This window comes from Equus caballus, chromosome 26, assembly GCF_041296265.1.
Source record: "Equus caballus isolate H_3958 breed thoroughbred chromosome 26, TB-T2T, whole genome shotgun sequence".
Classification (NCBI taxonomy): domain Eukaryota; kingdom Metazoa; phylum Chordata; class Mammalia; order Perissodactyla; family Equidae; genus Equus; species Equus caballus.
The window spans coordinates 35989486-36055516 of record NC_091709.1 but is presented as its reverse complement, the minus strand read 5'-3'; the positions used below and the strand labels follow the sequence as shown (position 1 = coordinate 36055516).

At 44.7% G+C, this 66031-nt stretch overlaps 2 long non-coding RNA genes across 2 annotated transcripts; both read left to right on the top strand.

The window, feature by feature from the left end:
- The first annotated feature begins 14076 nt into the window (after nt 1-14076).
- On the top strand, nt 14077-24141 carry LOC138920848 (uncharacterized). Its single transcript, XR_011432761.1, has 2 exons — nt 14077-14464; nt 22557-24141. It is a non-coding gene; the product is annotated as an uncharacterized lncRNA (long non-coding RNA).
- Nucleotides 24142-30882: 6741 nt separating this feature from the next.
- Nucleotides 30883-41831, top strand: LOC138920847 (uncharacterized). The gene is made up of 3 exons (XR_011432760.1): nt 30883-31285; nt 31421-31471; nt 34372-41831. It is a non-coding gene; the product is annotated as an uncharacterized lncRNA (long non-coding RNA).
- The last annotated feature ends 24200 nt before the right edge of the window (nt 41832-66031 follow it).

Genomic DNA, 66031 nt, shown 5'->3' with positions numbered 1-66031 from the left:
AGCACGCGTCAACACCTGCGGCAACGAGACAGTCCTGCTCAGTCAGCGCGCTGAAGTCCCAGGTGTCCGTCCTCTCAGGTGCTTAGTGGCTCCTCTCATGAAAGTCCGTTCAGAACAGACGGGAGAGCATTTTCACAGCAAGATTCAGCTCACTTTCTGGTTGTGCAGGTAACGGAGTACCCCAAAGATCATTTTTAGGACCATTCTAAAGAGGGAGTTTGGCTCCTTGATTCCTTCTGTCCTGTTCGTACTGGGGCAGGATGTCTAGCCAATCCACAGGTTTCGAAGACTACTCACGTCACCATGAAGAGTGGGGCAGGAGGTGAGCATAGCTCAAGTGCCTGCTGGCCGCCTCTAGTGTAGTGCGGGCCTCTGAGAGCCTTTTCAGTGCCAAGTCGCCATCCCAGGAGTCGTGTTTCCAGTTAGGCTCCTTCAGATGAAGTTACCTATCCACCCCTGGGGTGTGGATGGAAAGCTCACACGCATTTGTATCATTGTTCTTCACTGAAGCGTCTGGAAGCAATCTCAGGACACAGTCGTGTTTAATAAGGCAACGTTCTCATCTTTGGCCTCTGCCTGAGATGTCACTGAAGGAGTGGCCTTGCCACTGCTGTGGGAGAGAGAGCCCTGGGGCTCCCAAACTGCCCACCCCAAGGGATCCGGGTGGGACTGCTTCATCCTCTCTGTGCTGCACTGTGATGCTGGCATAAGGAGAGGGCCTGTCTCCCTGAAGCCTGGTGGCCTGGCTTTTCTGGCTTTGCTTGAGGTCTCATCAGAATGCTATTTTTGTAACTTGCCCCGTATATGCCCATACTAAAACCTACAAGTTCTGAGGCCGTGAGTTCTTGTTTCTATTCCTTATAACTGAAAACACAAGGTGTGGTTGTTGCTGGTTACCAAGCTCTGGTAAAGCATTGCCTGTGAGCAGGAATGAGGGTCCTGAAGCAGAAACATTGGACATTCTAGCCCAGATCCCACAGGACCAAACAAAGAGGCTTCAGACAGGATCCACCCAGAAATTGTTCCTTCGGCCATCCCTGTAAAAGATACCCTCCCCCTTCTTTAGGGAGAAGCTGTGGAAACTGATAGCAGAACCTATCCCTTGGCTGTTACAGATTATTGTAAACACGTATGTGTAGGATGTTGTATAAGGTTTTCATCCCATTGTATAAGGTTTTCATCCCAGAGTGTGGGTTCTGTCGTTCTCAGCAAAGTCTCCTGTCACGTTCATAAATTTCCAAGCTGGAGAGCCCACTGCAGGCATCGTTCTGTGTAGCATCGATGCCTGGACGGAGTGCACCCCATCTGGGTGATTCTAGTCAAGCTCACGGCGTCTAAAATGGGCAAAACCAGGAGTGTGCCTCCTTGCAGCATTGGGTCTGGGTGTTCAGTGGGCACTTGAACGAGGAGCTGTGAGCGAAGCTTCCCCCAACATGTTTCTGAGGGAAGATCTCAGGTGGCAGAAATCCTGGGTCCGAGTCCCGGTTTCACTGCTTTATTAGCCGTGTGACCTTGGGCAAATCGTTTAATCATTTCGAGCCTCTGTTTCCTCATCTGTAAAAGGAGCGTATAATAACCTGCTTTCCTTGCACCACAGATAATCAAATTAGATAATGCTTGTGACAGTACTTTGGAAACAGTAAAGCATCACAAAAATAAATGATGAAGATTTAGCCACGTTTAAACAGAGTTCATGTGATTCCATCTTCTAGCCAGTGTACCCGTAAGATTCTATGGATGTAAAAGCAAAAATCTGAAACACCATATTTTTTTTAAAAAACTTATTTTATTGAGGTCATATTGGTTTATAACATTGTGTAATTTCAAGTGTATGTTATTATATATCAGTTTCTGTATAGACTGCATCGTGCTCACCACCAATAATCTAGTTTTTATTTGTCGTCATACATATGTGCCCTTTCACCCCTTTCTCCCTCCCCCCACCCCCTTGCCTTCTGGTAACCACTAATCTGTTCTTTTTCTTCCTTTCCTTTTTTTTTTTTTTGGTGAGGAAGGTTAGCCCTGAGCTAACAACCGTTGCCAGTCCTCCGCTTTTTCTGAGGAAGATTGGCCCTGAGCTAACATCTGTGCCCATCTTCCTCTATTTTATATGTGGGATGCCTGCCACAGCATGGCTTGATAAGCAGTGTGTAGGTTCACGCCCAGGATCTGAACCTGTGAACCCTGGGCTGCTGAAGCAGAGCGCACAAACTTAACCACTACGCCACCAGGCCAGCTCTTTATCCATCTTCCACATATGAGTGAAATCATACCGTGTTTGTCTTGCTCTGTCTGGCTTATTTTGCTTAACATAATACCCGCAAGGACTATCCATATTGTTGCAAATGGGAAGATTTTGTCTTTTTTATGGCTGAGTAGTATTCCATTGTTTATATAGATATATGTATATGTATACCATATCTTCTTTATCTATTCATCAGTCAGTGGGCACTTGGGTTACTTGCACATCTTGGCTATTGTGAATAATGCTGCAATGAACATAGGGGTACATAAGTCTCTTTGAATTGTTGATTTCAAGTTCTTTGGATAAATACCCAGTAGTGGGATAGCTGGGTCATATAGTATTTACACTAATTTTTTGAGAACTCTCCATACTGCTTTCCATAGTGGCTGCACCAGTTTGCATTCCCACAGCAGTGGATGAGGGCTCCCTTTTCTCCACACCCTCTTCAACGCTTAGTATTTCTTGTCTTGTTAGTCAATTCAACTTCATAGTGAAACACTATTTTTTTTCTTTTATAAATGTTAACACTATTGGATTCGTTTCTTTCTCCAATTACAGATATAATATATGAACATTGTAGAAAATTTGAAAAATGAATTATCACAAAGAAAATAAAATTCACACATAATCTTGCAACTAGGAGATAATTACTTTTGGGGGTATATCCTTGTAGTCATTTTATGTGCAAATTTGGAATTGCACTGGAAATATTGTTTTCACTCAAAATATTTAATACGCATATTTCTGCATCATTAAATGCACTTTTAAACCTGACTTTTAATGACTACCTGGGATTAAACACCTATTCTAAAACCTGTTTAATTGTCATATGGTATGAAATTCACACTGTTTGGTGGCTTAAAGACTGAGTTTGCTGGTCAAATAAGGGACAAGGCAGGGAAGAAATCTTAAACCAGTTACCTCTTTGTCTGTCTCCAGGGTGGGCAGGAGCTGAGAGCCGATTGTTAAGTTTTCAGGAATTTTGTGAGCTGGTTGTTAAGCCATTGGTAGCTTCACATTGGCCATGGTCAGGAGTATTTACGCCAGAGCAATCAGCAAGTGCTGAAAAATTAGGACGGTTCCCCCCAGAGAGCTGGTTTCCCAGCACATTACTGTAGACTCTGAATCTCCCTCCATAGTGTTTGACTTAAAGGTTAAAAGAGAGAAAATTCTTTCTCTTTTCAACACCCAAAAGACCAAGTCCTAGCATCTTTTCGTTTAATCTAAAATTAAATGCCGTATCTTAAGACGAGCAATTAAAGCCACATTCTAAGGCCGCATTCATCTCTCCTGGAGAAAAAGCAAAATATCTGCAAGCAAATGACTTAAGATTTAAAAAAGGAATCAATGTTGGATACAACTTTTTTGTTCTTCCTGAATAAGATAAATAACTGGCAGTTGTGTGCCTGTGAACGAGCAGAGAAAGTTCATTCGCGATCACTTTTGAACTGAGGAAAGGTAATGTATTCTTTGATCTAACAGACGTGTTCTGGGTACTGATCGTTAATCTTGTTTAATGAGGGCTGAGTCCTGTTCGTAGAGTTCTGTGATCTAGGCAGCTGATCACGATGGTGCCAGCGCAGTCAAGGCCAAGCTCTCTCATCGTAGTCTCCGAGTGTTTACGCTTGTCTAGTTGTGACAGTAAACTAGAAGGCAGAGAGCGCGGAGGGAGGGGCTCTGAGGAAGGGAGGTGCTGCGGTCGGTTTTCTTGGCCCCAGTGTGATTTCAAATAGAACTGGCCTCATTTCATTCATCAGCCCCTGTTGACCTCTGCTAGCTTGACCAATTATCTCTGTAACTTTTTTCTCCTCACCAATTGGCACCGTGGTTTCTAGATATCCTCTGTCTACCTCTGAGGCAGGGAGATGGCCACCGTACCCCTCAAGGGCACGTTCAACCTCATAGCTCTCGGCAGTGAAAGGAAGCGAGAAATGATTCGAAGGAGGGAAATGAGAATCCACGAGCCGACTCTGCAGACTTGAGGCAATGGACTAATTTGGTCCTTTTCGTGACGTGACAGCCTTCACATCCCTCTCCATTAACCACCGTCTGCTGTTAGCAGGAGCTGCGGGCTGGTGATTTTGGAGGCTTCCTGAGAATCACAGAAATTTTGAAAATATTGGATGTGTGTTTGATAACATTTTCCAAACCAAATATAAGAGCGTATAACCATTTTGAAGAGAAATGTGAAGTTTTCAAAAAGTTTTCCTTGAGGGGGACAGAGAGCTGTTTTGACTGTTGTGGCTGCTACCCCAGGGACGACTTTTCTGTTCTCAGATGGCGTTTAACCATCATTTACTATGTGCCGAGCACCATGCTTGGAGCTCCACATACGTCATCTCACCCCATGCTCACGGAAGCCTCTGACACAGGGCTCATGACTCCCGTTTTGTAGGTGCAGACACTGAGACTCAGAGAAGGTAAACGGTCTGAAGTCCACCTCGGCGCATGAACTCACCCAGTGCTTTCCTCCGCGTTGCTGCCTTGTCGCTCTGCTCGGAGCTGGGGTTGTGTTGTCTCTTGTTCTTAGCAGTAAAATATGCAAAGGGAAATCGGATCAGTCATTATAATCTTAGCACTCTTAGTATCTAGAAGGGGTTAGAGATCATGACCTTCCCCTTTTCTTTCTGTACGATGAAGCTGATGGAGCCTATTGGGTGTGAGTTCTCTCCACTCCCCTTCTCCCAACCTTGAGATTCTCTGCTGCCTCATCTCCCAGCCTTTCCCCTCTGCCCAGAGGCGCTGGCTGGCCTCTGTTTCAAGCTCTCACCTCTGCTGCATCTTGGATCTCCCCTCCACTACCTCCTTTGCGACATTTATCTTACTTTCTTGTGCTTATCACATGGGACGTTATACTTGACATTTGTTTGTTAGTTTATTGTCTGTCTCCACTGGATTATCGTCTCTGTGCAGTTGGGAGATTTTATCCTTCTTATGGCCTGTGCTAAAGGGAGTGCAGCCGCATAGGATGTGCTCATTTAATATTCAATGGACTGAATGAATACTGCCGCCTCACATGTCTATTTTCTCACCTCTCCAGCCATTGTCCGCTTTATGGATTCTTTTTCTTTTTTTTGCTGAGGAAGATTTGCCCTGAGCTAACATCTGTTGCCAATCTTCCTCTTTTTGTATGTGAGCCACCGTCACAGCATGGCCACTGAGAGACAAGTGGTGTAGGTCTGCGCCTGGGAACTGAACCCAGGCTGCTGAAGTGGAGTGTGCTGAACTTAACCAGTAGGCCACTGGGGCCAGCCCCACCCAATGGATTCTTTAATCTCACCCTACAAGCAAGCTCAGGTCTCTTCTTGGTGACACATCCTTTCCTGGCCCAGCTACCTTGCTAAACTGCCATCCCACTTAGAACCAACTCGTGCCTACCCACTCATGACTTCAGATCTCTCCTTTTCGTTGTCCACTCTGGGCATTTTACTGAAACTGCTCCTTGCAGGCCACCGATGAGCTCCTACCAAGTGTTACCATCTGTCTGAAATCCCTGACACTTCCAACGATTTAAAATCATCCTCCTTTTTAAAATTCTCTTCTCAGTTGTCCATGTTTCTCAGTGATGCATGATGAAATACACAGCGGCAAAATACCATGAGGCTTGGGATTTGCTGTGAAATATTTCAGGGAAGTAACCACATGGCAAGAAGGATTGCATGGCCAGCATCCTTGATCATTGCTGATCCTCATTGAATGGGCACAGGTCTTCATTATGTATATCTCTACTTTTGTGTACATTTGGAAATTTTTATCAAACCAAAAACAAATGCCCCCTCATGCTCTGTCTTCAGTGGCATCTGACCCACCCTCTTGCCCAACACCTCCCTTGCTGCCCTTTCTGGTCGCGCTCCTTTCTCCTGCATCCCTTGGTTCTGCCCTGGCCGTTGTCTCCCTCCATAGTCTCTCTTGGATACCCCCACCTGCCATGGCATTGATGACCATCCCTGAGTCTCTAATTCCCACAGACCTGAACTGCTTCCCCCGGGCCCAGCTGCTGAATCCCCATGACCTGCAGAGACCACCCCAATGCCCTCCAAGTGCATGGAGCACATGTGCTCCAACCAGAGCTCTTGTTTGCCCTCAAGGCCCTGCATAGCCCTGCCCACTTCCTGTGCTTCCTGAGTTCTCAGTGACCTTGTCTTCCTTCTGGTGCCCTGGGTCCGATACCCTAGAGTCACCATGCCTGCCCCGCCTCCAATGGATGGCCAGTTCCCCTCTTCTTTCCCAAAGCCGCTTACTCCCCTCCCGCCCATTTCTCCCATTGGCTTCATTATCTCTTGCCTGAATTGTTGTTTAGTTTGTCTTCATGCTTTAATTCCCTACCCCTGATCCCAGGAACGCACCACTGTCAAATGAATCTTCCCACGTTCAGCCTCACCCCAAGCATGCAGAATGCACTTCTCTTAATTCCAGACTCCAGGCTCTCAATCTGGCCCCATGTGGCCTCCCAACGCCATCTCTCACTTTTCCTGTCTGGCACTCAGAGCTTTTACCAACGAGAACGCTCTCTGTGTCTCACACCTGCCCTTTTTCTATGGATACAGTTCTTACTTGTCCTTCAAGCTCCTGCCGGAAGGCCGCTTCCTCTGGGAAGCCCTTGCTGATTTCTCAGTCAGCAGTAATTCATCCCACTTCGTCGTTCCTAAATCATTTCGGGATGTTCTTGCCTCATTTGGTTTTGTAATGGAGTTTTGTGGGAACTTTTCCTGCAAGACTAGGATGTTTTTTTCCCAGAGGCCCAACATGTTGTGGAACCTTGTGTGTTGGAAGCAATTAACACTCGTTAAATGAGACAATTTCCCCCCCCTCCCCCGTCTGCTTTGTGCAGTTACGATGGTAAATGGAAAAATCTGAAAATAATCTCAGCTGAGAAACACTTTTATGCTGAGAATTGCTTTTAATATTTCAGAATTGGCATATAAGACTAAAAAGAACCTACTCCAAAATGTAGTGTTGGTGTGGGTTTAGAATTCAGTGTTAACCATGTAAATAGGAATTCAAGGGGAATTTACCAAATTGACCTCATTTACATGTGTAATTATCCACCTGTGATCATTCTACTGTCTTATCTATTCCGTCTTTCTCCTCCCACATCAAGTTAAAAATACTTTGTATCAAGCATTTTTTTCCTAACCAAATACAATGAATTCTTGGAATTGGGGTGTGCATTTGTGTGTGTGTGTGTGTGTGTGTGTGTGTGTGTGTAAATGCAGCTCTGCCACTTGAAACAAGATGTGGAAGTACAATGAAATTACAACGTACTGTTGGTGTGGGTGAGAGGCTTAGAAGATAGACATCGTGAGTCATGTTCAAGTGTGCACTTCACTAGGGGAGATTTGGAGGTAAACGGCTTGGGGACATCCCGCTGCTTTCAGTGATCAGCAAAGCCAGGAAAGAAAACCATGAGTTCTGCTCACCTGGAACTCCACAGGGCACAGTCCATGGCAACTGGGAATAGCTGCTTCCTCTGCTCAGAAGATCTCTGATAGGACAGGAAGGTGTCAGGGAGCTGGGCGCTGCCTTCTCAGGACACCCTCCTGGTGGGAAAAGGATAAGCTCAGAGCTGGGGTAGAGGCCCTCGAGCTCGAAGCAAAAGAAAAGTGGTTACCCAGGTCCCTCAGTGTTTGGGTGTGCGAAGGAATTGTGAGCCCTGGGGATGCTTCCAGGGGCCTGTGGTCCCTGGAGCGAAGGGATCTGATGCAGCAGCCCTGGCCCCTCCAAGGGCAGGGGCCTCCCCTTGAGCCCCTGGCGACTCACAGGGTGGGCATCGCCGCCGGGGAGCTCCTTAGAAATGCAGACAGTCAGGCCACGCCCCCGCCTGCTGTGAAGCAGAACCCAAGTTCAGCAGGACCCCTGGTGGTCCCCATGCACGTTCAAATCTGAGAGGCACTGGTTTAGAAGACTGTGAATAAAACACCCCTTTCGTGTGCTCATTTGTTTTGTCACGATTGTTCATTTCTCTGAATGCCGTAGTAGTTCTTTACGGTGCCTCCTTTTGACACCTGTAAAGTAGGTTAGTTTTACTCTCCAGCTTTGAGTTGGATTTTTTTCTTAACCAGACCACAAGGGGCCGCATCTCACCACATAAACATTCATCACATCCAGCCTGTTCCCAGCCACAGAGGCCGACTGAGGAGCTACAGGAGCCCCCTTCTCACAGGTACGTGGCTCCCGCTCTTGCAACCAAGCTCCTTAATTGAAATAATGGTCAAGGCCTCTCCCCACTGGCTCCCCACCAGATCACCAACAGCTTAGGTCACTCAGTATTCAATCCTGGAACTGTCCACACCTACACTCCCACGGAGCATTTTCCGCAAGAGATTTACATTTCACACTGGGAAGGTAATTATGTTTTCTCTTTCAGTCATTTTCTTATGTTTCCGTGACTCAGGCTCATTACTAAGTCCCCTCCCGCAATCCTTTCTGAGTCCTTGATGCTGTTTGCCAGCTTTGTGGGAAATTGCCGGGTGAGACGCGTCAGCCTTCCTGAATAAGCGCATTTCTGACCCCCTTGCTAATCTGTCTGACAAGTTTCCCCAGGAATCGTGGCCTGTATTAACGCTATTTATTCCTTTGGAGAGATTAAGGAGCACTATTATCTCTTAATGGGAGGAGGCATCAAAAGCATTTTATTCAGATTGAAACACTTCCCAAAACCTTCAGGTAAATTCAGACAATTCCATTTTAAGTCAGATTTCCATTCGCTGAAACAGAAGAGGTTTTTTTTTTTCTTTATGCGCACGCATTAAATTATTTTACTCCACAGAATGTAGTCGAGGCGAAGAGGTGGTGCTGGGAGGTCAGACCAGACTGGGAAGCCCGGAGCCCGAGGTCTGGGTCCTGCTGTGTTTCTAACTAGCCGAGCAATTCACGTCCTTTGCTTCCCATCTCCCAGCCTCAGTTTCTCATCTATATGGTGAGGAGGTTAGACTAGAATGATCTGTGAGTTTCCTCACTTAATTGATCTCGCAAAAGCAGTGTTTTAATTAAGCATTGATTTGACATGGAAAACTTGCTCGGTAGCTGACAGAGGGACGACACAGAGCATCTGCCATCTGATGGACGTTGACAGCAGCGTTCTGCCTTTGGAGAACCAGGACCACAAAAGAGGCTTCGAATGGAAAGCACCACCCACCTTTGCGGCTGCTGCCTAGTTAACAGTTGTAGGTGGCTGGCAGGTGGCACGTCTTGAAGGTATTCTTGAATCAGCTCATGGAATTCTGAATAGAATGAACACGCGGGCACGTGAACACTTTCACAGCATCTCTGGTCACCAACATTTCATCAAGAATATTAACTTTTAAAATGCCCTTGTGATTTGTCATCGCTTGAGTTGTTTCGATGAAAAAGACATGCCCTGTTGTTGTCATTTTACTTTCTCTTGTTCTCCTGTCTCTTCCCCCATCACTGTGTCCCCTCAGCAAGGCCAGAACCAACCAGAACTTAAATTGTTCAGGGTGGATGTCAGCCCTAGAGCAGGGTGAGCAAAGTCCTGTGATGCCAGCCCACTGGGCAGCGTTTCCAAGGCAACCCCTGTTGTCTGTCTCTCTCCACTCTGAAGGGAAACCTGGGCGAATGTGTTGCTGACGTGGCTGATGAGAACCGGTGTGGGGTGAAGCCATCAGTGCATGAGGAGGCTGGTTCTCGCCATGTTTTTTCTCTGTAAGGATAAATCTTATTCACATTTGTTTTCTCTGGCCCTAAAATGAGGATTTGAATTGAACTATTTTGTGAAGAGTTAAAAGCATACTTAAAACACACACAGACCACCAGTCTGAGCGTCACTGGATGATCATCCAACGAGGAAGGAGAGCCAGAATTCTCACAGGAAAGAGCAATAATTTCGGTCACTAAATGGGGGAAGGATTAGCATGAGCCAAGATGCAGAAGAAAGGGCAAGGGGTAGTTCCCAACCAGAATAGCTCCCATCTTCAGTGTTCTTCTCATCGTTTGTGAGACTATAAAATTTATTGTCCAAACCAGGGCATATTAGAGAGTAAGAGAGGGATATTTAATAATTAAGCCAGGACGACAGACATAAACCATCCCAGGCAAGCCAGCATGTGTGTCACCCTACGTTTTGTGCCTCACAGTAAGAAGTCTCTGGAACAAAGATGTCCTCAACTAACAGAGTTTGAAAACCACTAGCCTCAGTGATAAAGATTCTGGGTTATCTGATGAGATTTGGGCAGGTGGGAGAGAAAGTGGGGAATGGAGAAACGTGGGAGGGTTTGAACAGAAACTCGGGGAAATTTGACAGGAAATCAAACAGAAATGAATGAAAAGGACCTTGAGGTCTTGGTCGTCTCTGAGGGAGCATGACTTGGGGTGGCCCCAGTCGGTGTTCTGTGACTTTGTCCAGTAAAGAGTATAGTAATTATGATTTACGTCTGAGCAGTAGTAATACATGAGGTTTCTGGAGAAAGAAATCCCAACATAGTAAACATGAAAATGATGTTTGTGGTTTATGATCAGTCCTGGTGGTTAAGTTCAGGCACTCTGCTTTAGTGGCCCAGGGTTCATGGGTTCGGATCCTGGGTGCAGACCTACGCATCACTCATCAAGCCATGCTGTGGCAGCATCCCACATGCGAAACAGAGGAAGACTGGCACAGATGTTAGCTCAGGGCCAATCTTCTTCAAGGAAATAGAGGAAGATTGGCAACATGTTGTTAGCTCAGGGCCAAACTTCCTCATCAAAAAAAAAAAGGAAATTCACTCAAAATGGACATCAATACGCTTATGAAATATGTTTATTGTTATCCTAAAAGAAGTAAACTGAGTTCACATACATAGCAAGTTAATTATAAGATAAAATACCTGGAAAAAGCTGTCCTTTTATAGCATCAAATATACTTACTTCAGGTGTAAACACACATGTTTATTCTTTAACCAGATGAGGTTTCCTGATGAAATGATTTAAGAATTTTAAGAAGTGTGTCTTAGTCTGTTTGATCTGCTATAACAAAACACCATGGGCTGGGTGACTTATACACAGAAATTTGTTTCCCGCACTTCCGGAGGCTGGAGGACATCATGGTCGGGTTTGGGTGAGGACCTTCTTCCAGATTGCAGACAGGGGTTTTCTCATCGTATCCTCATGTGGTAGAGAGAGGACGAGAGAGCTCTCTGGAGTCCCTTTTATGAGGGCACTAATCCCATTCATGAGGGCTCCACCCTCCCGACCTAATCACCTTCCAAAGGCTCCACCTCCAAACGCCTTCACATTGCGAAGTAGGATTTCAACATGTGAATTTTGGGAGGATGCAACATCCAATCCATTGCAAAGTAGTCAAGAAATGCACTTTTACTGTAGAAAAATTAGAAGATGCAGACACCTGAAATGAAGACAATAAAATCATCTGTAATCCAAACAAGTATAAATAACCACTATTAACATTTTAGTATATATCTTTCCACCCTATTTCCTATGCATTTTATTTATACAGATAATTATGAAAATGATAGCTATAAGAATAATTATTATTGTTACATTATGAACAGTTTTCCATGTCAACGAGTATACTTCTGCAACCTTGTTTTAGTGACTATATAATATCTTACAGTGTTGAATAGTTCATTTAACCAAACTCCTGGCATTAGGTATGAGGTCACTTCCAGAATTTGTGTGTGATAAACAATGTGGTGGTGAACATCTTCTAATGAAATCTTGGGGCATGTATAATGAATGAATCTGGAATGCATGACTTCCGGTGGGGGGTTATCTGAGATCCGTTAACTCTGGGCTCTGTTTATGATTCAACTGCAGAATGAACACACAATAAGGCCAGAAGAGGAGACACAGGTTATAGTTTTGGCCCCAACACATTAACCCTGAGCACGTTGCTTAACCTCTCTATCTTTGCATTTTCTTTTTTGTAACAACGTTACAAAACTTAGAGAAAATTCTGGAACCTGCCCCTTGAACTGCACCGCTGTCAGGATGAGACAGGGTAAGGGTGTGAAAAACCATTTAAAGTTATAAGGTAGTTCCCTTTTATAGGGATTTCCTTTTGCTTTTGAAATGCTATTTAAAAAATTTCCGTATGCTATCGATGAAAACTATTTCCAATTTTTTGACATTTTCCAGGAAAACTGATTTTTAGGAACCAGCAGACAAGCGTCAGGCAATTTGGAAGTTGTGGTTCCTGAATGGGTTCTTCCAGAGAGAAGCTACTAGAAGTGTTCCAGGTGAATCAGACAAGCCTGCCTGCCTGCCTTCTGGATTTTCACAAACTAAAGGCAGAGGGAGCACAGAACTTGCAGGAGGGCCTAGTGGGGTGAGTGGTTCTCTCCCTCGCGCCCTCACCCTCCCTCAGCTGCCATCAGCCAGGAGGCCGCTCTGAAACTGGAGGGTGTTTTGGGCCTGATCCTGTCCAGCCTGAGGGAGACAGAGGCCAGCCTGCTGTCAGAGATAACAACGGCTGTTGGAAGGGAAGTCTGGGAAAATATTTTAATAAAGAATCCTGGGAATTCCAGCTGCAGTTGCGAGAGGGCCCCAAGGGGGGCAAGTGGGGAGCATGAATGAAAATTTGCAGCCTGAATTAACCCCAGAGAGACAATCCTACAGCTCAAAACCATGCATGCCTCCCGCGTACCTGTCCGCCACCCATATGGTGGAAAAGCTAGGGGGGAAATTCCATTCACCAAACATGGAGGCGTCTAGAGCTTTCCTTCCCTCTGACCTTCATTCCTGGCCATCAGTGCACAACCCTGGTGGTGGTGGTTGTGGTGGGGGTCACCATTCACATAGGGTAATGGGGACACCTCCTCTCCTCCTGCTGGAGAGGCCCTAAGGGTGACTTTCTTTCTTTCATTCTCCTCTGTGTAGAGCAGATACGAGCATATAGTAGATGCTCCATGGATGAGCCAACAGCGTAGGAACAGAGAGGGGAGACTGCAGGTCTCCCGCCCACCCATGGGAGATCTTGGCACCGCCAGCCTGCCAGCAATGCAGCTTGCAAGAATTTCACGGTAATTCTCAGCGTCCCTAAAAAAATAATTTTTATTTCCACCCACTTAGGAAGATGTTTTGGGTTAGAAGGAAATGGGTAAATTCAAAACTGTAAAGACAACAATTTTGAGTTCCCTGAAAGGTACACTGTAAAACTCACATATTTCTCTTCCCTGGAGAGGTCCCAAACTCGAAGTCAGTGTGGTAGGAGAGAGGTCAAGTTCATTAAGAAAGGGAGAAAAGAAGGGCTATTCCTGGCAGTGGGTGTGCGGAAGCCGAAGGACAAGTGTGCACCCATTCTGCTAGAGCAGAGACAGACAAGTGCTAGGTTTCAAAGATCTTTCTTTACTTAGCTGTAGATATCTCCGTTGCAATTATTTTAAGTTCTCCGAGCTATTTTAAGTATGAAATATAATGCTGACCAAGTACACGCACAGTACATTCCCCCAATTCTTTTAAACTATCCTGACGACAGTGTGGGAGGAAGAGTCCTATTAGAAAAACGAACTTTTATTTTAGTTGCTATTTAAGACCAAAGAAAGGCCTGTAGTAGCTGATAAATGTAAGAGGCAATTTTCTATCATGGACCATAAACGGGAAAATGCTTCGAGTCACTAATCCCTTCTGCCCATTCGGACAGTCTCCTGCCTTCAGTAAACGGAGCCTGGGAAAAGGCAGTCGTTTGGTGTCAACAGCTAACTTTTTGGGTTGCCTTCAAATATCAAGTTTCTATTTTTGTTTGATGACTTCATGTTTTTCAATTGCTGACAAATCATAAAGGAAGAGACAGCTTTTCTCTGGGTTTACGCTTTTAAACGCTGAGTTCAGGAAGAGATAAACAGAAGCTCCATTTGGGGACTGAGAGGTTAAAGGTCATGTTTTGAGCTTCCCAGACTCCTGCATAAGGTCCTTAAGGGGAGTTGTTTCTTAAGGGGCAGTGGTACTTAGTGAGCTAAGGATTGGGGGTTACAACTTGAAGAGAGGGAGTGTGGGAGAAAGGAAGAGAAAGCGAGAGAGCGAGAGAGCGAGAGAGCGAGAGAGCGAGCGAGAGAGAGAGAGACAGAGAGAGAGAGACAGAGAGAGACAGAGAGAGACAGAGAGAGAATGGAAATTTGCAGCCTGAATTAACCCCAAAGAGACGATCCTACAGCTGGATGACAGCTGGAGAGACTGAGAGAGAGAGATGCTGTGAACTGAACTGGTACATTCTGGAGCCACAGCAATTACTCTGGAACATTTTTTCTCAAGGCTGTCTTCACGAAGGTGAGAGAAAGACTCACTGAAACTTCTTCGTTACCTCTTAACAGACAGCCTTGGAGGAGTCTGTTTAAAATCTTCCTTTCCCCTTCTTTGCCATCTCCAAGGGCTCATAACTCTATCAGGCTTTCTCCACTGTGTTCAGGGGCTGTGCCAGAGTGGCTCGGCCAGGGGAGTCTGGATGGTTAGAGAGAAAGAAGACTTTATGAGAAGTGGGACTCCTTCCAGAAGCCGTGAGGGCTCCTCTGGATACCAGCCAGGGGAGCTAGAGCTGGAGAGGGAAGATGGGCGCTGCCCTGCAGGTCCTGGGGGGCAGCCTGTATGCGAACCCTCTGGGGAGCTCTGAGAAATAACAGGGGACAGGAGAGGCATGAGGTCCTGCAGCATGTGGCTGGGGCTCAGGATCCTGGTGGTGGGGACCATCACAGGAGGGTGACTGGTCTGGATCCCCGCTGGTCAACACGGGCAGTGGAACCTGGTGGTTCCGGCTATGTGTCTCTTCAAAGAGAACTGCTTGTGTTTAGGGATTTGGCATAGGGAGAGGAGGCTGGGTTGCTACAGAACAACCGTATTGTTCAAAAGGAATTTTTTTTCAAGTATGTATTTTATAACTAGGAAAAAACCCTGTGCAGATATTTTAATTTTGGCAAAAAGAAATGGGGGCAAGAATCAAGGCTCAGTTAGATTCAAATGTTGGGGCCGGTGGGACCCATGCTGTCGATGGGCTCACAGGCTGGGCATTAACACAAGGGAAAGAATGTTGAGACCAAAGGCAGATGCTGGAGCTTCTGTTTCTGCCTTGCTCCTTTCTGTCAGGAGGCAGCTGTCCCTGAGCCTCAGTTTCCTCCTCCGTGAAATGAGGTGGTTGAAAGCTTAAATGAAACCTCGCAGAGTAGTTGAGAGGTTTCAGTGAAAACTTCGCATAAAGATTGCTTTGTAAATAGTCACAGAAATTTGTGTGGCTCTAATTTTGGAGTTCTGACCTGCAAGGTGTGTTTTTTCCCTGTTGACTTCACCTCTAAAACATAATTATGGTTTACGTAAAATAGAAACAGAGGCATGGTCAATGAGACCCTGCTCAGCATTTTGATTGCATTAATGCTGTGTCTTTCTTCTCTTGGCAATCCTGTTTTAGTGTGTGGGAGACAGCAGGACACAGCATATCTGTAGGGCTATGTATCGAGCGTTGCCTGGTGGGGAAAAAGACCACGACACTCAGACTCTTCCTTCTTGTCTGTAAAATGTCAGAGAAAAACGAATTGCTCTGCAAGACTGCGGTGAGAAGCTGGGATCCCCCTCCCCAAACTTCAGGCAACCATGTTGAAATACAAGATGGCAGCGCGGTGTCAATTGTCCTCCTCTCTGCCAGCAAACTTCCGAGTCTTGGTCAGCCTGGGAAGTTTAATGACTGCCATGGAAGTGATCTTGGGTTTACTTTGGGGGCTTTCCAAAGTGAGAGGGGAAAAGCAATTTTATTTTTATAAAGAAGAGAAAAATACCCAGAAGCCTCTTGCCAGCTGAGCCCATTCTTCATCTTTTTCCTAGCTTCCTGACTCCTATCACTAACTTCCTAAGCCGTGGGTAAGGCAAGTTTACCACCCCAAACAAAGGGTGGTTTTTATCCTTTGGATACAAGACAGATGGGGGAAGGGGAGGGAGAGGAAGTCAGAGAGACTCAGGGTTCAGATCTTTCTTCTTGGAGAAGATGAAGTTCTGCCAGTGAACTAGCTGCCCTGGTCCATGGGTTAAATAAACATCACACATATGGGAAGAGTTAGAGAGGATTTGTGAGGTTAATGGGGCCAAAACTGTGTCTTGGTGTTACTGAGTGAACCAGAGAGTTCCACTGGAAGCCCGGGTTACAATCTCTGACCTCATTAGGTCTGAATGGAGAAGAAGGGTGGAAAGATGAATGAATTTCTGACGTTAGTTTTATTTCCATTTGGCTCCAACTGCTGGAACATGCCAGATATTTGTCTGTGTTTCAGTCTATAAAGGGAACATAGGTCCATGTGTTCAATTCGATTTGACAAGCTTTTATCGAGCACTTGCTATGCCTGACTCCTAGCTGAGTACTGCAGGGGGACACCAAAAAGATGTAGCATTGAGGACAGTGTGGAGAGCAAAAAGAGCATGAGTGTAATTCTAGTTCCACCCCCTTGTGAGCTTGGACTGGCTGCTTAATGTCGTCGAATCTCAGGTCTTTTGTCTGTAAGAAGGGGCAGTAATACCAAGTGGAGAAGTTAAACTACGTGGGCTAACACATGTAAATGTTGTGGTTAAAGTCCTTTGGGTTGCAAGTAACAAAACCCACCTCAGACAAGTTTAACCCAGACATGCAGTTGGGTGTTAGAAAGGTGTTGGAGTCTCTCCCAGAATTCACGCAGGGAGGGTAGGACCCAGGCTGTTCTGGGGATCTCAGCAGCAGGGGTGTCTTCATCTCAAAGTCTCCACGAATAAGCTTCTGCTCCCAGTGCTGCTCTCTTAGTCCCAGCTCTTGACATAGAGTCTGTGTGGCGCAGTAAGCAATGGCCCGAGGGGCAGGGTCCTAGGCTAGAAGTGTAGATGGGACAGAGAGTAGACGCGTGTATTTGTCAGCTCCAGCTACCTAACAAAGTACCACGGTTGGCATGGATTAAACCACAGAAACTCATCTCGCAATTCTGGAGGCTGGAAGTTTGAGATCAAGATGTCAGCAGATTTGGTATCTTCTGAAGCCCTCTCCTTGGCTTGTGGATGGCCTTCTTCTTCCCAGGTCCTCACATGGTCTTCCCTCTGTGGGTCTGTGTCTTAATCGCCTCTTCTTACAGGGACATCAGTTGGATGGATTAGGACCCACCTCAACAGTCTTATTTTAATTTAATCATGTCTTTAAAGACCCTGTCTCCAAATGTAGTCATGTATCCTATAGATGTTTCAGCCAATGACAGACCACATATACGACAGTGGTCCTATGAGAGTAGTACCATATAGCCTGGGTGTGTCGTAGGCTCTACTATCGAGGTTGTGTAAGTACGCTCTATGATGTTCCCACAACGACGAAATAGACTAATGATGCATTTCTCAGAACGTATCCCCATCGTTAAGCAAGGAATGACTGTACAGTCACATTCGGAGGTACCGGAGGTTAGGGCTTCAATAGAGGAAATTTTGTGGTACATAGTTCAGCTCACAGCAATGCCATCCAACAAAGTGGCTTGCTGGAGGCTGGGAAGACATGCCCAAAGTCCTCTACTCTAGTCCTGTCCCTAGCCCAGAGATGGGAACATAGAGGGTTCTTTTCAAATGTTGGTCCTCTCCTCTTCTCCCTGCAAAACACTAGCTCTTTGTCACCAAGGAACTCATCCTCCTCCAGGGGAGATGGTGCCTGGGGCCTTCAAATAACTCTCGAGCCATGGGAAGGGTATAGACTTGGATTTGGGAGTTTGAGTCTCCAGTCTGGATTGTGTCACTGCTTACCAAGTGGGTAAGAGATGTCACCTTTCAAGTCTGTTTCTCATGTGTCAAATGGGAAGGGTACGTAGAGGCGAGTGGGCTCAATGATCCAAGGATTCAGTGATTCCAAGACTTGCATTGGTTAAGGGCAGAGCGCCAAAGTGAGGGGTAAGCAATTGGTGTTGGCTAGAGTTACTGGGAAAAGTTTTGTGCTTGCTCTGAATGGAGCGTTTCCCATAATCTTTGTTTGGACTGGAGTCAGCCATCCTCCATGACTGACTGACTTTTTTGGGTCAAAAGCGACTCATCTCTTTTTCTTCTGGCCAGAGGGGGGAGAAAACCAAACAAAAAAATTTCTGTCCTTTGGAGCCAAAGCAGCACATGTTTTGGGGGGAAATCTCAGAGAAAGGCACTTTCTGCTTGTTTCCCTCAGTTGTCCCCCTCTCGGCCCCGGCTCCAGCTCTGACTACGCTGCTGGCATCTCTTTGCACAGTTCCAGATGCTGCCCTGTAAATTCTGAAGGTCATTTACAGAGAGAGAAGGTTCTGGAAAGGGTCTGCCAGGACCCTGGTGACAAAGTGAAGGAGTTAGAACAAAAGTCAAAGACAATCAAAGAGAAGGAAGATTTCCAAAGCGGTGTGTTCTGGAATGTTCCCACAAGGAAACTTCTCTTGGTGGACTGTTCACTTGGGTGACTCTTGGAGCTTTTACTTTACTTGGAGTCCCTTGCTGGGGTTTGCGGAGCTCAATAAGTCACACCCTCTTCTCCGTACCTGAATTCTGAAGTGACTGATGACAAGAAAAGAGGGAAGGAGAGTATGTCCCAGAGGCACAGTAATGAGTTTCTCAATAGAAACCATGGGAAATCTTCCCAACAAATGATAGAGGAGTGACTGAGGGGCAGAGAGAGGCCCAAGCCTTGTGCTAGTGGATGTCCTACCTCCTGAAAAGAAATCTCAGGAATAGGGAAGAAAAGCTTCTCCTCCATGCTGGTGTTTTCCCCAGACAACCCACCCAAGATGTTGAGGTGTGAGAAGTCTTTACTGAGAGCTTGATATGACAGAGGGGGCATTCACACTGAGGACACCGACAGCTTAACACTCAGTATCAGCCATCAGCCCTCCTTGTCTTTGGAAGTCCTTTGACTAGACTGCCACCAAGAATTCTTCCCTGGTCTCCTCCTTCCAAGCTGCAGCCTCCTCTTGTGTCATTGCATCTTCTGCTCCTTGAAGAGACTTCTGCAAAATTCCTCTTATTACGCAGACAGAATTTTAGCTGTTCGCTCCCTGCACTGGACACCGAGGAACACTAAGGCGCTCTGCCGTCATCTTTCTGCTTTGGGTTTCACCCTCTAGTATCTCAGAAGAGCTGGTAGGGACTTTGCCATTTCTCTGTCCTTTGTCTGTGTAAGTGGAAAGGAACAATTTAAATATCTACTTTCCCACTGTGATGAATGATGCCACGTCCCATTAGAAGGCAGAAGTGACAACAATCAGTGTCCTGTAGAGCTCTTTTCATTTACAGTAAGACCCCACCATAACGTGTTAAGTGGTCTCCTAAGCATTTAACAGCATAATGAAAGCAATGGAGTGAGCCTTCACAACTGGGGCAATGATCAATTAACCAATTAAGATTTTATTTTTTGAGAATGGTGTGAATTATGGAGCTAACTTGATTCCTTTTCCAAATGGAATCCAGATTGCAACTCCACTTGCTCAATAGTTCATTCCTTCCCCATTCATTTAAATTGCTGCCTAAATTATTTACTAAATATGTACGCTGATCTGGTTTTGGACTCTATTTCATGCCAATTGATCTGTTTGTCTGTTGCTGTGCCAATAGCACACTTTGAAAGTTATGACAACCTTATGGGATAGTTTGATGTCTCTTAGAACAAATCCTTCCATCATTGTGCCTTTCCAAAATTTCTTGGCTTTACGTATGAGTTTATATCTTCAATTGATTTTTTTTAACAATCAGCTTTGTTGAGGTATAGTCTACATACAATAAAATTAGTGGAAAATAAAGTTAGTGTCCAATTTGATGAGTTTTGACAAATGGATACAGTCATGTGACTGCCATTACAATTACAATATAGAACATTTCCATCATCTGCCAAAATTCCCTCATGTACTTTTGCAATCAATCTCCTCCTCATCTCTGGCCCCTGGCAACTGCTGTCCTTTCTTTTCTCACTGTGGTTTTTCCTTTTCTAGAATTTTAAATGAGGGGAATCATACAGTATGTAGTATCCAGTGTCTGACTTTTTTAACTTGGTATAACGCTTTTGAGAAATAATACGATCTCCAAAGATCTTCCATGTCGTTGCCGGAATCAGTAGTGTGTTTCTTGTTATTGCTGCTCGGATCCATTGTGTGAATATACTGTAGTCTGTTTACCTACTTACCTGGTGATGGACATTTGCATTGTTTCTAGTTTTTGTCCTTTATGAATAAAACTGTGAATGAACATCTGCGTACAAATCTTGGAGTGGACATATGCTAACATTTCTTTTGGGTAAACACCTAGGAGTGGGTTTGCTGGGTCACGGTCATATGGTAAGTTGATGCTTACCTTTGTAAGAAATGTGTAGGTGTTCTGCTTTCTCTGCGTCCTCACTAGCACTTGCTATCGTCAGATTTGTAATTTTAGCTTTTCTAATGAATGTGCAGTGGTATCTCAGGGACGTCTTAATTTGCATTTGCCTAAGGACTAGTGATGAACACCTGTTCATGTGCTTTTTGTATGTTACTTTTTGGTGAAGTGTCTGTTTAAGCTTTTTGACTTTTTTTTTTAATGGGGTTGTTTTCTTGATATATTCTAGATAGAAGTCCCCTCCGTCAGGTACCTGATTTTCAAATACGAATCTTGTCTTTTCATTCTCATAGCAGAGTTTTTCACAGAAAAAAAGTTTTTAATTTTGATGAAGTTCAATTTAAAAATTTTATCATTTTTGGTGTCCTACCTAAGAACGCTTTGCCTAACCCAAGATCGCAAAGACTTTCTCCTAAAAATTTTAAAGTTTTATGTTTTTCATTTTGGTTTATGATCTATTTTGATTTCTTTTTTGTAGGAGGTGTGAGGTTTATGCATAGTTTTTTTTTTTGCCTGTGGATGTCCAGTGGCTCCAGCACCATTTGTTGAAAAGTCCATCCTTCTTCCATTGAATTGCTTTTGCACCTTTCTAAAAAAATCTGTGGGTCATATTTGTGTGGATCTATTTCTAGGTTCTCTAGATTGTTCCACCAATACCACAGTATCTTGGGAAGATAGATAAGCAAATGAACCTATAGTTCACTCATTTCTTAGGACTCCGCTCACACTTTTATTGGAAGAACTCTCTTAGAACTGGCCTATCCATCTATTATAGCCCCCAGCACTATGAGCTTCTTGAAGGCAGGGATGGTGACATTCTTTTATATAAGCCCAGCACAGGGCCAGCCGCGTAGTGGGTCTCAATAATACTTGTTGAATAAAATGGCTAATGATTGACTGGCTGAATACTGTCTATATTCAGAAGATGGACAAGAAGTCACACTCAGAGGAAGGGTTTTGCTCACGGAGTAACTATGTCACAAATGAGGAGTAGACAGACATTTGGCTGTGCTGCAGTCATGAGAAACGTTTTTTTTTAGTACAGACTAATTCAGGTGAAGAAATATATTTATGTCCTATGACTTTTTTTCTCAGTGAACTGTTACTGCACAGTCCATTTACACGCCCCCTCCCTGGATTCCTTTATTTGTGGTTTGTTTTCCCAGCAGCCACTACAATCCCCATAAACACAGGAAATCTTTGAGCCTTCTGTGTGGCATGGAAATGGCTTGACAGGGCAGTTCTTCCAAATGGTTCTTTCTAGAAAAGTCTCATTCATGGCCCACTTCTGGGAGACTTGACAGAAGCTGGTTAAATATTTAGAAATTTCTCTTTAAAGAAAGGAGCTACGGGGCCAGTCTTCCTCAGCAAAAACAGGGGGGATTGGTGGCAGATGTTAGCTCAGGGCTAATCTTGCTCAAAAAAAAAAAAAAAGAAAAAGAAAAAGAAAAAGGTAAAAGAAAAAGAAAGGAGCTAAAAATGAGGCCACTCGAACTACTAAAATGTGGGCCACATTTTTAGCTCCTTGCTGAGGAAGGCAAACAGTGACGACGAAACCAGAGGGCAGAACGCAGCTGCGTCCTGCTCCCACTCTGGTTTCTTTCTTGTGTCTTCCTTGTGGCCAGGATATTATCAAAGCCTCCCTCTTCTCAACGTTTCTGAGTGAGAAGGATTGGAATTTTATTTCCTGTCAAAACTTCTCAGTATTAGCTAGGCTCTGAAGATTTTTTTCAGGTGGGCTGGAAGATTGTTTCCGGGAACCGAAAATGGCATAGATGGTTTCAACTTTAAGTTCAGGTAAAATATCCTCCCCCCTTCCTCTGGCTCCTGCCTCGCCACCAGCAAAATAGTCCCTGAAAATTATAATACTTGATATTTGTGGTAGGAATGAACGTTTCGTGGTCACCCTAAAAGCAAAGTTAAAAATCTTGGCTTCTTTGGAAAAGTGCTTCCCTCATCCCTATTATGAAAGGGTTACATTTATACTTTAAGAAGAAAATAAAAATTGCTCATAATCCCAGTGCATAGGTATGAACGCTATTAATATTTTGCTAAAATTTCTTTCCAGGGCACACATAGGATTTTTTTTTTACACAACTGAACTTTGAAGTCAACATTCCACCAACAGGAGGAAACTGCCTCTCTTATGCGGAGCTAAGAGAGATCTTTTTCAGGAAACTAATCCTCACAGTGTGAGGTTGGAATGATTATTTAGACATTTTGGGAAGAAGCAAACTGTGGCTTGAAGTGGGAATCTCCTGGGGTCCTTATTCCTCTACCCACAGCCCCTGAGACTCACCCCTCCTCCTCCACAGCAACAACCGGCAGAGAAAAGAATACGTCTGACTTAAGAGGAGTCACTGGACATGGTGCATTCATTAAGATGCGGGAAGGACTTGGGACGCACTCACAGCTGAGGAAGGGAGCGGCAACATGGGCCGAAAGAACAAGGCTGTCGTGGGGGCCATATTGGGGTTGACTGGGGAAAGGGTAAGGAGTAACGGAGGGAGTGGTGATTAGGGGAAAAGCCAGTACTGCAGAGATGGGATTCTCTGGTCCTGCACCCTTTCCAGCTCGCTGGCAGCAAGGCAGGCTCGTGGGACAAGGTGTGAATAAAGTAGTTGGAAGTAACATAAATTACTTCCAGGTTGAAGTAGAGAAGAGCCGGCGTCTTCCCCCACTGCCTCTTCCCCTGCTGCAGGGACAAGGAGGCCTCCCATTACAGGCGGTGCCCTTGCATCCCTGAGAGACTTCATGGACGTTGGGATGAGGGTGTGAAACATATGTGAGTTGTATTAAGCCATTGAGACCCGGGCGTGGTTGTTACTGCAGCATAACCTATCCTCTGCTGACTAATCTAGCCATGCAGATTCCCACAACGGGGGTTGAAAGTCCCAGAACCTTGTGCTGTCTCTTACCTGTGGCTAGGCATGGGCAAAGTGCCCGTGTGGCACAGGTGGGGATCTACTCTGTCACATCGGGAAATGGCTTTCCTGCCTCAGGAAAAAGAGAGGAGTGAGAAGACACTGTCTTTTTCCCTTCTTCTTTTAAAAAATTTTTTAATTGAGATACAATTGACATACAACATATTAGTTTTAGGTGTAAAACATAATTATTTGATATAAGTATATATTGCAAAATGGTCATGATGATAGGTCTAGTTAACATCCGTCACCACACGTAGTTGCAATTTTTTTTCATGTGATGAAAACTTTTAAGATCTACTCTTTCAGCAACTTTCAAATATACAATACAGTATTGTTAACTATGGTCGCCATGTTTACATTATATCCCCATGACTTGTTTATTGTATAACTGGAAGTTTGTACCTTTCCCCTCTTCTTTTGTCAAATGTGGATATGGCACTTAGTGCTGTGGCAGCCTCTTTGTGACTATGAGAGGGGACATCATTGATGTTCTAAGGATGGAAGAGGAGAAAGATGGAAGGCATCTGGGTCTTTAAGGACATCATAGAGCCAATGAACCAACCCTGGAGACTCCCTGAGTTTTTGCTTTTGATTGAATCAGTTGAGAACCTTCTTATCATTTTAACCACTTTTACTTGGTTCTTCCCCTACTTGCAATAAAACAAAGTATCCTAGCTGTCCATTTAATGAAGTAGTACATTAACAATAAAATCATTAATAGTATCATTTTTCCTGACTATTAGGAATCTAATTTTACAGTTTTGCCATTTGTGGAAAGCTGAACTTAGACAACACATTTAGGGGCAGGGCTTATTCCCCAAAGATTCTTGTTTTATAAAAGGATTCATCAGGTAGAGTGGTTTCAAATAGCAGTGAGCTGTGTGCATTTAAGTGATGATATATACAGTGAAAGCATTAGGAGCCATCTGTAAATTGATTATCAGCCCCAAGCGAAATTTAATGATGATTACGATATTAGGGCTTAGCCCATTGTAAGTGTTCAATAAAAGGCAGCTAATAGTACTATTATCCTTAAGTCAATGGGCTGTACCTTTTGCATGAAGAGTCCACTGGACATCCACTGGTGGGAGGACACGGGCACTGAATCTGTCAGGCTAAGTTGGGCTATGCTGCTGTAACACGCTGTCAACCTGGCAACCTCAGTGGCTTGTGGCAACATCAATTTTTATTTCTCACTCATGGTACAAGCCCATCTCAGGGCAGCTGGGGCTCTGCTCACATCATCTGAGTTCAGAGGCTGATGGAGCAGCCTCTGTCTAGAACGTCACTGGTCTCATGGCAGAGGGAAGAGAGAGAGCAAGAACCACGTGCTGGCCTTTAAAGCTTTTGCCTGAAAGTGACATATATCACTTCACCCACATTTCTTTGGCCAAAGCAAGTTGATGGTGGCGGGAGGGACACCACAAGAGGAAGATAGAATTTGGTGAACAGTAATGAGATCTACCAGAGACGCTGAATTGGAGCGTTTGAGACCTTTAGGTCAGCCCAGTTTCCCTGAGATGGACGTGTCCTTCCTCTCACGTCATTACCTGTATTCCTGGCATCTTATTTCCCCACTAGCTGTCCCCCAGTATCCATTCTCCTTTCTCTCACAGTAACAGAACACTTGAGTTTTAGCTGGGCTCATGGCTCCAGATGAAGCCATCCGTCCCACAGCCTCCCATGTAGCTAGCTGTGGCTGTGCATCTAGCTGTGGTTAATGGAAAGTGAGCCAAAGGGATGCATGATCCAGATCGTGCTCTTAAAAGGAAGGGGTAGATCCCCACTCCACTGCCTTTTCTCATCACTTCCAGGTGGCTGAAATTTAGAACCCTGTTGGACCATCAGTAGACGAGAATGACACTCTAGGGATGACAAATCAACGAGGTACTAAGAGTTTGCATCCCCTCAAGATCTACGCTATAATAGTTTATTGAGTGGCCATACCAATCTGGTCTTTTACATGAGAGATAGGCAGATTTTGATTTAATTTTTGCCACTGTTATTTTGGGTTTCTGTTTCAGTGGTCTTACCCATTTCCTACCCAATACACTCCTTTTCTTGTAAAACTCAGCTGACACTAAACAATGGCATGGAAAAAAGCAAGGTTATATTTAGTAATAAAGATACCCCACTGCAAATGGTTCCCTGGGGCCAGCTGTAGGAATGTTAAGACAATGCACCCGCCCCTTAACTGGAGCACCAGCCAAAGAGAGGGAGACATGCCCCCGCTGTTAGACATGACAGCTTCTTGGAGTAAGGACTGAATCTCTTTAACTTCACCTTGTCCCATTTGTCCTGCAGACATCCTTTCTGTAGAAAAACTTGTCATGAGTGGTGAACTGAGGAAGAAGAAATTTGGATGGACAAGTCTCCAAACCATCCCTAAATCCCATGTCTCAGCAAAGAAGTCACAGGCTGTCGACCCTCCAGGCTGTACACTCTCCTTTGCATAGGCTCATGGTTAAACTGGCAGGTCATCTAGGCTTCTAGCTTCTGGTTGATGTTTTCTTTTGTGCTGGTATAATTCTCCTATTTGTTGGTATTATTCCCAGTAGAGATGTCAAATAGGTTTCACCTCACGTGTCAACTCATATATTGGTAGTGGCTGCAAGTCCACTACATGGAGAAGGACTCTGCATCACATGTCTTAGGTTGGGTTCCCTGAAGCAGAATCTGAGACAGGTATTCAGATGCCCTGGGTTTCTTGAGGGAAGACTCTCTGGAGAAAGGGAGTGAAGGAAGCCAGATAGGGTAGGGAAGGAACTACACAAGGATGTGGTCTCAGCTGTAGCCTAGCTTCAGCCTGATCTCATGGGGGCCCTGGAGCATGAATCACACCTCAGAGTTGGTCCCACCTTGAGGCAAGAGGGCTGGACTTTTGTAGCCCCTTATTAGGCAGTTGTTGGTATAGAATGCCTTAGGTGAGGCACCTCTCATTTTGCTGAGGTCAATTCTCTGGAGATAAAGGCAGCTCTGAGCCTCTAACGCCTGACATTCATAGCACCTGGCGGATGGACGAATGTACTTGCTGATAAAGGGGATCTGGGTGGGACATCACCAGCATCTACTACTCTGCATTCATGCTCAGGAAACGAGTGTTGTGACCCATTAGCAATGTCTGCCACGGGCATGGGCACCATCTCTGTAAAGAACCTTGTAGAGATCTCATGCTATGAGAAAGAGGAAGAGCTAAAACACGCTCCTCGTCAAACTAGTAAAACGTTTGATTAGGAGGGGCGTGAAAGTCGTAGAACATGATTAGTGTTATGGCCCAACCGTTGCCTCATAAATTGAAAGTTGGCACTACTTCTTTCCTGAGGACTCGGAAGCACAACTTGATGGTAAGATCTTTTGGTGGCAAGCAACAGAATTCATCCCTGGGTCACTTCGACACATAAGATCACGGGAAGGAAATTGAGAGAGCATGGGATCAGAGAAAGATTGTAAGGCTGGGCAGGAATTAAGGCTACTCCAGGGACCTCAGCAGCAGAGTCATATGGGCTGCCTCCTAGGGTGGCACCAAAACATTCAGCTCCAACCACCTTTGGTCTCTATATTTATTTTTAATCGTTTTAATTTTAGAATAGTTTCAGATTTACTGAAAAGTTGCAAGAGTATCAGAAAGCAGTCTCACACTTGTTTGCCCTATTGTTAACACTACTGTGATGTATTTGTCACAATCAAGGAACTGAATATTGATGCCTTATTGCTAACTAAACTCCATAGTTTATTCAGATTTCCTTAGTTTTTACCCAATATCATTTTTCTGTCTCAGGATCTCATCCAGGGCACCACGTTACGTTTAGTGATAATGTCTTCTTAGGCTCCTCTAGACTGTGAGTTTTTCAGACCTTCTTTGTTTTGATGGTTTTGAGGAATGCTGGTCAAGTATTTTGCAGAATATCCTTGACTTGGTGTCTCTTTTAAATCTGGCCCAGTTTGAGTGCAGTGTCTCCCTCCTTGGATCAACTGGCCATAGCCAGGGGCAAGGGGGAGGCAGAACAGGCCACGGGGGTGGGGGTGGGTGGGCGTTGGGCGGGGGAGGGGGGAGGACGAAGTGGGGCAAAGAGGGATCTTTCCGAATTCCAGCCTCTTCCGTTTGTGCCTGCAGTCCAGTGAGCTAATCAGGGTCCCCGCCTTGCAAAATTAGATGAGCTGAGTTACAATTCCCAGCAAGATGATTACGTGTGCACACAATAGCAAAATAAGAAGCAGCACAGAACCAATGGCCAAGGTCAAGCAATTAGAGAGAAGAAACCTGAGTGATTCTGACCAGAACCAACTATGTGGCTGCTCTATACGTTATTCTCTGTGCCAAAGCTTAAAACAAGCCAGGATACCTGAAATTCCTTCTCCATCACTGGTCATTGTGATCATAATATCACTGCACAGAGCAATTTTTTTCCATCAACAAAATCGCAAGCCCCGAAACAGTTAATTTCCTACTGGTTACAAGATACAAGTAATTTGTTTCTTTTATTTCTCTCCCCCACCACCACCCTGAAGACTACAGAACAATTGATATGCAAGACCCTTGGTTAAAAACAACTGCTGAGAAAAATTCAGAAACCCAGTTCCTCTCTAAATACATCATTTGCACAGCAAAGAATTGTAGCGCTCACTGAACTGAGCTGAACCCATTGAAGTCATTGACTCACGCCTGTATTTAGAAAACAAAGAATTTATCCATGCAAGCAATTAAACTCTGACCTATTTAAAGAAACCTGTTGCTTTTTTGTAAACTGGGCTATTGTTTGTTTGCCTAGGATATGAAGGTTAAGGGAGCTTAGACAATTGCCCCTTTGTGGCTACATTCTGTTTTCAAATAGTAACAATCTTACTGCATATGTTAAAAGCTGGACAAGATAAAATGATGATTTCCAAGTTCCTGATGATTTTTCTAATCTCTGCTCCCTGTCTAATAACTCTGCAGAGAAAGAGGGAGGAAGGGCAAATTTTTAAGGCCACCATTTCTTCTTTTGGTAACAGCTTTATTGAGATATAATTCACATATTATACAATTTACCCATTTAAAGTATATAATTCAATGGTTTTGACTACATTCACAAAGTTGTGAAACCATCACCACAATAGATTTTAGAACATTCTTGTCACTTGTTCAAAAAAGAAACCCCAGCCAAGGCAACCACCAATCTACTTTCTGTCTATGGATTTGCCTATTCTAGATATTTAATACAAAGGGAATTATATAATATGTGATATTTTGTGACTGGTTTCTTTTGCTTAGCAAAACATTTTCAAGGTTAATCCATGTTGTAGCATGTCTCAGTACTCCATTCTTTTTTATTGCCAAGTAATATTTTATAGCATTTAGCTACCACATTTTATTTATCCATTCATCCATTGACAGACATCTAGGTTGTTTCCATTTTTTTTGGCTTTTATGAGTAGGCTGCTACGAACATTTGTGTACATGTGTTTGAGTGAACATATGTTTTTATTTCCCTTAAATATATACCTATGAGTTGAATAGGTAGGTCATAGGTCACACTGGACCTTTTAAATAATATAATGTGGCAACTCTGGGAGTCAGATTCTTGCCCCTCTCCAAGGTTTGTTGCTGTTGTTTTGTTGCTGTTTGTTTAGTGACTTTTATGAATTAATTCCATAAAGTCTTTACTTTTTGTCATGGGTGGCTGTGAAGTCTCTTCTCATTTAGCTTAATGGTATGCTAATATGGACAGAGGTTCCTTATATGCCTAGAACCAATAAATCTCCCAATCTTTGTGCAGGGCTGTGTGTGTGTAGTAGGGGCACACCTTCAACACTTGGACAAGTAAGTCACAACTTTGCCTTAGCTTTTACTTCCTGCTTACACAGAACCTCAAGGTCAGAGCTGAGAGCTTAAGGCCTTCTCAGGTCTTTCCTGAGTAGGACACAGCTCTGGGAATGCCCATAGTGCTGTGCACATGTGTGGCTTTCTAGATTCCCAGGAAAATGTCAGAGCTCTTCAAACCTCCCTTGTGAACAACCTGTCACTCAGTTTTTCCTTTTAAGGTTTTTTCATTGGTCTATTGTTTGCCCCCACTGTTATCCACTGTCTCAGGCAGCCGTGCTGCTAAACAAATGTCTCTGACTGTTTTCAACAAATGTCATTTGAGGAAAAGTCTGTTTGTACTTGGAGAGCTCTGAGTCACGTCAAATAAAGACAGCCTTGTTAGTGGGGACTCCCAGGTAGCCCCAGACTGGTCAAATAATGATAGTTCTCTGGAAATGGAGCTTTGAAGGAGCTCCAACCCTGTTCTACCTCCTCAGGAGGCTGCCAGGCTGCTGGTTTTCATTGTGATTATGGGCTGTTGGTTTTCAAGAGTATTACAGATCTGAGAGTGGGGGTGGGGTGGGACTAGAAGAAGTTAAAATGCCACAAGGCTCTTTGTTCTTACAAATGAAATGAAAAGATTCAGCCACTTTTCTTGAATAAGTGCACCTTGGATTGCTATAGGACTTTGGTTAATTTCTACATTTCTGAAAAATTTGATTCTAACTATTTTTGCCTGTGTTTTCACTGTTTTTATGGAAGAGAGGAGTTTCACACATCCTTAGTCCACCATTTTTGCTGTCACCCTCACAATGCATTTTTATGGTGATGGGACCACAAAGTCTTGGAAATTCATCTTAGAATCTTATATTTTTTGTCACATTTTTTTGTCTGAATTTCAGTATTCTGTCTTGCTCTTTGCTTATGTAGAGTTACAAATAATGGGAAAATCTACTATCCAAACAACTTATACTAAACTGTGTCCTCTCAATTTTTGGTTCAAATATTTAGGTCACTCTAATCATTCAACAAATCATCACATGCCAGAGAAGCAGGTGACTAATGGCTAATCAGAATAAGCTGGGAGTTTCTTCCCTATCCTCTGTAGGACAAAGGACATGAGAAACAGGGCAAAGAAGGAAGGCAGCAGTTTATTTATGACCCCGCAAAAAGAAGACACCTCAACTCAGTGTGCTTCTGCTTTCCCTCTAGAGTTCCCTCAAGATGGATGCCAACTTGTCATACAGTCTCAATTAGGGCGACATATTCTGCCCTACCCTGGCTTCCTTTAAGTCCTAGACTGTTCCCCAGAAGACATCATCCCATGGCCCAACCTACCACACACCTCACAACTCTATCCCTTGCCTCCTGGCCCACCAGGGTCCCATTGTCTGGGAAATCGGCCTTGCTAGGGAGCCACCATCTTTCCTGTTCAGGAACGGGTAGTGGGGAAGGATTTTAACAGCCAGGATAGAGCCAGAGATATCTTCCAAATGTTGCCCCACAAAGCTGCCTCCATAAATTTTGGTGCAAAAATGATTCAGCTCAGACAAGGCGAGCGCAAGGGGAAGATGCTGCCCGGGCAGGGTGGGAGGGACAGTGGGGCAAGCCCGGGTGGCAGACTGCTGACTGGCCTGGGCTGTGACCCTGATTTTCAATATCTCTTTCAGAGGTTTTCAGATCACATTAGGCTCTGGCTGTTGCTGACTTGATGAGCGATGTCAGACTGCCAAGAGCTCTTCCGCTTGGCCTCACCAGGTGGCCTGAGCCCCTTGGGAGTCAATGTTTATAGGCTCTAGGCATTGCTTGACCTGCTTCCCTCCCCTGGACCGCCCCACCTGCCTTCCCCAGCTTCCCTCCCTCTAGCAGAGTCCCAGGTGTTCCCCCTCGGCATCCCGGACTCAGCTACAAAACACAGGCCTGGGGTGTTCTCTGGGATGGCTAGATCCGTCCACCCTGGCTTCACATCAGAATCATCTGGGGACCCTTAAAAAATACCGAGGCCTGAATCCCACTCTGGGTCAATTAAATCAGATGTTCTGGGAGGGGCCTGTGATTTTTGGACGAGGAGACCGAGGTCATGAGCAGGTAAGTGACTTCCCTGCTTTGTACAGCTAGGAGTGGCAGAGCAGGGACCAGATGCTGGCATCCTGACTCTTGGCCAAGTGCTCTTTGCATCATCACTAATATTGCTGTTGTCTCTCCTATTGTGTCTGTATCCAGGTTTCCCAACCCAGACTCCTTGGACTGTCATGACTTTCATTCCTAGATATGGTAATGCGGGGGGGAGTTATGTACTTCTGGTCAGTATTTTAGAAAGCTTAATGGAAATTATGCCTTAGTCTGTGGTTAGAACACATGGGCTGCTACTTAGTAAATGTAAATTGCTTAGAAGACAAAAAGCTTTTAAAACCCCAGAGCTCATGGAAGAAAAATAATAAAGGGGTCACTGGTCAAGCTTTTATATTTAAAAAAAGGTTGGGGGGCTGGCCTGGTTACATAGTGGTTAAAGTCATGTGCTCTGCTTTGGTGGCCCAGGGTTTGCAGGTTCAGATCCCAAGTGCGGACCTACACACCACTCATCAAGCCATGCTGTGGTGGTGTCCCATATATGAAGTAGAGGAAGGTTGGCACAGATGTTAGTCTTCCTCAAGCAAAAAGAGGAGGATTGGCAACAGATGTTAGCTCAGCACCAATCTTCCTCACACACACACACACACACACACACAAAAGGTTGGGAAGCATGGCCTTAAAACTCCCCCACTGAGACCCTTGCAACCTTGTCTAAATCCTCACTCTCTGGCACTCCGAGGTTCTGGTCACTGGGTCTGGCATTGTCAGAAACGCCAATGGACTGAACCCAAAGTACTGTGTAGGAAAGGCCTCACCCACTGCCCAGATGTGGGGCTCTGAGTGAATGCCCAGGGGCATGTGGTGGAGCCTAGAATGTCCCGTCCTGGGGGTGGGAGGATTCAGGCCTTACAGATGGATCTGATTGTTGTGCTCCTTGGAGAAGAAAAGTGGAGGAGTGCAGGGTCCAGAGCACAGGCACCTGAGGGTGCAAGCGAGCACGTCCTTTAATGCAGTGATTCCTCCCGCTGGGGAGCCGTGGCTGGTGGCTGGCAGCGGCTCACCAGTGTTCAGTCCTCTTTCCTAGAGAAAGAGGAAACAGAATGTTTCTTCCCACATTCCCTGGAGTAGGCTGAATAATGTCCCCGAAGATGTCCACATCCCAATCCTCAGAATCTGAATTATCCTGGATTAGCCAGGTGGCCAAATTTAATCAGGAGGGTCCCTTAAGAGGGGTCAGGAGACTCAGCGTCAGAGGGGAGATGTGACTATGGAAACAGAGCTCAGAGTGATGTGCCCACAAGCCAAGGAATGGAGGCAGCCTCTTGAAGCTGGAGAAAGTGAGAACTAGATTGTCCCCTAGAGATTCCAGAAAGAGCCAGTTCTGCCAACACCTTGACTTTAGCCTAATGAGACTGATTTTAGACTTCTGACCTCAAGAAGATTAGAAGAGTTCCTGGTAATAGTCATAATGCTTTTTATAGCTAATTTTTTTTCATTAGTTAAAAAAAAAATCAACACTTGAATATGGTCCACACTTGAAAGGTAGAAAAGGGTATATAATGCAAAGAGACGCTCTCCTCTCCTGTCTTCCAGCCACCAGATTCTTCCCCTCCCTCGAAGGAACTGGAGTTAACTGGTTTCTTGGGGATACTTCCAGAGTAATTCTGTGCATACACAAGCATATATATACACATATGCACACTTTGTACAAATAATAGCATGTTATACACAATATTACACACTTTCTTTACATTATTGTGGAGCTAATTCTGTATCAGAATATAGTGCTGATTCTTGTTTTTAATGGATTAATTTCCTTTTTATGTATGTATCATCATTTATTCACCAGTCACTTAGTGATGGCATTTGGGTCATTTCCAATCTCTGTCTAGTCGGTGCGACACTACAGTGGCTATCCTAGGAACACTGCATTTGGTGTCTGTGTGAGATTTCCACAGAATAAAATCCTAGACGTGGGGTGGCTCTACCAAAGGGCATGGGCATTTTTCCGTTTGGATGGATATTGCTGACTTGCCCCCCTTAGAGAGGGCTCCAATTCACACTGCCGGCAGCAATGTTTGAAAGTGTCTGTCCCCAGCCCCTGCCAACACAGTAGGTCAGCTGACTTCATCTTCTTGAGCAACTTGACAGGTGAAAACTTGGAGACCTTGATCAACTCGGAAAATGGGGTCCAGAGAAGAACTGGGTCTCTGGGAGAGTCGCTGGTGTCCAATACTGGAAGGCTTCCTGCCTGGTGTCCTCAGGCAGCTGCACACCCACCTAGGCCGTGGTGCCTCTGAACCAAGACCAGCACCCCCTCTTCCCAACTTGGCCCTCAGCAATCCTGGAGGTGCGGGTGCGAGAGTCTGACTTCTCCAGCTCTTTCTTGAACAGCGTCCTTTATGGATGGATAAAATTTAGGGCCTCGCAGCTGAGAAGGCAAAGTCTGGGGCATTCGGGGACAGGAAGGCAGCAGTGAGCTGCTGCTGTGTGTTCCTGCCTACCCTGGGAAGGCGAAGGATGAAGGCATGGCTGCATTTTCAGGACACATTAAAGTCAGGCCTCCTGATTGCTCTGCATTTGACACTTATCAAGCCTCTTCCAGTAATCTGAATAACAGCTTTATATAAGGGGAAGTCATCTGGCTCCTCCAACAAAACACACACCAGGTCACCTTGAGGTCAGCCTTTCCTCTCCGACTTGACTTGCCTCTGTCCTGCCTCCCTCCAGCAGGTTTATTTCACAAGTAGGGCAATCAGCCCATACTCAGCCTCTGGTTAAAAGGCATTGTTAATTTTAGACCTTCTCTCTTACCAAAGACTTCTTATTTACCAAATAGTTCCCCAAATACATCTGCTACGCTACAATCAGAGTGTGGGGGAGGGATGGTGTGCAGCCTGGGGAGTCTCTTCATGGGTATCAAGATAAAGAGGCCTGCGAGGAGAGAAAATGGAATCTTGGGTCTTATCAGATATTTAGTCTCTGAAAAATTTAAAGTGACTCTCTAAAAGCAGAAGGGAATAAATCATATAGTCAGGGCTATGCTCTTTGTGCATAGTATTCTGGTCATCTTTCTTTTCTTCTACTCTTTGCCATTGCAGCTTGCATTGTCATGAAGACTGGCCAAATGGTCAGCAACTGAAACAGGAAACTCACAAAGAGAAGTTTTGAATCCTTCGTGCAAAATAGATTCTCTCCTAAGGCTTCCGTCATGGGTTACCTGCGGGGTCTCCTTCAGAGCACGGCTCAAAGGTGGTCGGGAGGGTGCTGTGTGTACCTGCCTCTTGGGCAACTTGTAAACAGGGTCATAGGAAGTGGTAGCCATCCCCCAAAACGGATCCTGTCATTAGGAGATAGTGTCTGAGGTGTCGGTTAAAGAATCCAGCTGGCAGAGGGTGGAGATAATTTCCTAATTGAAACCGAGAGAGACAAAGAAGAGAGAGGTTTGATTTGGTGTAACATTCCCACCTCCTTCATTTCTCCAATTAAAAATCCTGCCTGTTGGTTGCCTTGTGTGGGCTGCTGATCCGCCGGACGAAGAAAAGGCAGCAGATTGCATGTGAATTTCAAAGTCATCTTTAAAGAGATCAGTCGATCCACTCTTGATGCCTCTATTAAAAATGAGTGAGTCATATTGTTCGTCTTCTCCCCAACAGCCGTGAAACTGTTAACTCTCTGAGTTATCAGAGAAAACATCCCTGCTCCCCAAACTTTGTTCCAAGTCAACAGTGAAATTAATTTTCCAGGGACCTTTGTGCTCATGACATCATAGCATCGCTGTTCAACGTACAGATGGAGGAAAGGGCAACACACGTTAAAATACGTCGATTCCACCTGATGAGCAACGTCAGCCCAAAGCTCTTCTTAGCTCTGCGCCAAAAACGTGTGAGGACACAGCGAGGCAACTCACCAGATAAATACAAATGGCTAACAAAGAAGAAGAGTTCACCCTCTGTAGATATTCAAGTGTGCAAATCAGAACAGCACCAAGATGCTTCTCTTTTGTCTCCTGTTTTTGTCTCCAAACTATTGAAGCTATTTGAAAATAATTTCCAATATTGGTAAGGTATAAGGATAATTACCATAGCGTTACTAATAAAAAGAGCCAACACCATGATGTTTACTATGAGCTAGGACTTTTCAAAAGATGTTGAAAAAAAATAACAACTCATTTAATTCTCACCTCAACTCTATGAGTTGGATAGCATTATTACTCCCATTGTAAGCTTGAAGAAACTGAGACATGGAGAGGTTAAGCGACCTGCCTAAGGTCACACAGCTAAGAAGTGGGTGCCAGCACCTCCCAATAGAGATGTTGGAGACGTGTCACTGCCACGAGTGTCTCCTGAGGCTGGAAGAACAGTGGAAGGAGACTTGATTAGGAGCCAACGACACCATTCCCTGTTCCATGGCCTTGGGCACGTTATGCAACTTCTTGGAGTTTTGATTTCTTTACCTGAACAATGGGGATGATGTTACTTACCTCAAAGAGAATTGAGAAGATCAAATATGATATAATACTATATAATATAATATAATCAAATATAATAGTTTGGCCCTTTGCTAACTCTAGAATCCTAGGCAAGATACTGGAGCTAAGACTCAGCCCCCTGCTCTTCTGCGTCTCTGTCAATTAAGCAAGTGAGCCTGTGTGTTTGAGGAATAAAGATCTCAAAGGGTCCATTTAAGTTGTCAAAATCACAAGGCTAAATAAACTTTGGCAAATTGTCCCTAAAATGCTTTAACATATGCTAAGCTTTTTGCGTGAGCAGTTCCCATCCTTCTCCAGGAACCCATCCAGTTTTAACATGCTTTGATTCTATTTTTTCTGAGTTTATTATTATCTAGAGGATTCCATTAAAGGCAAGTAACTCTTAAAGTCACACTGTATCAAATGAATTTTCCTTTAGATGAACTGCCTTACGTAAATAAAATGGCTCCTTCTAGACGGAGAGCCAAAGCAAGAGCTTGCTTTTAGGCGCCTATGTTTTTGCCTAAAAAGAGAATCTGACTAGCAGCTGTGCCATTTCCAACCATTTTAAACAAGGGAAGCTTGCCTTGTCTCCTCCACTGGAAGGGAGGCCTGGTGATGAGAAATGCAAGCACATGGTTCAGCCCACAGAATCAACACAAGATGTAGTCATAATTTACGAGCCACCCACTACCAACAAAATTTAGAGGTGACTTAGAATAAAAATACGCTCTCATGCTGAGTTGTTAAAAAGGAACTAGAAGGTCAAAGCTCATGTAAATTGGCAGTTCTTAGACTTTTGGGGATCACAGAACTTTTGAGAACCTGATAAAAGCTAAGGAGAACTTTCCAGAAAAATGCATATCCACAGAAAAGTTTGTGGGCAATTTCAGGAGACCCCAGATTAAGAATATCTGGCAAGGAGAGAGAGGGAGAGGGAGATGAGAAATATACTAAAACCTCAACTAATGTGTTTTCTTTGTTTAAGCCTTGAATTTTGTCCTGGACTTTAAGGTACATGCAGGACCAGCTGTAGAGTTTGCTGGACGCAGTGCCAAATGAAAATGTGGGGGCTCCTTGCTCTAAAATTATTAAGAATTTTGAGACAGCAATAGCAGAGTATTAAACCAAGCATGGGGTCCTTCTGCAGGGTCACGTGCCTGTGAAGCTGGCCCTGGGCACATGAGGCAAAGAGGCACAGTGGGTTCTTCTGGTCTGTTTTTGAAATGATAGCTTATAAAATGCAATATCCTGCATTGAGAAATGTTTGGTGAACTTGGTATTATAATTTTCCTTGAAACTCCAATATGCTCATCATATTTATGGTGGATAAGCCAAAAAAAATTAAAAAACAACCGAAAAATCCAGCAACAGTCCATCTGTTTCCCTGCTTAGGCCAATATTGAACTGTTAGCAAGAAATGCAGCACCTCCCTCCAGAGTAGACAGCTGTGGGCAGATTAGCAGAAAACACACTATTTGGCAGCATGACAAACATCCCCTGCAAGCTGCTCCACCAGGCCAGCTGTACTGGGGTATCTGAGATGCATCACCTTTAAAGTCTGAGGCTTATGAATTGTGACCTCTGTCACAGTTTTGTGTTTATCAGAGTATCACATACACAGGGTGTAAAAAAATGAACATTTCCCAACGACTTATATGAAAAAATAGCTGTCCCTTAACCTACTACCCTCTACCTTCCATCCTTCTTTCCAGAACTTTCAACTCTTGAGCTGTTTCTTGTGGTATTTACCATCATTTTTCTAGATAAGGTGCTTAGCTGCAATTTTTGGATTTATCAGTTTTCGTCATCATCTGTTGACTTCTGGAAGTAGATATTTGTTATTTGTAGTGTCTTGGTATTTTTTGAACACTCTTCGTCTTCTGGTCATTTCCTGTATTCTTAAGATAGAAGCTCTAAAAATTGCATTCTCAGCCTGCCTTACAGCTGGGGTGCGGGAATGTAATTTAGACTTCATCAATCAGATGCACCTGCTTGAGTTTTGATTCCGAAGTGAGCACATGAGGAAAGGAGCCTGCAGGGGAGGGAGACTTCTGGAACCCACAGTGGTGTAGGGTCTGGGTTTTGTGAGGCTGAAGGGGCAGGGCCTCTGATGCACGGTCCCAGGATCAGTGGTGTGCTGTGCTGGCTGCAGTGTGGATACCAGGCACTGGAGAGAGAGGGGCATCCACCAGGCAGCCTGTAGTGTGTTAGATATTGTTTCTGGAGATTCTGAAACACTATGTGCATTGACAACCTCATTTCCTGCTTTAGCAAACCAGTGTTGAGTCTGTTGTTTGCAACTAGGAGCCTTGACTGACACACTCGGTGGATGAAGCTGTGACTCTCTCACTCTGCTCCCCATCTCCCACTGTGGTCCCATCATCATTTTTGGTTAAATCAGTCTTCAGTGTTTGCACGATGAGGACCACAAAAACGTTGTTTACCGCTGAGCCAAGTTGCATATTATGTGTAATAGGGTGTTAAAATGGGACCCTTTTTTTCTTCCTTTTGATTTAGGCTGAATCTCCAAGACAATAGATGCTACTGATTCCCACATTTCAAAGTGAGGCATGAGGCTACCTGAGCAGGTCTTGCAATGGAGACTCCAATAACTGGATTCTTCTCTTAGCTGACCACTCAGCTGCAGCCTATAAGAAAGGCTGTAGAAGACTAGTGAGTTGCAGATTAGATGAATATTTTTGGAGAGAGTGTCAGAATGCTGAGAATCCTAACACCAACACTCCTCCCACTCACCCCCACACCAACACAGAAGAGGTGAGAGATACTTTTCCGTCCCTTCCAGCCCAGGGAAAGAGGCTTCAGGTGGTCCCCTCAGAGCCTGATACAAGTTGCCAAGAGCTTGAGGGAACTTAGTGGGTGCTGTCTGACTCAGTCCTGGAAAATATAAAGCTGCATTCCTGTGGCTCTGAGGATGCGGACAGAAGAGGCGGCAGCCTTGGGAATGCCTTCCCAGTTTGTCAGAGCAAAGGTTGAAGGGCAATGTCTCCTGGGCCAGATGGCCCACATGAGAGAGGTCACCTTATGTCCAAGAGGCCAGCCTGGAGGGGCATGGTGACCCCAAGAGGGGGATAGACCACTGGATTCCCAGGAGCTGAAAGGGAAACAATAGGTGTCCAGCCAGCAAAAGGCATTTGCCTCTGTCAAGAGAATTACAATTGAGAAATCCTCAAGAATTGTTGGGGTCGGGGTATCTCCAAAACCCTCCCAAAAGTATCCCACAAGAGAAGGCAGCATCTTTAAACACACACCCAGATCAGAAACAGATTTGCCATCTCATGACAGCACTCATCAAACAAGGCCTTTCTTGCCTCCCTTACCTCTCCCTACTTCCCTCTGTCCCCTCTGAAGGGCCAGAACCCTGGCTTAGCAAGCTGAGAGCAGAGAGATGAAACATGTGACTGGGCTGCTCACCTCCTGAGGCAGCCATCTTGCTATAGACCCAAATAGTCTGAGGGGCATAGCTTTAGATTTAACTGAAATTCATACCATTAGGTAGGTCAGGAGATTTTCATTACTAAAAAGAGATATTTTTTTTTGTTTCAGATGACCAGGGAACTTTTAAACTATTTAATAAAGACCACCTTATACGCATACAAATCAGAGGACTTGCTCTAGATTTCATTCAAATAGCAGGGCAAAAACTAGCTCTGCAGAGTGGATTTAAGTAGGGGGTGGGGGAAGAAGAAGAAAGCGGAGTTTGTTTTCAATGCAGGCAGTTTATTTGAGATGTGATCTCAGAAACCAGGAGTGATGGAGCACGGGGAATGAGACAGAGAAGGACAAGCCAGTAGGAAGGTGTATTGGTGAAGTCACTGAGATAGGCAAGGATCCTCAATCCTACTAGGACTTTTGAAGAGTATATGGAATGCCTCCCAGAACTGGCCATCCAGCGCATGGAAGATTGTGTCATTTATCTATCAACTCCAGTTCTGCATTGTTGAAAGTTCTACTTTAGGATTGTTGTTGTTTTAAATTACATCTAAGTTATAACTCTTTCAGTGTAGTAATTACACACATCTCTATTTCCTTTCTTGTACAACCTTTTGGAGTTATTTTTCCCTAGAGTTAATAATTGCTTCATTTTTTTGTTTGCTTCATATTCCATAAACCCCTCTAATTTCCTGATCAACAATTCATTATTTTACAAATGTGCAAACACATCCTGTAATTTATTTGTTTCATTTTCTCTTCTTGCTGACCTCCTTCCTAGGCCTCTACACCTTCAGCTGGATGGTTGATCTTGTCCTGCCCCTTGCTTGCTTCCTGAGCCTTTCTTGTGCCTCTCCCTGGATCGATATCTGTGGAGTGGGCCCAGACCTTCCTAGTTCTTAGTTCATTCTTTGGTTTAGTAGAAAAACATCTTCCAGTTTCTTCAAAAATAGTGCTGCAAGGTAAAATTTCCAATCCTTGCTGTTGTGAAATGTTTTTGTTCCACCTTCACACTTGATTGATAGTTTAGTTAGGTATAGATTGCTAGGTCAAAAAGCATTTTTATGTGGAATTTTAAAGGTATCACTCTCTTGTTTTCTAGCTTCCAGGGATGATATTTAGAAGCAACGTGACATTCTAAGTTCACCCCTTAGTATGTAATCTGCTTCCCCCCTCACTCTCTAAAAACTTTAATATCTTTTCTTCATCTCTGGAGTCTTAAATTTCATGATGACATGTACTAAGTACTCAGTGAGCCCTCTCAATTCGGAAACTAATTTCCCTAAATTTTGGGGAAAATATCCTGTACTGTTTTTTATTTATTATTATTAAGACTTTATTTTTTTAGAGCAGTTTAAGATTCACAGCAAAGTTGAGGGGAAGGTACAGAGATTTCTCACATACTCCCTACCTCTACACATGCATAGCCTCCCTCATTATCAACATTCCTCACCAGCATGGTACATTTGTTACAACTGATGAACCTACATTGACACATCATAATCACCCAAGGTCTAGAGTTTACATTACAGCTCACTCTTGGCCTTGTACATTTTATGGGCTGGACAGATGTATAATGACATTTATCCATCATTATGGTATCATAGAGAGTATGTCCATTGACCTAAAAATCTTCTGTGTCCCACCTATTCAACCCTCCCCTTTCCCAACCTCTGGCAACCACTGAACTTTTTACTGTCTCCATAGTTTTTCCTTTTCAGGAATGTTATATAGTTGGAATCATACTGTATGTAGCCTTTTCAGATGGTTTCTCTCACTTAGTACTGTGAATTGTTTTTTTAATAACATTTTTTTCCTCTTTATTTTCTCTATTTCTTCTTTCTGAAGCTTTTCCTAGTAGGCTTTTAGACCTCTTGGATCGATCATCTAATTTTTTTCCCTCTTTTCTCTCTTATATTTCCAATCTCTTTGTTCTACTTTCTGAGTTTCTTAATGTTGTCTTTCACCTTCGTTTTGAGGGTACTTTTAAAACTTTTTATTATCTTAAAAATTTTCCAAGAAAACAGAATGGAGGTCCCTCAAAAAATTAAAAATAGAATTATCGTATGATCCAGAAATTCAGCTTCTAGTTATATACCCACAAGAATTGAAAGCAGAATTTTGAAGAGATACTTGTACACCCATGTTTATAGCAGCCTTATTCATGATACCCAAGAGGTGGAAGCAACCTGAGGGCCCACCGATGGAGGAATGGATAAGCAAATTGTGCTATATACACATGAGGGAATATCACTCAGCCTCGAAAAAGGAGAAAATTCTGACACATGCCACAACATGCATGAACCTTGAGGGCATTATGCTAAGTGAAATAAACCAGAAACAAAAGGACAAATATTATATGATTTCACTTATATGAGGCACCTAGAGTAGTCAAATTTGTAGATGCAGAAAGTAGAATGGTGGGGGCCGGGGGCTGGAGGGAGAGGAGAATGGGGAGTTATTGTTTAATGAGGACAGTTCAGTTTTGAAAAATGAAGAGTTCTGGAGATGGAGGGTGGTGATGGTTGCACAACAGTGTGACTGTACTTAATGCCAATGAGCTGCACACTTAGAAATGGTTAAGATGGTGAATTTTATGCTGTGTGTGTTTTATCACAATTAAAAAGTTTTCCAAGAGCTCTTTTCTATTCTCTGATTATTTCACATAGCATCTTGCGCTTGTTTCGTGAATTCCAAATCTTCTCATCTTTCTGAAGAATTTTTTCCCATTGAAGTTTTTTTGTTTTTGTTTTTTAATATATTATTCTGCTTCGAACAATGTCTTTAGAGCTCAGGGTTTCTTTATCCCTAGTTTTTTGTTTTGGTGTTTGTCTTTAATGTTGAAGGCTTTCATGAAATATCAGTCAATACTCAGCTTTCTATTTGTGTTTGAGTGAGGGATCGCAGAGCTGAATGGAAGTTCTCTGTGTTAGGAGGGGCTTTTTGATACGCAGGTTCCACTGTAGAGTCAGGGGACAGTGAGGCAGCCTTTTCAATTGGGGATCTTAAAGTGTCCACATCCAAAAGTCTTTATTCTGGGGCTCTTCAGAATCTCAAGAGAAAAGTGTAATGCCTTCCAGAGTTCTGAGGATGAGTGGGGGCAGGGTACAAGGATTCCACCATTTTGCAAATAGACTTTCACTCGATTCCCTATTTGCCTCCTGTTTGTTTAGTTCCTTGAGTTGAGAGCCTCTTTAGTTCAATTTCCCTAGAGAACAAATTTCCTGTCTTAGGTCTAGGAGATGAGGGTGGGGAAAATAGAAATTCAACTGCCCTGTGTGCACTTTAAACTGTCCTCTTCTTTCAGCCTGGAGGCCTAGTTCACTTTCTCTGTCCTTGGTGTCTCCATTTCTTGACCTTTTCAACGGCTCCATGGCACGGGGATTGGCTCACTTCTCTGTATTTCCTTTTGGAGCTTCTTAGCCTCTACTAATCACTTACGCCATCTCCATCTACTTTGTAATCTATCTGGGCCCCCAAGCTATACTTTTTGTCCTTGTGGGCTGACAATTTCACATTTTCCTTTACTTTACAGAGTTTTGGGAGGAAGAGAAGCAAAATATGCAAGGTTAATCAGTTTAACCATGAGTCACACCTGTCGACTTTAAAACCCAACACCATTATTAGACAAATGTCATTCTTGTTTCTCTTTCATCAACTTGGACTCAACACACCCCATTTCGCAAAACTAGCCACCTTTATTCAAACGCTGGGCCAAATTTGCAAAATAAACCATTCAAATGACCAACAAATGGTGTGACATTTGCAATGACAGAGCTTGTCCTAATTAGCTATCTGCCCTAAAGAAATTCTGTCTTGCTTAGATTAAGTTTCCTTCTTTTTATCCTCGGTCCCAAACTTCTGTAGTTTTCAAATGTTTTCTAGGATGCATAAGTTTTTTGCTCATGTTGATAGTATGTCAACATCAAAGTATGTGTGCTGAGGGAAACATTTTGTGGCTGAAACTGTTAATTTCCTATCCAACATCTGTTCTCTATTTCTTTACCAACAGAACCTCAATTTTGTTTAGCGCAGTAAATTGCCCAATTTAAAATTTAATCTCCATCTCCCAGTCTCCTTTGCAGATAAGAGTCCTCTGACCTATGAGATGCATGATGGGTGGGACTTCCGGGAAATTTTAAATGGGACTCACCCAGCTGGATGAATCTTGGACGTTTGTTCCTTTCCTGATTCTTGCCTAGACCATGGACAGGCTGCTGAGGGTGGAGGTGCCATCTTTCAGCCTTTAGTTGGCCAACATGAGGATCAAAGCCACAGAGTGAAGATGGCTGATGGCAGGACAGAGGAGGCTGCATCTCTGATGGCATTTTGGGGGCTGCCATGTTGGACCTGGTCAGCTCACCTCTGAATTTCTTGTTACATGAGAAAACAAAACTTCCAATATATTTAAACCACTATTTAGTCATGTTTTCACTTATTTGCAACTGAATGCAGCCCACGTTGACACAGATTTCCTCCGTGTCTTTTATTATAAGTCTGTGCCCAGTTATATGTTCAGAGGGGGTGAATGTAGAGGCTGTGTTCTATGATGACACGACAGATACTGCTGGTATCACCCCTTGGTACTCACCATTTCTCTGCATGCCAGCCCAATTTCCATCTGGCCAGCCCCTATGACTCTGTCTGAGGGCTTCCTCCTGCCACTGGGGCCTGCTCTATTTACATGTGGGACTGGCTGGAAGGATGTTCTAAGGAATTAATATTCTCTTCCTCCTCACCATCTGGCAGGATCCTTCAACCAATGCCTGATGGGGTTGGTATGGAGATAGACCAGCCCCCTTGCCCTTCAGGTGGGATAATTCTGAGGCAGGTTCTCCACTGACTCCCAGGGTTCCCCAGGGGTCCTGGGGACAGGATCCAGCTCCTCTTGGCCACAGTAGTAACTGGCTTGATCATACAGAGTGTAGTGGCTTCCTACCCTTCTTTATCTTACTTCCCCACTCTCCTACTGGGTTCTCTGGGATCACCTCCCAAATGAACTGCCCACATTAGAATCTCTGTCTCAGGATCTACTCCTGGGGGAACCCAAACCAAGATAACAGGATTTTACCAAGGGTTGCTCTGAGGTCACGAAAGCTAAAGGGGCCCAGGAGTATTTGTGTGCCCTTTGCATATCCTGAGCCGGTCTGTGCAGTGCAACCTCTGGCAATGGTTCCTGCTGACCCAGCATTGCAGGGCCTCTGGCTGTCAGTCTTGTCTGGTGATTGTTCTCCTCCTCCACAACTTTCTATGATCCAGATCCCCATTCGGCAGACTGAGAAAGAAGCGTCAGTGCGAGGCCCAGGTTGGCGGACGCCCCGATGGGGTTGTTATGGGCAGCAGATAGGGCTGGCTATGAAATGCAAAAATAAGGAGAGGACGCCAAGCCCGGCTCTGTAGTTTACAGCTGAATAAAAACATGTACAATCTCTGGTGAGCTCTGTGGGGTTTACGAATTCTTCGTTCTCTGTTTCTCCTACCTACTGAGGGTCATCGCAGGAGATAATTAGGAGTGTTGCAAGCAGCCTATGCAATAAGCTGAGTTATTAGCATCTTTTACAATAAGAAACATTCTTGAGGAACACAGCTAGATCATATGTCCCTCATTTTCAATGAGAAAGCCCTGATTTAAAGTATTCTGCCTCATTGACAGAGCTGGGTTCAGAAACTAGTGAGACTGACAGTCTTGGCATCATCACAATTGGTCTGGAATATTCCACACTGTATGAAGATGTGCTTGTTCCCTTAGACAAGAGGTCAGCAAACTACTTCCCATGAACCAAACTAGGCCTAGCATCTCTTCTTGTAAATAAAGTCTTGTTGGTTACAGCCATGCCCATTTGTTTCCATAATGTCGATGGCTGCAGCGCTAGAGCGGTACAAGCTGACTGGTTGTGACAGAGATGGGATTGCCCGCAAAAGTCAACTATTCAATGTCTGGACATTTACAGAAAAAGTTAGCTGACCCTTGCCTTTGGCAACTGCCAAGCATCCCACCCAAATCTGCCCCTCCAGGAAACACCTCCTTCAGCCTTAGCCCATCCCCATCCCGCTGCAAATGCCAATCCATCCTCCTTCAAGGCCTGGAAGGGTGCTTCTGGAACTTAACGGGCATATGTATCAACTGGCAATCAGGTGTGAAAGTGCAGGTTCTGATTCAGTCCCTCTGGAATGGGGTCAAGACCGTATTTCTAACAAGCCCCCAGGGCACGCTCGTGCGGCTGGTCTGAGGACCACACTTTGAGGAGCACGTTTGTAGAAGACTGGATTTTTTTAACTAGAACAAGCGACTTCTCATCAATGTTTCTCATTGTTTGGCATTGTCAAGCAATACCAACCCCCTCCCTGACCCTCTTCCTTCCCTTATAAATATTCATGAGCACACCCTTGCAGGCGCGCAGGCGCGCGCGCACCGCCCCCCCCCCCCCCCCGCCCCCCCATGAGATTGTGGAACCCCTGCCTCCCATTTTCGTTGAGTTCTGGTCTTTGGTTTGAGGAACAATTTCAAGAGTTAAAGAGCTGCGAAGCCAACAGCAAGAGAGACGCCAGAACTCCAATTAGTCTCTCCTTTTATATTTAGTTTGCTATTAGATAATGCTCGACACCTGTTCACTAGACAGATCTGTTTTTAATCTCTTCTACCTCACTTTCTTGGACATGTGGCTGCACGGATACATTACACTGCATGAGTAATGGTATGAAAGCCAAACAAAATAGCAGTTTCTGTGGAATTAGAAGCATAACAAGAGACTAAAAACAACTGAGGTCTGGTTTGGGCCAAGCACGAGGTGCTGGTGCAGAAGACAGCTCCGCGGCTGGACTCCACCCCCTAGAATGCTTTTCCTTCACTCAAGAAGCTCCAGTGAGTCTTTGAAACGCATCTCCCCACCTCAGCATGAAAAGGGAGGTGATTACAAGGAAACTGACCTCTGCTGTGCTCGAATCAGAGACCAGGCAGACAGTTTTGACAGAAGTGATCTAAATATTTCTAATCTGATTATCTCGTTTGCGTGAAGTTGCCCAAAATATGTGGTTTCTGCCCTAGGGATCCTGAGACCTTTTCCCAGATGCTACAAGCGAAGCAGAAATATTGAAGCCATTTTAAAACCTTTCTTCTTGGGTCCTTGGGCTTATTATCTGTTTGGCAGTGGCTGGAACTGACTGATAGAAGATTCAAATCTATGCATCATGGGAGTCCTGGAGATGGACAGCAACTGTGTAAATGTCGACCACACGTGGGTGGGTAGGAATAGGTAACAAAGCCTCAGAGAGCTATAGCTATGGGCATAAATTTGATAGCGTGACATAAGGAACCACCATAGGGCAACGTGTTTTTTGAAATAACGAGGACAGATATTGTGAAAGAGAGTGCTTGCCTTAGAAATTTCTTTTTTCCAAAAGCTATCCTGGGCTCACACTTCCCCCAAAGTCTAATGCAGCGAAGAGAAGCTAATCCTGGATTTTAACAGAAAGCTGGAGCAGGTCGTTTTTTTAGATTGTCATGTTAGCGTACATCCTTAAATTAGGACTTTCCTGTCTTAACTCCTGTTTTGCAACTTGTTTTTCACTCACAAAATGAAAATGCAGTGATGGGTGACTAAGTCAGAGTTTGCAATGTTTTATTTTATTTTAATCTTCCAGGGTTATGTTTTAGACAGAGATGAAGCCACAGCCAAATGCTCTCTGGGGTGGTCACACTTGTGTGCATAGAGCTGTGTAGTTGCAAATGAGAGCACCCAGCTCGATGGAGCTGCAGGAACACAGCAGGTGAACAGCCCACGCCTGGGAGTCTGAATTTGGATCTATTACCAGTAGGGAGATGAAGCATTTCTGCTATTGGCGTGTCAACCCCGAGAGAAGAAAAGGTTGGATCCTGAACTGGCTCCAGTAAGGGCATTAGGTGATGCCCACGCCCCATTTGAAGTGCGCCCAGTGCCTGGCTCTTCAACCCCAGCCACCCTCCCACCTGCTGTGCTCTGCTGGAATCATAGATGACACCCCAGGCAGCAGCCTCATCCCAGGATTTCACCGGGCCCCCTCCCATTTGCTCTTGACCCTTGAGCCTTCGCTCCAGCCTCCCCGAAACTTCAGCCCCTGACTCTACACTGCAGTTTGAGATGCCTGCTTCTGGCCTTGCTCTTCCTCCTCACCTGGGCTCCCAGCCTTGGCTCCCTGCAAACGAGACACCGATTCTCATGAAACCTCAGCTCCACGGCCCCTCCCTGGGAGGCTGAGACCCCTCCAGGGATCAGGGAGTCAAAAGGAGAGGATGAAAGAAGCAAGGAATCTTCTAGAACCAGGGCAGTCAGGTCCCTCCGCTACTTCTCACTGAGGCATTTTCCAGCCCCACAGTGGGAGGGGTTGGAACCTAACCCCAGAACCACTTGGCAGGTGAGCCTCAGTTTAGAGGATTACGTCGTGGCCACTTGGTAAGCCTGTTAATACAGTCCACAGGGTGGGCTCCGTTCTTCTCAATGAGTCTTTTTTTTAAAAAAAACTCCTACTGCCCTGGGATTAAGATATTATACAAGCGTAAAAGATAGGTCTCTACTCTGGGAAGTGGAAACTGCAGCCTGTTTTGTCTGCACACACCACACTTTGAACAAGTACAACATTTGCATCACGGACTTTAGGCTTAGATGGGGTGTATTAGGGTTTTGCAGAGAAACAGAACCAATAGAATATACAATATACACATAATACATATGCATATGATTTATTGTAAGGAGTTGGCTTATGTGGTTACGGAGGCTGAGAAGTCCTGAGATCTGCAGTGAGCGAGCTGGAGACCCCGGAGAGCTGACAGTGTAGTTTTAGTCCAAGTCCAAGTCTGAAGGCACAGAAGACACATGCCCCAGACAGTCAGGCAGAGAGAACGCATTCTCCCTCGCTCAGCATTTTTTCCTTTCAGGCCTTCAGCTGATTGGATGAGGCCCACCCACATTGGGGCGGGGGGCAGTCTTCTTTACCCACTCCATTGCTTTAAACGTCAATGTCATCCAGAAACACCCTCACAGACAAGCCCAGAATAATATTTGACAAATATCTGGGCACCCCACGGCAACTTGGCACACCAAATGAACCATCATGGATGTATTAGAATTTTAAAGCCCCTTTTCCTTATTCCATTTCTCCAGACTTCTCTGGGACACCAAGTCCATATTTAAAAATAAATAAATATACCCACAGTATCCCCTGTGCACAGAGAGGATCTTCCGTGAGTATTTTGCCAGAAAAGTTCCAGAAAGGACCCTGATGGATCTGGTTTGGGTTAAGTACCCATCCCTGAAAACCTCAGTAGGTTCACAAGGAGGGGACGTCTGAGTGGCCAGCTTGGGACACCAGACAGTCCCTAAGGGAGGGAGGCAGAGCTCCTGCACCAGGGCATAGAATCCACTGGCATCCACCGGCCTTTTAATTCAGGAGGTCGGTGAACTTGATCTGAGAACTTGCATTTTTATTTTAACTATCCTCTAACTGAAATTGCACATTTCTTTTCATGACACACATAGGCCAGTAGTATTAATAATGCCTGCAACTTTAAAACCCATAGAAATCACAGACGGACTTTGTATCACATAACAGTTAAGGCAGACATCCTGAAATAGCCTCTGTGCTCACCACCAATCTGAAAGTACTGTAATTATTAGACCCGCCCCTGACCTTGTTAGTTAATGCATTAATAAAGAAACAAGGACGTAACTATGCCACGGATTATAATCTTTTTGACAATCGTCCTTCAATATCGTTGGTTCCCTTTGTGACTTTGTGTGGCTTATTTAATGAATTTTAAGACATTTTTCTGAGGATAGGTCTGTAGGCTTCACCAGGCGGCCAAATGCGTCCCTGCCAGAGACAGACTGAGCCACGTGGGATGGAGGGACCAGCAGTTCCCGCGAGCAAGACTAGAGCATGCGCAGAAAAGGAGCCGATGCTTCTGCTCCTGCTGGCAGGACGCCAGCGTTTTCGCATTGATTGTTACCTTCCTGTCCTTATCAAGAACCCATTTTGCATCCACTTCTGGACAAGGCGCTGATGTCGATGGTTGTTGAAAGAGTGCGCCCTGCTTCCTTCAAATTCTGGATGTGGGAGACAAATCAAGTACTTTCGATGTAGAAGGATTTATCCTTAGACATTCATGTGTCCCTGAAGTCTTGCTGTCACTTTGGGGAGGGGGAGCAACAGAGCACAGGGGCAGGGCTGGGAGAGCTCTGAGGGCTCCCTCTTCGCCTCACGCTAGAAAACAAGTCTGCAGCGTTGATGTGAGTGGAGAGCTAGTCTCCATTGACCATTTTGGATGCACAAGTAAATTTCACTTTTCTCTTCTCCTGGAAGCTCTTCTCTTCTTGATTCCTTTATTCGGGCCGCACAGAGGGACTTACAAACACAATGGTTGTCTGCCCATGTCCTACACAGGTACCCGGATGTGCAGCAAAGGCACAGGTGTGGCTCCTCTAACTCCCAGAGAGTTTGTAAACACTATGTCCACACTTCACTGTGGGTGACTGAGGTTCCCCGTCTCCACGGCCTTATTGTTTCAGCACAGTGTTCCCAACTGGGGGCGACTTTGCCTCCCAGGGGACATTTCACAATGTCCGGAGACATATTTGGTTGTGGCATCTGGCAAGGGGGTGCTAGTGGCATCTAGTGGGTGGCAGCGAAGAATGGTGCTCAACATTCCACAATGCACAGGACAGCCGGCACAATTAGGTCTCCGGCCCCAAATATCAAGAGAGCCGACGTCAAGAAACCATTTTGGAATTTAATGCCAAAATCGTCATGGAATCTTTCTTGGTCATTTGCGGATGCACTTGCTAAAGCATCAGAAAAATAAAATAAAACCGAAGTGGTGACAAATCTGCTGTCTCGAGAAAAGGAAGTTTAACAGGTTTCGGTGGAAAGCAGTGGCCCTCTTACATAAAATACATTTCTTAGAGAGAGAGAATGGCTACTGATTGAGTGCAAAAGGAAACAGAGACCATTTCTTTCTACAGATTTATTCTCTTGAAGTTACTTATGTGATTCCAGATCTCCTTATGGATTCAGCTTGCTTGGATGTTGATCTATCTATATCTGTCAATCATCTATTTATCTACCTACCTCTCTACCAATCTATATCTGTCATCTATTTATCATCTATCTATCATCTATCTCTCTCTCCCTCTATCTCTATCATCTATCTATCATGTATGTCTATCTATCTATCTATCTATCTATCTATCTATCTATGTCTATCTCTCATCTATATCTATCATCTGTCTATCTATCTCAATCTATCTCTATCATCTATATCTATCTATCACCTATCTAAATCTATCAACTATGTATCTATCCATTATCTATATCTATCTTCTATCTGCCTTTATTATTATTATCATTTACCTATCATCTACCATTTATCTATCAGGCCAAGAACAAATTGCTTGAACTTTGGTAAAATGGAATGAGATAATTTCTCTTTGGGCCCAAGCTCCTATTTCCATCGCTGGTGTGGGCTCTAGCTGTGGATTTCTGATTCTAATCTGCAGTGGCTGGAAATACCGACTAACACAGAGCTTTGCCCGTGAACTCTTCAGGCTCTGGGAGACCAGGCCAGCACAGAGAGCCCCAGGCCTGGCCCTCTCGTGCCCTCTCCCCTAACTGTGCTGACTGCCCTGGTGGCGGCTCACAGGGCAGAGCAGGGATCAGTTCAGTTCGTGGTAAAATAAAACAAAACAAAATACAAATCTAGACCGATTCTGGGCGTAGAAGCTTTGCTGCCTTCCCTCACTTTTCATTATCATGAAAGGGAAATGGGGCCCCTCTTATTTTCTCGTATGCCCACAGGTGGCCTTTGATGTTGATTTAATCTGACTTAATCAGGTAGACAAGACATGGGTGGGGGGGGGGGTCCACCTAGAAGCGGGATTCAGTCATCTGCCTCCCGGCTGCGCATAGCCCTGGAAACTGTGAGTGGGGAAGGCCTGTGGCTGCTCAGGTGGGCTGACAGGTGACGGCTGCTTCCTCCCAAGCAAGGGGCTGCTCCTGGGAGTGGGTTCTTCAATGGAACTTGCAGGTTTGGATCAGGCCAGGAAGGAGGAGTTTGGAGGCACCTGAGATGGGGAAGGAGGGGAGATGGGAGAGTGGTGGAAGTGTGGAGGTGAAGGGTTAGCATTTCTCCGTGTCCCCTACTCCATGCTAATGGATGGCTCGACATCTCTTAGAGGGTGGGACCAGAGCAAGAGGCTGAGGGAGATGAGACCATGAAAGACCACATGAGACTGTGGCACAGCCAGGTGACAGAGCTGGGGAAGGGCCTGGTCTCTGTCCTTTCTCTACTCCTTGCCTGGCTTCAGACCCCTGGGAGTCCAGGGCCCTCTAGTAAAATAGGGCAAGTTCTGGGGCAGGGCAGATTGAAGGAAGCTTGATGTGGAGACCAGGGGGAGTCGTGAGTGGAATTGTTCCTGAGCAGTGATGAGACACCCCCAGGAGACCACAGGGCAGGGTTGGGGGGGGGGCTGCCATCCTGCAGCCAGGTGGAGGGTTTGCTGTGAGGGTCACTATGACTGCGTGCACATCTCAGACTGATGACCAACATCTGAGGCATGCAGGTTACATAAGGCACCCGCAGGGCAGATTTGGGACGGCTCATCCAGTTCTGGGGCTGACTGTTGGGCCCTGGGGGACTCACAGGACCAGTGAGTTTGGGGGCGTGGAGTGGTCCTATGTCCAGGAATCAAGAGAACCCAGAAAGCAAAATACAAACTAGGTTCAATAGTACCGTTGTCTCAGTCCATTCAGGCTGCTGGAACGAATACTGCAGACTGGCTTGTAAACAACAGAAATTTGCTTCTCACAGTTCTGGAAGATCAAGGTGCCAGCAGATTTGGTGTCTAGTAAGAATCTGCTTCCTGGTTCCCAGAGGGCAGTCTTCTCACTATAACCTTACTTGGTGGAGACAAAGGAGATATCCGGGGTCTCTTTTATGAGGGCTCTAACCCCATCATGAAGGCTCCATCCTCATGACGTAATCACCTCCCAAAGGCCCCGCCTCCTATTACCACCACCTGGGGGTTAGGATTCAACATATTTTAGGGGTACACATTCAGTCCATAACAACCATGGTTGATGGTGCCACTTCCCTCTGATGGATTTCAGTCTGCTCTGGTCCCCAAGCACTTGTGCCCCCCCTTAGATTGAGGGAGAAGGAGCATAGGGTAAAAAAAAGGTGTCATCAATTTTATGTTGAAAACTTGAGATGGATTTTGTGTTGTGGGATGAAGTAAGTTTTTGCACCTTTGGAGGGCAAAGACATTGTGGGGTATGAGCAATTTATCATAAACTTTAGACTGTAAACGTCCTTTCACTCATTTATTCACTTATCAGGCATTTATTTGTTGAGCTCTTATTGTACGTTGGGTCTGGGGATGCAGACACGAACCGGATATGGTTCCCGCCTTCAAAGGGCACAGTCCGTGGGCTAAACAGGGGCCCATGGCTGAACGCCGATGATAAATAAGACTCCATTTTGCCAGTTCAATCAGACTTGCGGTAGTAGAAGGACCTCAAAGTGGCCAGGAGCAGGAGGAGGTAGAACTAACAAACGCAGAATTTCTAGGTCAAGTTGAGCTTTCATAGGTCTAAAGATTATTGAAAACGATTTTCATGGCTTCTCTGCCAATTTATCAGCCCCATGCGGGGAGGCCACAGTTATCAAATGGTCACACGCCGTCGGCTCCTCCACGGCCTTTGTCATATCCTGTGGTTGGTTCGCTTTACAAAGAACTCCGGGACCTGAGCCTTTTTCTGAGAAGTTGTGTTCCATCACTTCGGAAGCTCAGGACCTAGGAAAATGAAAGTAATGAAGAGACATAGTTTAGGGGCCTTGTTTAGTATTGGTTTGTTTTTTTTAAAACTTGGAGACTATGGGCTTCTGTCAATCCCCACAGTTGTCTGCAAAATTTTGTGAGCAGGTGGGCAAAGAAATTTTGGGGGGAGAAGATTTATGTTTCACCAGATTCTCAGGGGTGTCTGGCACCAATGCTCATCGCCAACTCTCAAAATGAAAACAAAGATTTGGAACCACCAATAATTGGGCATCTTCCATTTATCATTTTTTTTCTCTGTAGAACAGAGGTGGGTGGCACCTTTAACCCACCAGGAGGGTTATGCAATGCTGTTGCCTGCACCTGGCATGATCCTGCCACAAGCAGGGAGGAAGGAAATAAAAAGAGAGATGGAAAGAGAGAGAGAGAGACAGAGAGAGAAGATAACGTTGCAGCTGCTGACTGCATTTCAGGGGAGGGAGAACGGGGGTATAGTGAAAAAGCAGTGGGAAAAAAGAACTAAATTTCGTTGCCTCATGACCCGTTGGGGGCTACTTGAAAATAGTTGAGTTTCCTGTGGCATGTGGTTGAGCTGTCCTGGAATCTTCACATTTGCTAATGGATCTTCAGACCTTTGTGTCCCCAGTCCTGTGATGTCAAGGATAGGGTGGAAGAGAGAGTGAGACTCATTCGTTTAGTGAGGGGTGGGGAACTGCTCGGTGCTGGGGGCTATGAGGGGAGCACAAAGAGGAAAAGACATTGCTCTAGGGACCCCAGAGTCCAGTGGGGAGAAAAAATCCACACAGGTAAGTAAGAACGTTGTGGAAGGGCAGTGAGAGAAGTGGACATGGAGGGTGCCAGGAAGCAAGGAGAAGGGCGCCTCAGCCAGCCTAAGGTGACCTAGGAGGGCTGCCTGCAGGTGACAGTATTTGAGCCAGGTCCTAAGGGATGAGGAGTGAGTCAAGTGAACTGAGTTTTGGGGTGGGAAAGATGAGGAGGACTGCATGATAAAAGGTAAAAGGGTGGGAGAAATAGCAAGGTGTGGAAGCAAGACCATGGCGGCCAGAAGCCCTTGGAGTATAATGCATGAGGCAGGGAGCTGGCAGACACAGGCTGGGGAGTTGGGCTATGACCGGATAGCGAAGGGCCTTGAATGCTTCTGCCCGTCTGACTTCTGATGCATCTACACATTGAGCCACGTGGCTTCCTGCACATAGCCTGCATTTCCACGGCTCCTTCAACCGTCCCATGAGGTTCCAGCTGAAGGAGTTTATCCAGGAAGTACCACTGTGGATTGTATTTTAAGGAGATCCCATAGATAGCCCAACCTAAGAGAAATGCAACTTTTAGAAAATTTCTGCTTCCTTCTTTGAATGTGTCCTGGGCTTTATCAAATCCTTTGATGAGGAACTGACATTCCTTGGTTTGATGGCCTCTGTTGGGAGCCAGTTCTCAATGGGAGAATTCTTGCATAGTTCCTGACATCTATGAATGGAGGCCCTCCTATCTTTGTTCCAGACTCTCTTTTCAAGGATTTTGGTCTAAAAAACAGTCTTGGAAGACAGAGTGAATGTCTTCTTCTGGAACAAAGGACAGGTATGTTTACTGCTCACTATAAAAGATTTGGGCTCCCTAAGCTCAGGGTTCCTCTCTTGTAATGCAACTCTCTGTGTGTCCAGGGGTTACTTGGCCTTTTTTTGTGTCACTCTGTGGGGACTGGGCTTGGGGAAACTGCACAAAAGCTGACACTCTGGCTACTGCTATTGCTGTGAGTAATAAAGTCCTTTGTCTCTGACCCAGGAGTCTTATGTCTTCTGCCAGCATCCATGAAACTGTGGCTGGCCGTCTTAGTCTTACAGCTCTGGCTACTGTAACAAAATAGCCCAGACTGAGTAGCTTAAATAGCAGACGCTTATTTCTTACAGTTCTGGAGGCAGGGAAGTCCGAGATCAGGGTGCCAGCAAAACTGGTTCTGGAGAGAGCTGTTTTCCAGGATTGTGGATGGCCGCCTTCTTGCTGTCTGCTCTCAGGACGGAGAGAGTGAGCTCTGATCTCTTCTTCTTATGATTTGGGCACTAATCCCATCATAAGGGCCCCACTCGCATGACCTCATCTCAACCTAATTACCTCTCAAAGGCCCCACCTCCAAATACCATCACATGGGGAGTTAGGGCCTCCACATATGAATTTGGACGGGGGCACAAACGTTCAGTCCGTAACACCAGCTAGCTTGTTAGCTTGCAAATAAGGTAAAACCTCAGACCCTTCACAGTTCTGGGCAGCTTCCTCCTCCAACCCTCCGAGAAGGAAGTCCCCCCTCAGCTCTGACCTCACAGCACTCTAAGTTTATTCCTATTACAACTCATATCCCAGTATTGAGATTTATTACGTGAGGGCCTCCTCTGCTGACCTGTCAGCTTTGGCCTCGAAGGGATGGAATGCATCTAAAATAGTCTTATTTTTGTGTCCCCAGAACATATCCTATTATGGGGGCACATAGGAGAAACTCAATAAATGTGTGTCAGATTCAGTTGAGGCACAAACTATACACATTGGCTCTGAAACGAAGTAGTAATCAAGAGGTGAGTGTCGCCTAGTCCTCTGGTCCCAAGATGACCAGCTGGCTTCATGAGGTGAACCCCTTGCTGAAATCTTGGTCCACTCCCCTTTTCTGCCGACTTTGCTCCTGAGTCACCTACAACCAGCCACGGCCCCAGCCCTTGAGTCAGCTTCAAACTATGACACTGGCAGGAGATAAACGTTCCAAGTTCAAGCCCCAGGAAAATAAAAATAAGTAAATAAGGATGCAACAGCAGATGGCTGAAAGGACAGAGCTGGCGTAGAGGATTAACTGGCTGGTAATAAAAGCTGTCATTACAGAGTGTCATCATTGGCGGGTTATTTATTAGCTGTTCCCTTTAGATACCAAATGTCAAACGTGTTAATGCGCAGAAGCCAAGCCTTCCCCTCCCAGTGCCTCCCGTGTCAGGCTGCCAGCTGCACTGTCTCCTTTGCAGGACCTGCCAGGGCTTTAGCATTCGAATGTTACGTTACGAATACGGTATTGCCCTTAAAAAAGGCCAGATGAGGCCAACTCAGGCTAATAGTCAGCCTGTCAATCATTATGCTGCAGTGTGCATGAAACTACTTTTCCCAAAACCTTTGTTCTTGGTTAGAATGGGTTCTCTGAGAACCAGGGCACCAGACAGGAACGTACGGTTTATCTCACAAACCATTGCTTAGAATCAAAGAGGTATATCTACCCATTCAGGGCTCCTGGAGGCTTACAGAGTTGCAAAATGCCTATTAAGGGCGCCCTTCAGCAATCTCTGTCTCTTTCTCTGTTTCTTTCACTCTTTCACGCACACACATATCCTGCTGGTTTTATATGCATCATTCTCTTCTTTCTTCATTGTCTGCAACAAGGCTTAAAGTTTAACCTCAAGTAACTAAATGCTATATTACATAAACGAAGAACAAATATGACCCTGATGTCAGAGTTTGGAGATGGCTCCTATTATTAAGAAAAGATCAAGCTAGCAAGTGTTCCCTGAGTGCCTGGCTTTACACAACACCGCGGGGAGGTCCAAAGAACATGAGGCCTGGTCTGAAGGAGCCCACAGGTGCGTGGGAGAGGTGAAGCTCACACACCTGCGTTATGTACTTGCTATACTGCATTTTTCTCATTATTCAAGACAAAATTATTTGCGACAGAATAAATGTGTGGTCAGAGAAAAGAGTCTCTAAAAATCTCCTAAATCATGTGATCATTTTGCCAGATTTTGGGTGGAGTTGCTGTCCCAGGCCACAAAGTATCGGAAGTTAAAAGGACCATGCTAGTGTTGCCTTGAAGCCACAGCTTGGATCTCTGGGGCTGAGACAGGGAGACGGGAAGCCACCTGTGTGCCATCAGTGGCTCAGTTAAACACCCCAGCTACCCAGAGCTTTCCTTGCACAGGACCCTGTGCAGGTGTTACGGAAGGTAAGATTGATAACAAGCCAGAAGGGAACGTGCCTGCCCCCAGGTATAACTTACGTGGGAGGCAGAACATAAACAGGTGAGAATTTCCACCAGAAGGCAAGTTGAGGTTTCCAGGACTATCACACGGCAGTGCACGATTGCTAAGCAGCAGGTGTACCAGGAAGCCTGAGTACAGAGGGAGGGGAGATCCAGGGGCCTGGAGAGGCTTCACGGTGATGTGGTACTTTGGGAGGGTCCTGAAGGAGGTCGGGAACTAGACAGACAGACAGACAGAGAAAGTAAGTGTTCCTGGGTGGGGGGTGGGGGATGAAGGAGCAAAGCCCCAGAGGCAGGGAAGTTACGGCATTGTTGGGGTCAAAGAGACCAGATGAAGAACTCCTCTTTCCCCTAAGCTCTACACTAATTGAAATGTATGAAAAAGGAATAAGACAGATGGGAGGCAAAACCAAATATCACTTTTATAACTGAAAAATCTGGTATTGGAGGGTGTGGGTCGTACTGACATGTAAGGGGCCTGGCTTCCTAATACCCTCTCAGGCAGCCCGGGATGCCCCGCAAACCTCCCTGTGGGAGGGGCTGCCTCTGAAAATGTAGGCCTGGATCCACCCAGTGGGGAGCCTGGCTCCCAAGAGGAAGGAAGAGAAAGGTGCTAGATATGATGCTCTGTTCCTTCTCCCAAACCAACCAAGGAGAGATGTCACTCTTCTTCCAGGAGGAGTTTCCACCAATGGAAACCAGATCTGGGGGAGATGTGATCCCCTCAAATAAAAAAGTCCAGGGCATGGCCAATAGACCCGTCTGAACTGACCAAGTTAAATGGGGGCCAAATGAAAAGTCCACTGACTGACAAGCAAAGGACTGTGGTGTTTACTTTGAACGATGGGAACAATGGAAAATTTCAGAAAATGCCTTAAGCAGCATATGGAGGAGATTAATCTATGACTCGAGTGTGGGGTGGATTTCCTGAGAGAAGAGACTGTAGGAGAAAGGCTGGTAGGAGCTGGTCCCAAGCTAATGCAGGAAGTGCCTGAACTAGTGGGTCGCTTGTGGGTGGCCCAGGAGTGGCATGAAGAGGCAGAATGGCTGGGATCAAGAGGCTGGCTGTGAGGCACAAGGAGAGGGAGGAACCGAGAGGAGCTGAGGTTTTATGCCCAGATGAGAGAGGGAACGGTGTGCCGTGAATAGAAACAAAGGCATCCATGGGCAGAGGGAGCCCAACCTGTTATGGGGGTGGGGACGAGTTTGCTTTTATGCATATTGAGTTGAAAGTGAAAGTGGGGCATCCAAATGGTCTATGGGACTAGGATGCAGGAGAGAGGGAAGAGCTGTGTAAGTCTGAGGGGGAGGCAGTCACCAGAAAGGGTGGGTATGTGTCAAATGCCATGGGAGTCAGGTTGAATGAGGACAGATTGGAAACCATTAAGTGCGGTAATTGGGATGTCGCTGGTGACCTTTTCACAGTCAATGAGAGAACAGAGATTGAGAAAAGATTTCAAATGTTCTATTTCCTAAAGAGGAACCAATGTCACCTGGATCCGGCATTTTCTATTCATCCTGGTGGCAGAATTATAAGTGAGTAAGAAGACAGCATTTGGACATTTTATTTGTCATCTCCTCTTTTAAGCCCTCAGGATGGGCATGAAATCCCAGTTTCTTAGCTTTTCCCAATGATGCCTTTGAAAATATCCAGCCTCGAGATGTACTGGGAGAAGGAGTGAAAGCAGGCAAATTGTGTTTGGAGGGCACTGTCAGATATGACAGACTCTCTGGACCCAGGCTGAGAAGCTGGTGGAATCCCGGACAGTCTCATATGGCAGTTACAGTCTTGGGGGCTTTCTGAAGTGGCTATTTTGACATTGCATCCTGTGCAGACCACAGGGTGGGGGGAGTACGTGGCGTGTCTGCTATCGCTCCCCTTCTTGAGCCATGGCAGACATTGCCCGTTGATCACCGTCTACTGCTCTTTTCCATGAGTCCAAGGGTGACCTTGGAATCCTTCTCAACAGGCAGCCATTACCAACCAATCAGAATCGATCGATACACAAGATGAAACCCAGCTGCCAGTCCTGATATTGCATCTTGCTCCAATGGAGCTGGTCATAGGTTACATGTATACATATCTACTATATATACAAACATATATAAAATATATGTATGTATTATATATCAATAATCATGGTGATAAGAATAACAACTAACATTTACTGAGTCCTTACTATGCACCAGAGCCTTGCTAAGCATTTTACTGATATTATCTCATTTCTTTTTATGGCAACCTTATGAATATGTAGGAACATTCTCATTTTACGGAAAAGGAAGCTGAGGCAGGGAGAGGTTAAGTAATGTACCTAACATCTTGAGCCTGTAAGTAGAAGACCCCCAGATTACCTACCTCCGAGAGGGCACTCTTAATCACTCTGCTACCTTCGCCGCCTCTGGACACTGACAGAAGAATGACAGACAAGCACTTGTTTCAGATCCAGACACAGAGATCTAGTAGGATCCACATTTCCGTCATTTCTCTTTTCATGCCCCCTCTTTGCGTGGCCTCCTCTGGACTACCATCTGTCATCAAAGGGCCAGATGTCTCTCCACCTTTGGCCCCAGGACCTGAGATTCCCATTATCCTGGCCTCTCTTTTATTAGGAGACATGCCAAAGGCAGCAGGCAGCCTGGCTTCACTGGCTCAAGGGTCAGTGCGATGCCAACCTCATCTCTAAGACCCATACTGGTAAGCAGTGTGGGTGGCTGGCACTGACCGGGCTCTCAGAGCCTCAGCCCCCCTTTTTCTTCTAACTGGCCTGTGCTCTCACTCAGCGTGAGTTAGAGAAAGACCGCCTTCCAATCAGCCACTGGGAGGAATCGATGGCCCTCAGCTCACTCTTCAGGGCAAGTTGCGAACCCCTGCTCCAAGATCCAATGTCTGGAAGAGCTCAGAATGACACAAGTATGTTACTCACTACCCATCAGCGAGTCAGATGGAGGAGTTCATTGGATTGGTTTGTAGAAAGAAGGTCTTTGAGAATTAAAATCTCATAATGCCAACTATTGGTAAAGATATGGAGCGCCAGGACTCGCCCATACCCTGCGGTTAGTAGTGCAATCGGTAAACCACTTTGGAGAGCCCTTTGGTGACATCTAGGAAAGGGGACAATGTGCATACCCTATGACCCACCAATTCCACTCTTTGGTATTTTTCCTGGAGAAAGTTGCACATGAGCACAAGAATATTTATTGCAGCATTTCTGCGACAGTGAAAAATTTGACGTAATCAAATGTATTAACGTGGTCATGGAGAAGAGGGTTGTGAGAGAGGGACTCTGAGGTTTGATGAGGGAAAGGGCAAAGGAGGGTCAGCTGTGACTGGAGAGCAGGATGTGAAGCAGAGAGAAACATTGAGAAATGAAAGGGGCATGATGGCATCCGGCACCAGAGGCTTTAGGCTGGCTTCTGCCTTGCTCTGTAGATGAAAGAGGCTCTGACCCCAGTAGAAGCAGAGTTCCACCTTAGCTTCACTTCTGAAACCACCCCAAGGGGGATCACACCGTGTTTTCACTGTAGGTTCACATGTCTGGAAGCAAACAACTGGCCTAGATGAGTCCGGTGCATGAAGTTCCTTGAGGAAGGGACATGTCTGATTAATTTCCCAAATGCATGTGGCTTGCATTGCTGAATGTAGAAATGTCTGAATTCCTTACATTGATAAGCCAGTTCTGGATTTCTCTGAAACACATCCCTGTTCAATAGGCTGTTGGTGTGGTCAGCTCTGTTGTTGGATCTCTTGTGTACAGTATCCTACTTTTGTTCTCTGAAGAAAGAGCTGTCAGAAGGCCTAGGCCAAGGACCAAAGTTGGAAATGGGAGATGCGGATTTCAATCCTAATTCCCTCGATGGCACTCTGTATATCCAGCTATACAGGAACACTCCCTCCCCCACCCCCTAATGCTCTTTCTTGGGTTTACTTACTCTCTACCCATTGGTAAGTTACACTGTCTGAACTTGTTAAAGTCATCGTTAGGGACTGAAAGCTTGTGTCCCCCCGAAATTTATATGTTGAAACCCTACCCACCAGTGTGATGGTCTTAGGAGGCAGGGCCTTTGGGAGGTAATTAGGTCATGAGGGTGGAGCGTCCATGAATGGGATTAGTGCCCTTAAAAGAGTCATGAGAGATCTTGCTTCCACTCTTTGCTCTCTGCCACCATGCGAGGATACAATGAGAAGCTGACAGTCTGCAACCTGGAGGAGGGTCCTTACCAGGACCCTGATTTCAGACTCCAGCCTCCAGAATGTGACAAATACATTTCTGTTGTTTATAAACTACCCAGTCTAAGGTGCTTTGTTAGAGCAGCCTGAACCAACCAAGACAGTCATTCGACCTGACAGTGTGCTGTTGGTCCTCATTTATGAACTAGGAAGCCTTCAGCCTGCACTTCGTTTTTCAGAAAATTGTTGATCTTGATGTTTGCAGAGAATCTCTCAGGACGGAGCACCTAAAAACACTGAGTAAAAGAGAAGAAAAATTAACGCATGGGTGACCTGGCAGTAAATGAGAGGAAACCTTCAAGGTCAGACATGAATGCAGAAGGACAAGTCAGTGCTGTAGCCGGCAGTTGCCCTGGATCATCTGCAGGCTCCTGGTAGACTAGAGTGTAGACGTGTGTGTGGGCGTGTGTGTGTGCTTGTGGGTGTGTGAATGTGGCTGTGCAAGTGGGAGGACATAACGGATGATCTGAGTTCCGGGGGAATCAGAGACCACCTGTCCCCACCAAGCCTGAGAACCCCCCCAAAGAAAGCCACTCTCCCCAACAGCGGGCACCCAAGAAGGAAGCTTGTGTCGCAGAGGTAGAAGGTGCAGGTTCCTGGCTCTGCTGGCTTTGACTCTGAATTCAGGGGAAAAGAAAGATAAAAGACTCGAGGCTTCCTAATTTGGGGTCTGAAACCGGAATTCATTCTCTGTAGGACCACATGGGGATACATATTGCAGATATTGAAATCAGCAAGGAAAAATATAAAGTATGTATTTTATATATTTCAAGAAATTTTAAAAGGGATTGAAAGTAAAACTAAGGGACAAGACATTATCACAAAGGACCGGGAAGATTAATAAAATTCTGGATATAGAACAATATAATAATTGGGCTTAGGAACTCGAATGGTGGGGTTAAACAGCAAATTAGGCAGCTGAAGATAGATATCGAGAAATTACTAAGAATTCAGCAGACAGAAGCACAGGATGAAAATAAGAAAGATAAACTAAGAGATGTGGGAGGCAGATCAAAACGGTCTTACATGGGCTTAATCAAAAGGAGAGGCCAGAGAGAATGACAGAGATGCAATATTGGAAGAAATAATGGCTTCGAATTTCCCCCAAATGATGAAAGACATGAATTATCAGATTCTGTAAGCTCATCGTAGCCCACGCAGGATAAAGAAAATGTACCTTGTATTTGGTAGAACACCAAGACAAGGAGAAGATTTTAAATGAGAAATGATGGATTACTTATAAAGGAATGACAATTAGATTGATAGCTAACGTCTCAGAATCAGCAACAGACGCAAGACAACATTGAGAAAATGTCTTTAAAATACTGAAAGAAACCATCGTAAACCTAGAATTATAGAGCTGGCTTGATATAGCTTACCAGACAGACGTGCATTAGTAACTTTAAAGACTATCACTCAGGAAGAAAAGAAATGAACCCAGAAGGAAAGTCTGAAGTGCCATAAGACATAGGGAAAAGCAAGAATGTGAACATTTGGATACACCGAAGGAAACATGACTATAAAAGAGCAGAGACGACAAAAATAATAGTCTAATTTCTTCTTCAAAAGTGTCTTGGCTTTTTTGTCACTCTGCATTTCCATATAAACTTTAGAATTTTGCTGTTTTTAAAGAACGTCTTCATTGAAACATAATTCACATGCCATAAAATTCACCATTTTAAAATGTAAAATTCAGTGTTTTTCAGTATATTCATAGAGTTTTGCAACCATCACAACCATCTAACTTTAGATCATTTTTATTACTCAAAAAGAAACCCCATATCCATTAACAGTCACTCAAAACCCCCACCTTCCATGCCTGGGAACCACTGATTTATTTTCCGTCTCAATGGATTTGCGTGTTCTGGACATTTCATATAAATGGAATCACACAATATGTGGTATTTTGTGACTGGCTTCTTTCACTTAACATAACGTTTTTGAGGCTCACCATCAGTACTCCATTCTTTTCATTGTCAAATCATATTCCGGAGGATGGATAGATCACATTTGTTTATTCATGCATCCATTGATGGACATTCGGGTTGTATCCACTTTTTGGCTATCATGAAAAATGACACTAGGAAGAGTCAAGTGCAAGTTTTTGTCTGAACATATGTTTTCATTTCTCTTGGATATATGTGTAGGAGTGGAACTACTGGGTCATATGGTAACTCTATGTTTAACATTTTGAGGAACCGCCAAACAGTGTTCCAAAATTACTGCGCCATTTTACAATCTCACCAGCCACGCACAGTGTTCCAGATCCTCCACATCCTTGCCCACTCTTGTTATGATCTATTTTGATTCTGGCCATCTGAGTGGGTGGGAAGTGGTATCTTACTGTGTTTTTTATTTACATTTCCCTGATGACTAATAATATTGAGCATCTTTTCGTGTGCTGGTTGGTCGTTGATGTATTTTCTTTGCAGAAATATTTATTCAAATTCTTTGCTCATTACTAAATTGGGATATTTGTCTTTTTATAGTTGTAAAAGTTCTTTATAAATTCTGAATATAAGTCCCTTATCCGGTGTGTGACTTGCAAATATTTTCTCCCGTTCTATGAGTTGTCTTTTCTTTTTCTTGATGGTGTTGTTAGAAGCAGAAACATTTTTGATTTTGATGAAGCCCGATTTATCTGGGTTTTTTTTCTTTTATTGATTGTGTTTTTGGTGTCACATGTAAGAAATTACCACCTAACTCAAGGTCATGAAGATTTACCCCTATGTTTTCTTCTGAGAGTTTTATAATTTTAGATCCTACATTTAGGCCTATGACCCATTTTGAGTTATTTGACTAGGATATAAGATTGAGTCCAACTTCACTTGTTTTCATGTGGATATTAAGTTGCCCCAGCACCAATTATTGAATTTTCCTGTTCAGTCGTCTCGAACCCTTGTTGAAAATAAATTGACGGTAAAAGTGAGAATTTATTTCTGGACTCTCAATTCTATTCCATTGATCTCTTTGTCTATTCTTATGCCACTACAGACTGTTTTGTTGTAAGTTTCGAAGTTGAGAAGTATGAGTTCTCCAACTTTGTTCTTCTTTCTCGAAAGTGCTTGGGCTGTTCCGGGTCCCTTGCATTTCCATAAGAATTGTAGGATCATCTCGTCAGTTTCTGTAAATATAAGAAGGCAGCTGGGATGTTAATAGGACTGCATTGAATCTGTACATCAGTTTGGGGGAGTATTGCCCTCCTGATAGTATGAAGTCTTCTGATCCATGAACATGACGTTGATGTTTTTCAAAGCGCCCTATGGTCATCTCATTCCCCACTTTTGCCTTTTTGCTTTTGGCCAGCCTCTTGTTTGATTCAACTAGCCGTGCCAACTGAGGCAGCTGTGATCTTAATTAACGGCCACTGACTGCTTTTGACAAATGCCCACTGAGCAAGCTGAGTCGAGTCAATGAAGAGAAGGCTTATGAATGGGGCTTTTCCAGGAGGCTGCCAGAAAGGTCAGATAGTGACAATTCTCTGGGAATGGGTTTTTGGGGGGGAACTTCAAACTGGTTCTGCCCCTTCCAGTGGCTGCTAAGTGGCTGTTTTTTCATAGCTATTGTGGTTGTGAGGCTGCTGGTTTTTAAGGCTACCACATAGAGAGGAGGGGGATGGGAACAGGGTAAATTAAAACACCGCAAATCTCACCGTCCTTATAAGATTCAGCTGCTTTTCTTCAATAAATGTTGCTCCTATTAGTGCAAGCCTTTGGTTAATTTCCAGAGTTCTGACCATCTTTGCCAGTGTTCTCTTTGCTTTTATGGAGGGGTGGAATTTTGGAGGTCTTTATTCCACCAGTCCGGAAGGGCTGCCCAATCTCTGATTTTCAACTGGAGTATTTAAATGGTTTACATTGAATGGATTACTAATATATTTGGGTTTTTATCCACTATCCTATTAATTATACTCTATTTGTTGCATCTATCTTAATTTCCTTTTCCCCCTTCATTTTATACTTTTTAAAAAATGATTATTTTTTACTATTTTCCCTCTATTAGCTTTCTAGAGATACATTTTTTACTATTCTTTTAGTGGTCAACTTAATTATTACAACTGCCATTTGAAACAATCTTTTATTCATTAATACCTTTACCACTTCCCAGATAATGCTAGGGCCTTAAAATCCTTTGACTCAATTTTCCCTCTTACTTTTTGTATTATTGTTGTATGCATATACAAGAAGTCACACAACACATTGTTACTATTTTGTCCAGTCAATGCACATTTAGTTTTACCCATAAATTTACCCTTTCCGTTGCCCTTAATTCCTTCATATAGTTCTATCTGCCAGAAGAAGTCCCTTTAGTATTTCCTTAATGCAAGTCTGCTGGCAACACCACCTGAAAAATCCCTTTATTTCTTTCTCACTTTTTTGAGATATTTTTTCTGAGTGTAGATTTCTATGTTGCCGTTTATTTTCTTTTAGCACTTTAAATATGACGTCTATCTTGGTCTGCTCAGAATGCTAAACAGAATACCATAAACTGGGTGACTTAAACAACAGACATTTATTTCTCATAGTTCTGAGGCTGGGAAGTCCAAGATCAAGAGGCTGGTCGATTTGGTTCCTGGTAAGGACTCTTCCTGGCTTCCAGGCGACCATCTTCTTGCTGTGTCCTCACATGGTGGAGAGAGAGATCCTCTCCCTCATAGCTCTTCTTATAAGGGCACTAATCCATTCATGAGGACTCTACCCACGTGACCTAATTACCCCCAAAGACCCCACATCCTAATACTGTCACATTGGCGATCAGGGCTTCAATATATGAATTTGGGAGGGGC